Below are 72,089 nucleotides of genomic sequence, written 5' to 3'. Positions count from 1 at the left end.
GATTTTTTTGGCGGTAAAGTTAGTTTTTAATTAATAATTAAAATTCTAATCAAAAATTCTAGAAAAGGAGCCCAAGTGCACATTCCCGACCTCCAAGGTACACATGTACCAAATTTGGTAGCTGTAGGTGAAACGGTCAGGCCTGTAGAGCGCCAACACACACGCACACACACATATTGAGCTTTATTATAAATAAATGAAAAAAAATTTCAATCGCTGCAATTTGGAATTTTTTTTCAGGTTTGAAAAATCTCAAATTTGCATGTGTATTTGTATGCATCTAAATCTGCAATTATTACTATTTGATGAGTACAGATTTTCATATTTCATATGTGACATTGCAGCACAGAGCTAAGGTTTAGATTTGCGTTAAGTTAAAGAATAATTTGTAGATGAGAGACTTGAACATGCATACTTTATACATGAACTGAATGCAAAAATAGAACAACAGAATGGCGTTTTACAAAAAATTACAATAAGTTGATTGCAAGAAAATAAAGCGCAGAAGTTATCTTTCAACTATATTGAAATAACTATTTAAAAATCAATATAAATTTGCTCAGTTCCGCCCTTTTAGCAACTGACTGGGTAAATTAAAATATATATATGTAAGCATTATTTTATGTGAAGCAGGATGCAGTTTTAGAGACAGTGAAGAGACTTTTTACATTTTTAAATTCTTTTTAATCCATCGGGGAAGCATAATTATTTACAAGCAAAGACGAGGAAATTTCGCTTCGGCAGCACAAAAGCGGAAGTGGGGAAGCAGAGCGAAATAAATTATCCCTCGTCTTATATAACCTTAGATTTTGATAGGGAAAATATTTCTTCATAGTGCCAATATATTAATAAGATTCTGGTAGGGAATTCTGACGCATGTCAATCACATGTAAAGGAAACACAGGGATCTTTTAAAAAGAATGTGCATACTGGACATTTTTTACCCCTTCACGCCGAGCGTGTGAAAGTGTCTGCATTTAGCCGATTCAGCAATTTTATAAAGCTTATCTTGAATTAATTAAGTAGAGAAAGTGGAATTGGATCACGAAATAAGAGAATGAACTTACTATGGTCTAAATTAAGATAAAATCTTGGAAATTAATTAAATTGAAATTAGAGTTAAAATATCATTACATATTATATATTCGACCTCGAAATATAAATTTTAAACGTGAATAAATGCAATCATCTTATTTAAACAGTGTTACAAATTTACTCTGTATTTTTTTCTTTACTATTTTAAGCTTCATTTTTTAAATTTTAAATTAAAACATAAAAATGAAAATTTTACTTTTCTAGTACTTAATTTAAAAACATAATCTGAATATAAATTTCAGTTAACTGGACAATTATTGTTTCATTTTAACTTTTACCCAAAATACTTTTAAATTCATTTAGATAAAACTGCGTAAAATGGTTGCAAAATAGAAAATTTGGCTGCAGGTACGCAACATTTGCTGAGAAAAAGTATTTTATATTTCATAATTATAAATTTATTCTTTAATACACCAGTGCGAGAAGACTCCCCGAAACTTTCTCACATGCACCCAATTAAAAGTGTCGTCTCCCCCCCCCTCTTCCTGAGCATATAAAATTATGGTCCTTGAAAAAAGCCAAAAATGAAAAGTGTATTCAGAACTTTATTTTTAGTTCGGATCATGTGCATTTTGTTTATCGTAGTCCACAGAAAATAGAAACAGTAGTCGGTATTTTAGATTTTTTTTCAACCGATTGAAAAGAAATTTCACACAAAATTATAATTCTAGTAGGAAGATCCCATTCCAATTTCATTCATCTGAGTCTTTGTGTTCTAGTTGTCGCACTGACATACGCACGAATGTTCAGGTGAACAGATGGGGAAATCCGTTTATGAATTTGGTTCAAAAATTTGTATCTGCATATTTTGTTGATCCTGCTCCAAAATTTGTAGTTATCACTTTCACATGAAATAGAAAAGACCCCGTTGTGTAGAGTCCGTTCAAAATTCGACAAAAAGTACCTACGAATTTGAAGTCAGAACCACATACCAAATTTCATCCGTCTAACTTAAGGCGTTTTGAAGTTGTCGCGTTCCAAGGCAGACATCATTCCAAAAATGCAATGTTCGGACTCTAAAATGAGGAATTTGTCAAAATCTGGAGGTCGACACGTTTGACGATTTCAATACTTTCTTTTTATTACTTTCATGCATACGAAATATACAAAATGTATGCGCATTCTCTTAGATTACTTAGGCAAATGAAAATTTTAAATGCAAGTTCAATCGTAATTCTAATTATAAAACAAACATTTACAAGAGGAAGTGAAATGGAAAGAAACTTGCAATGCGTACAACATCTTCCATGATAAATTATTTCTCTTCGTTCATTTATAGTTACATTTATTTTGAACACAACAAAAATTTTTTAATTATATTTTCAATTTAATATAGCACCTTTGAATCACGTATAATTTTCGCTTTACGCAAAAAAAAAAAAAAAAAAAAAAACACTTAGTAATTAAAATCTAATACAAATTCAATTTTTCCATTTTCTGCTTTAATTACCAAATGCAAGATTAAAATTTAATGCACTATCTTCTCGATTACATTCGATTTTGCTACAGAATTTCCTCCCCGATTGTTATAATTTCATTAGGAACAAGCAATCCTGTTCATGATTTGAAAACTTTTCTTTTTAGACCCATTCATTTAATAATCCTTTTCATGCCGCTTAAAAATATATGACAATTTTAATTTAGAAAATTTTATAACGACAATTTTTACTCTTTGGTTTTAACTATCGACAAAAATTGCATATTACTTATAATCTTAACCTTCTTATTTGTATTGAAATGCAAGTAATGTTCACTGCTTAGTCAGTTTATCTTAATACAAGTAATAATACAAATGCAGGTTTCCTTCAATTCTGAACATTTTGAAATTCATTTAATGGTTTCTGGTAGCAATGAATGTTTTGAATTAGCCAAAAATTAAATAAAATTTTAAAATAGCTAAAAAGGGCTGCTTAAAAATTATTCGAAAGTATAAAATTGCATGAATTAATACATTTAATTTTTTTTTTAAATCTTACAAAAGAAAAGAGCATTTAAAGAAATTTCCAACAAAACAATTTTAATTTTTACTTTGATGAAATGAAGAACGCTTTAATAAACAACCAACAAAACAAAACTGCATTATAAAATACATCAGACTTTATATCTCATTGTAAAAATATAAAAACTTTTTATTTGATTGGTAAAAACATTTTCGAAAACATATTTACTACTATATTGTAAAAACTTTAAAAAATAAAATTTAAAAATCAAACATTATGATGCACTTAAGCAAAGTTTACATTTACAGTATCAATGCATTCATAAGAAATCCCTATTATAATACACATATGCAAAATTTTATTTTTTAAATGGTTGCCGAACTAGGCATATACAATGCTTAGAAATTCTACAACCCTCTCACCAATGTCACGATTCTAACATTCCGTTCTTTCGTGAATGTGACTTCGCGTGGTTTCCAGCGATTAAGCCGACACGACAGTCCATTGGAGCGACTTCGCGAGTCCCACACTGTTGGACTGGCAATGGCAATTTTTCATGCATCACTTCTTAGCATATGGGGAGGGGTTGAAAAGTCAATACTGCACAACAATGAAACGAATTCGAATGATATATTTTATTTCATACACATAAACTCTAGACAATCAGAACACTGGTTGTTTGACCCTCTTATTCCTAAGATCATTTTAATTTTGGTACTTCAAAATATTGGAATGCACGAATTTCTCTTTTAAAGATACGAAAAATTATTTATTCCTTCAAAAATTACAATTACAACTCATGTTATTACGGGGTTGATATACAACTCTTAGCTGATAGCCATTAAGTAAATGCATTCTCGGACATTCTTTAAGTGCACCCAGAAAACTTATTCGTTTCCCAAACTCAACTTTGCAAGCGCCTCAAATGAATAAAGCATGCGACTCGGGGATTCAATCAATTGCATTTAACTGAAAGGGAAGGAATTACGCTGCGGGAATATCAGGAGGCTCAAGCACCTTCTGTAGCTTCGTTGAGCGGGCATTTGAGGCCTTTCGGTATGAATAAAGTTAATACGAAATATCTCCACAGCCTAGGCAAGACGAACAGGATGAAGTTAAGAAAATCCTGGACAACAACCAACTATTTTCGAAAGAGAATATAAATAGATTGTTTCAAAAATTATTTCATCATACACTGTCTGAGGTGTAATTTGAATCAACTTCAGTTTATCATAACAAATTATGCAGTTTATTGGATTTCATTAGAAATCTCTAAAATAGTAATTAGTTTCATTTGCATAATTGAATCCAGTATAAAAACAAGTGCAAAAATTATGTTTTTTAACACTTTTTTTTTTTCAAATTTTCGGATGAATTTTCTATAAGCCAAATTTTTTTTCAATATCTAAAATTATAATGCGCGGAAAATTCCAAATGCTTCAAACTGAATTTCTAATTCTATTTCTAGATTTTAAATATCTGGGTGTCAAATTCTATTTGCTTTTATTTATTTATTTATTTTTTGACGTTTCATATGCAACCTTTGTCTTATATGGGATTGTCATTATGGGATCCATAATCACACTTTTGTGCTATTTTGATCCGAAACAAAAAATTAATTAGGTTCACCTGAATTTTAAAAGTATTTTCATTCGAAATTTTGAAGTTCTTAAAGATACAACGGAAAGGGATGGGGGAATTATAATACGAGGATACATTAATCCCGGGTGTGAAATTTAATATCTTTCTCTAGAATTTTTCAGAAACAGACATAACTAACCATCTGAGGATATGGCAAGTAACAGAAAGCAAAGATCAATAACTTCAAATCTGCGCAAAATGCTCAGCAAAAATCAGGGGAATGCAGATGAATTTGTGTCATTCGATGACTTCACATTAACCAGGGAGCCATTCAGGAATCTTTTCAACATTGATTAATTCCTCTAATCTGACGAAGGAAAAATATTTGACATAAGATATTTTCGTAAAACTTAATTAGTACTCAAACATTTGACGCTTACACTCCTTCGCTTCCGCTATATGCTTCTGTTTTTGTAAAAAATTTCGATACAAAATCAAGATTCCTTTAACTTTTAGCCCACATAAATATACCTCGATACTCAATTCTTATCTGTCCGCAGATTTGACATGCTTTTTATTAAAATAAAGATATGGATAATTTCTGAGTAAATAGTTTCATTATGCAACACTATTCTGCATAGATTTCGCGGCAAAACATTCGGCATTTTTCACGTCAAAGCAATCAATGGCGTCACTAAATTAATGGAAGGTATGTGTTGTGATAAAAAGCTTCGCTTTAAAGAGGAATGGAAACAGCATTTTTATTTCATTGAAACAATTAGATGAGGGGAAAAACAATTTGGTTTTTAATCTTATTTCAAAGCTTGAAAGTTTCTCAAGCCATTTAATGAGGTTTAATCTTTCATGTATTCGAATGAATGTAAATTATAACTCTTTTGTATTAAAATAAAAACTAGTTACGGATGAAAATTCGTGAACAGAATCATTCACACAGATAAAGTAGCAGACTTATAATTTTTTTCGTTTATAATCTATTTTGAATTCCTTATCCATTTTCTCTCTTACTATGTTCGAAGTTCGTAGTACTTTTGCCTTTTTTTTCCGTAATTTTTTTGAGAAGGAGGAGATTTATAGTCATATACCTACCGAGTTACTTTAGGTGACAATTATTTAGGCATAACCAGTAGGCGAACTGTGGATGCACGAACACTACAGATTGAATATTTCCGAATTCAGTACTTCAATTAATTTGTGAGTCGATTTGAAAAGCGACTATGAGATATTTTTATTATAAAATAAAAATCGTAAGTATGTAAGTAAGTAAAATGGTGTCTGGACGATGCCATCGAACGTTTATGTTCCCAAGTCAATTCATGTGGATGTGAATCTGATGGATCAACACTCTGCCTGAACGTAATTCGATGCGCAGCCTTGATTGTAAATTTGTCAAGGGAAGAATGTTCCCTCCAGTTAGAAGTCATATATTTGTACATATATAATAAGAATGAGTCAACATTTAAATGACACATCATAAGAAATGGAAACCATATTGAAAATCGGGTGTCTCTGTTTCAAATCTTTCGAAACTCAATGGCAGTCGTTGTATCGGCTGTTTCGAAGTCCTACTGCATCTAAAATCCTCAGTGTATGCTAAATTGGTGCATTTAAGGGGACAGTAGACTTTGAAATAAGCAAAAATGGGAGAAAATGTGACAATCTCTTTTTATTGTTTCATCATCAAGACAATATTTTATATTGAACCAGAATGGTATTATGAAACTTATTATTCAATCAAATGAATATTTGAAGGACTTAAAGAAAAAAAAAAGTAAATTTTAATGATTGTTCTTAAAATGTGACTTTAATTAGATTAAAATATCTTTGAAATATTCCAAGTGTCTTAATTTTTAAGCTAATTAAATAAATTGATAATAAATATTTCAGTTAAACATTTAAAGAAAATAGGGCATGCATTTCATGTTTCCATTCATTCAGATACTTAATAATCCATTTAAGTCCAGAGAAATGTATAATTCTTATCAAAATGTAATGCGCATGTATAAAAATATTTCTGTAAAATTAACATTTGATTGGAATTACAAAATTATTCATAATTTTACCCCAAATAAAATTTTATAGGATAAAATGGAAAACATAGCCGAAAAAATTACACATTAAATCGCCTGGAATATTTTGAAATTTTTGGATATGATTGGGTATTTTTCAAAATTACTTAAATTAACAATTCAGTGGCTAATCAGAATTGTAGCTGAAGTAGTCGTTTAGAAATCAGGAAGTCAGGATTCAACCTCAGATATTTTTTTTAATTTCAAACTATCAATTTACAAATGTATCTAATTTAAGTTATACGTTTTTTATACAAAAATAAATGTTCATTCAACTAATACTTGAATGATAAAGACAGTTTAATTTTTAACCTGTGAAACAATTATAAATGCAATTTTAAAGCTGATAAATTTAAATTACTGCAGCCATTTTAAAATCGTCGAAAGTTGTAATTGTTGGATTTTATGAGTCAGAAATTATTTACTGTTCAACCGTGTACTATGTCTCCGAAATGAAAGAGAGCAGATGAAAATTTATAAAACATTTATTTTAGCAAACGTTTCTTACTTTGATAACCGAAAAGAAATAGTAGAAAGCAGGTGTTAAGCTATTGAATTCATAGACAGATGAATCACAAATTTTGATGATTGTGCAGTTCCATCGAAGACTATGAAAACAAAGCCTTTTCCAAACATATTCTTATCGCCATGTGATCATAGCCAAGGCGATGAAAATTAAATAAAGATGCCCCTACTCATGTTAGGTTTACTCTAATCGAATAAAAAGTTTATACTTTGAAGATTCTTGTTATTGCAAATCGACTTTGTTCGTTTGTGCTCTTGCTATAATTCTTTGTGCTATATTAATGCTATTTTTGGATTAATTTGAATTCGATCATTTTTGAAAATTTGTAAAAGTAAGTAAAATTTAACCACCCTTCATTCACAAAATAAGTTTCATCAAGATATGAAATTAGCTATCCATACTCCATATTTATATCTAAATGATAGTTTTGTAGATTTTTGTTACTTTCCATTTCGTAATTCAGAACAACTATGTTTAGCTAAAAGGCTTTTAACTGATTCGAACTTACAATTTTAAGTAGTTCATTTTTTCATGTTAATGTAATATTTGAAGTGTTGTATTCCTCAATTTCCGGTTTTTATATGATGATGCCTGCAATTAAGTGCCAATTGATTAAAAGGATATTTTGCATTTTTTAGCATCGTGCGGAATCGTAGGTTTATAATTTTTATTGATATAACAAACCACAGTCCGATTCTTATTTATCGGTATTACCGTATAATCGGTTATGTGCTTTGATTTCAAATGGTAATTCCAGTCAAATCAATGCAGTACATCCCACCGGTCAGCATGCTCTTAGATTTCTAGTAAATTAGTGCTCTCTCTTGTAAAATAATTTCCCTTCATTCATACCTGATGGCATATTAAAAAGCTCCTCCGACCTCTGTTTAATGTGAGATCGACACGCGTTTTTGAACTAAAAACAATAAAGCACCGAGAAACTGCACGAAATAAATATTAGTTAAGATATATATGGATATTAACTTATTTGGTGTTTCTTGGTGTTCTTAATTTTTAATAAACTTTATTGAGTCCTTTAGACTACTGCGATTTGCGTATCTGTTTTAAATATTTGTTGATATTTGTGTCTTTTTTGCTTATTGGAATTTTCTGCTTTAAAAACGAAAAGGTTTCTTGCATTAATTTTGTTTAAAATTTTTCCCTCAATAGTTACATTTCGTATAAAAACCGAAAAACTTCAAAGATTCTATATATAGCTCGTTTATTATGTTTTATATATTTATCGCTTATATTATTACTCTTTTATATATATTATTACTCGTTTATATGTTATATATATAATACAGAAAAGCTTCAGATTATCAGAAAGTAATTTAAACTTGACTATGTCAAGAAATTTAAGGCATTTTATTTTATCTGTATCAGTCGATGATTAACATTTCAAATTTCGCGATTTGGCTCCCGAAAAGTAATTTCGTATTTGCCACAATAATTCACTTTTAAATTATAGTATTGAATGATTTATAATTCCAGTATCTTCTTCCTAACGCTTCATTAATTGTATTCCGCGTCATCCATGTGACGCAACTCTACTTATGCTCTCAATGAGTCTCCTCATTCAAGATTTATTTTGTTGACTGTTTAAATGGAAGTTTATAAATAGTTCTACAGCCATTGATATTCCATTCCTTCTTTTATTAGATTATTTGCAGTTGGAAGGTAATTAGATGCAATGAAAGTCTTAGAATTATTGAATTTAGATTGAGAATTTCAGAATGTAGATGTATTAAATTATTCATTGCTCATTTCATTACTTAAAAATAATAAAATTGTAAAAGTGACAAAACATAATGAACGAGCTAGTGGTCTGAATATCTATATTTAATCTATATTTAATCGAGATTACTGTAATATATAAAACCTTTTTTTTTTTTTTTTTTACTGAAACCAAGTATTTTTTTTATATGAAAGCAGAGCCTTTCGGCATTGAAGTCGTCACTGCAGAATAGTTTTCGTAATTTATATATTTTAAGGAGTTATTCAACAAAAATTTCTGATTCACCGTAAAATTCTACTTTCAAAATATTTAAATGATGTAAATAAAAATATATTTTATTTCTTTCAATAAACTTTAAACGTATTTATGAAAAAATTATAAATTTTAGTCCTTTTGTATTAAGAATACTTGGCAGAATATAATTTCTTTACACTTTGACGTTTAAATAGATAAATAAACATTTCTATCTTCTGCTATCAAATTTGACTGATTTATGAAATTTCTATATATCAATTTTAGAACAATCAACATTTTCATAATCATAGGCCAATCACTGTTGAGAAACACTGGCAGAAGATTAGCGTATCTTCTTTAAGACGGTCGATGAAGTGGCCTGAAATTGCCAATTTTTATCGAAAAGTGATTTATTTAGTTGATTGGAGTTCAATAATTTTTATATATTGGTATCTAAAGTATATTTTGTTAAATATGATTCAAAGGGCAGATGGCCTATGTAAAAATTTAAAATTTGTAATCCATCGAAGCATTTATTGACTCAAGTTGCAAAAATTAGTCGATTTAGACCATTTTGTTAACAGATGTATGCCCCAAATTAGCTGATGGGCGATGATTATTGTTATTATTATTTATACATTGAACCATGTTTGCCTTAAATTAAACAGTTTCAATTGAATTAATAATCTAGATGTTGTAAAAGATCATAAAAAAACTTTTCCTCCATTTTTATTTTTTAGAAAATATTATAATTCAAATTTTTTTCACTTCATACAGATATGTGCTGAAAATTGCACTTTTGTATGTTTAATTTGCAATAATTGTGGATTTATTTCTCAATGTGAAAGCAACACGTTGATAAAAGCTAATTTTACCCTTAAGAATTTTCCCCTTATTTTTTCCCATTCCCTTTCCAGATTAAGTTTTATTATTATTTCGTGAGAAATATATTAAAAAATTCGTTGAAAATCGAAACTTAATTTATAAGTTGGTATTTATTTTATTATTTATTTATTAATTTATTGGTATTATTACAAAGATAATCTTTTGAACATTAATTTGATGCAAAAATAAATTTTGTGCTGTAATATTTTCGGACATTATTGCAGAAAAACACTGAAATTGCGCTTAATGTTTAATTAAAATTCCAATTAAAAATTTAAACATTGCTCCGAGGTTTCGCATTCCCAGCCTTCAAAGCATACACATGCCAAATTTGGTGGCTGTTGGTCGAACGGTCTGACCTGTAGAGCGAGCGCGCGCACACACACATAGAGCTTTATTATAAGTATACAGATAAGTGTTTGCAAGAAAACTGTTTAGCTTGAAATATCCTTTTATTTGTGCAAATTTGTATCACATTTGTATGCAGTTTTTTTCTATTCTTACAATTCTGAAATTGCTATCAAAATACAATGAATTGTGTAAGGACTATAATAAATTTTAAAAATTACCGTTATAGCATGTCTTTTTTATTATTGAATAATTGCTAAGTGCTTGCATGGAGACTTTATACTGAAGATACAAAAACTGTTAAAGGAAAATCTTTTTTTTTCCTTCTTGCAAATAAAGCAATGACATAGCTGTAGGTTCTGGACTAGTATAAAATAAAATTTATAGAAGAAACTATTTTTTATGCAATTAATTAGAGGATATAGTGTTAATTATTTTGTAAAACAAATTTTTTATGAATAAGAATAACGCCTTTTTATTAATAAGCCAGATTAAATGTTCAATGTCAAATCTATTTTCAGAATAATAGTTAATGACCAAGTTTATGATTACCGTTATTATATAGTTTAATGAAAACTCATTTGCCTACCTTTCGTCTTCAATGCTCTATCGACCTGTATTTTCTGTCTTTTCATTCAGCAAATTTTGAATTAGGTCATCAAATTCGATTCTTCTAGCTACGCTATTTTCAAACAATGAAGTGGCTAAACCAGAGAACCGCCTCGTTCTCTGTGGATGGGAAACAATTCTTAGTTTGAGGTTCGAAAAACTCCTCCAACAGAATGTTAAATTGAGAAAAATCTAAATAATACTAAATAGAGATCGAAACAAAGTCGAAAATTTCATATTCACCTGCAAACAAAAAGTCACGTTAATACAAAACCGACAATTTTTGACTTTTTTCCCACAACTAATTATGTTTTGCACTCGAAAGGATCACTTCAGATACCATGCTAGAAATCATTATAATCAGAGTAATTATGCAACTTAAATTTTCTATTTTTTTTAATTTTTTTTTTTGAAAATCGGATATGTACGTACATTAAAAAGCTTGTTACGTAAAGGCAACTCAAACATTCTCGGTCAATATCCATTTTCACTGCACTAAAGTTAATTTATAATCTTGATAGTTAAAAGCAAGCGCATATAATATTGCAAAAAGTTAAAGTAAATTTTTTTTCAAAATAAATAAATAAATCCCTTTATATAAAAATATTTTTTTCTTTTAAATCGTAAAGCTTTGCAGTGAGCCCTTACGTCAAAGGAAATATGCGTCTGCGCAACACTTTTGTACTAAAGGCTAAAAAATAACTCTTCATTTGCACCTCTGTCAGTGCAAAAAGTTCAAAGTACCCCGAAGTGCATTGCGGCGTTTCCTTTTTAAATCTGTGCAGGAATTAAATTCGATTTTACTAATGACCAACACTTGCACACTTGTGAAAATTCCCAATAGTTTGGAAGATATCGACCATAACAACTACTCTGGTAAAATTTTCCAGTTTACAAAACTAGTTTATATAATGCAGGGATCAACTCCAGTAAGCGTTACGCGTTGTTTCGGTGTATTCGTCTAAAAAGTGCAATCGAATAAAATTGAATAATTAAGAGAATTTTTGTGTTATTTTAAAATTAAAAATAAAACAATAATTCTAATAATTTTTAAATCGCTCTCTAAAATATTTTAGTTTAATTATTGATAATAAATTCAGAGGAATGTTAGAATTTCCAGAAATATTTTTGTTCTTTAATTGCCATTTGAATGCATTTTTTTTTTACCAAGTAATTACACAAAATCATCGAGCTTTAACACGTGGAATTCTCCGAGCAATGCTTGGTACATGTTGGTTTATATGCATTTCAAACGATGTTTTCATTTTCAAAAACAAAAAAAGGAAAATATTGTTATGGCGAAAATATCGACTTCCGTATTTTGATAAATATACGAGGTTTATACCATTCTCCCTCCCTCACACGAGCTCAAAAATTGCATTTTTTAATTATGTGTATGAAAATGAACCGATGTATTTTCAGTTATACTAATGAAATTCGATATGCTGTTTATACAAAGTGCGTCTAAGAGAAGTCGTATGTATGCGAACGTAATTCAAAGACGCATCTCTCTGTATAAGTGAAATTTGTTATACAATTTCCTCATAAAAGTGAGATCTATGCTTAAGAATTACAAAATTTTAATTCTGAAGTGTTCTTACTTAAAATGCCTCGGAGAATTGCACTGAAAAGGCTGGTGTTCAGAATGCATACTCGGATTTTCTATATTATATTACATAGTAAAAATGTATTAGTAGCAGCATTATACACGAATAATATTGGGAAGTAATGAAATATTTTTAAGCCGATAGTTGATTTGCAGGCTTTATTACTCCCCCCCCCCACCCCACCCTGCGCCCCGTCCTCCGCTGATACCACTGAGAAAATTCAGACTCTTTGTAAAGTGTTATTTTGTGTAAGTAAGCTAAAGTATCGAAGGATGGTTGTTTTGCCCTTTCAAAAAGGGCTTCGAAACTGAGCATTCTAATACCTTTAACCCTTTGCATTCGGTAAGATAATTTGATGCATAATTATTCATTTAATTCATGGATCTGTTTATTAGACCAAAAAATAAATACATACAAATGTTTTATTGTAGATTTAATTTTTAGGGAAACTCATCTTTTTAACATTCTGTAGGTATTTATAACAATTCTAATTAAATAAAATGTCAATGATGCGCCATCTTGAATGAGGACTGAGAGAAGACATTTGAATGCAAACGGTTAAATGTCGTCGTATTTTATTAATTCAATATTTTTTGGCCGTTATTCTTTCTGCGAATTTCCTGATATATATAAAAAAAATCGATGTTCTCAAAATGCAACGGCTGATTGAATCAAGGATTGAATTAGCCGAAAATCAAAGGAATTTTCAGTGGTTCGAAATTTAAGGATTTTTTTGACAATAAAATTGAAGTTCCCCTTTAAAGTGATTGCTTTTTCCGTTTTATGAAAAAAATAATATTATATGAAATTGAAGATATTCCCAAAAATTTGATCATCAATGTAAACTGTTTTTTCTACACGTTAAAGGACAATAGGTTTTGTCACATTTGTCAATATAGGACACATCACTTATATTATATTAACAGATTGTTTACTGAAAACGAGTTAACGCGTTCTCTTTCAAAAGAAAGGATCACGCATCTTTTAATGGGAAAACTCGTATTAGAAGGCATAAAAATGACGCATTATATTGCATTTTACAAATACTTCACGATTCGTAGAATCATGTTCTTAGGACGCAAAATAAATCGGAGGACATGAAGCGGTAAATCTATTTGCCGTTCCTTACATTGCTTCAATATCGTTTAGATAATAATGATGCATTTGTCGAATTCGACAATACTTAAGATGGGAAAAAATTTCAGAACTTTAATATATTATAACAATTTTTTCAAAACTTTGATATTGGAAATTTTATTAATATTTTTATTACAATCAAGAATTAAATAAAAAAAATTTTTTTAAAAAATCTGAATGTTTATACGTGAAACGTAATTTCGTGTATAAGTAGAAAAATTGCTCTTCCTTCTAAATTAACGAAAACTACCCACAATCAATTTTTTAAATTATATATAATATCACGAAATTCGTAAATGTTGGATATATACGACTTAATTTGAAAAAAGTGTGCAACATGCCTCCCTTCCCCCCCCCCCCCCCAAAAAAAAATTCCTAGTTTGTAAGTTAAAGAATTCCTCTTTATACAGAATTCTGAAGAGTGAAAAATTGTAAAGGATAAGATTCAAAATTGACGAAAGACACAATTTTTCCCTTGTACCGTGATTCACAGATCACTAGAACATCTCGCCGTCATTACGGTATCGAGAACGAGCACACAAATTCTGCTGAATAAAATCGCAATAAGTTTTCAATTGTTAAATCTTCTAGGAAGTATATTATTTCGCCAAAAATTCAAACTTTTTCTGAATTTTCGACTTGGCTGTATCTTTTGCAATCCGACTTGCCACATGTTTGCAACAAATGTTATAGCTTTTAACTAGCCAGTACCCCAACAAGTCATTTACATGTCTAAGCAACCACAATTTACAAAAACAAGCTGTATTGGAATAAATTTAAAATATAGCTTGAGATTAAATGCAAAAGGTGGTTGCTACGCTGCGAGGGAGGGGCCTCTTTCTAACTGAATTGTAATAGCAAAAAATGGCAGGTAAATGATGCAATCCATGTTTAACCGAACATACATGCACAAGAGCATTTCAAAATCGATAAATAATGGCATTACAGCACATCTTTTACAATGGCAAGTAGGAAAGCAGTCTCCGAGTGTTCAAAGACTTGAAACTGTCTAGGTTTCAAATTTTTTATAGAGATTAATTGTTGTTGCGACATTGGAAATTTTTATTGTATTAAAATATGCGTTGTACATTTTATCCTTTCATGTTCAATAGCAAAAATGATGTGCTTCTTCAAGTATGACCTGCCTTTTAAATTTGCTAACAACTTTATGGAGGACCTTTTTGAAATAGATTCTATGCGAATACGAACATATTTGTACTCAATGCATAGGCCAATTTAGAGATTTTACAATACTATCTTCATGTAAACATATTTGCTCATTTAAATTCATACATTTACATATTCAAACGATTCGAAATTGACAGTTATAGAAAAAAATATTAGGACCTCAACTATACCGAAATAAACCTATTTATTTTAGTGAAGTTCATTTTTACTTTCTCGCATGTGAAATATACAATTTTTGAAAATACTGTAATCATTACAAATATTCGAACTCAATAGTCAGACTTGCCAGAATTGAGAAAGCGCATATTTGAATTGTCCTTAATTTGAAATTGTAAAATATATCTACACAAGTACCGGTAAACACTATAATTCAAAATGAATGAGCTATATGGATGAAATTTGGGATGAAACGCATTCGGTGAAGATGAATATCATCATTGAATGTTTCTCACATTTGTAGATTTCTGAAAAATTTATAATGAAATCCATTCAAAGTCTGTTTGACCAGCTGTCCGATTGCAAATGAATGCGATATTTAGGAAAGGGTAAAGAGCTAGATAGATAAAATTTGGTATCCAAGTTAAATATAAAATGTAGAGAGGTATAAAACTTTGAAAGAAATTCCATCCATCCATGCTTTTCATTCGTCTCTATGTTAACGCAATGACTTAAAGGAAATTTGTGTGATCTTGCCACTACAATTTTATCTCTGTGCCAAGTTTTGGTTTCAATCGGTTCGGAAACATTCAGCTTTCTGGCACTTGTATTGTATTGCTAATGATAAATCGCCAATAAAATGTCCAGTGATCGCATTTTAGATTCAAGCCAAATATCAGTACTCTGAAATTATTGTTTGCCATTTAATTATTACACAAGTACCGGTACTCTAGTACGAAGCACACAACTGACTTATATGGGATTCAAAATCTGAGTACTCGCCCTTTCTTTTACGCCCTTTCACAGCGTATGCGGGAGGATAGGCATAATACCCTCTTAGAGAGTATGCGAAAAGGTTACGAGGAGATTACTGCCCTGGTTATCTGTGACAAAATTTTATTTTAATATCTGAAACACGAATTCCTAATGAATAAGCCAGACTAAATGCCTCAACTAAAATGAAAGTTGGGTGAAGTAGAAATTACTGAAGAAATATTTGCAAGTATGCTTTAATGTCAAACAAATTTTTATTCATACAGTTGAATCAATTAAAAATATTTTTCGGTCTAACATTTGAAAACAAAATCTAAATATTTCTGGTTCAGAGACTGCTAAATTGTACTTGTGAAATTTGAAAAAGTTTATCGGGCACAAAATTGGGAGGGGAAAAAAGAGTGTAATGCAAATTTAGAATGCAAAACATCATTATAAATATTCTTCTCCATTTCTGTTTATCATAAATTTGGTTTCTAATATACTAAGACATTTCGAACTGAATGAATCTGAATATACAGCGGCTCTCAAAATTGAGTATACACTATACTCTTTCTTCTTTAATTTTATTCTTTTTGATCTTAACATTCCTATTTATGGTTAATATTTATAAGAACGACAAAATATACATTAACAAAGGTATTAGGCTAAAAGACAAAACGGAGGAATCAATAATATTTTTATTACAGTAATTTTTATGTCAAAGTTGCAAATTCCAAAGTCACAAAAATTGAGTATACACCTTATAAAATATGCGACTTGACTACCATTATTTATTTCCAAATGAATAAGTAAAATAGTTATGTTACTCTAATACAGCAATCGTTGATTTCCAAGCGAAAACAAACGTTTTGGTTATCATAATGAGCTCCAGAAATGAAACAAATGTTGAAATTCGGAAACTTGTTATTCGATTGTCTGAAGATGGTAAATCTATACGAGAAATTGAAAGGGAAATTCAACGCAGTCAGATGCCTTCACAAAATTATCCAGAAGTATAAAATGTATGGACAAATTGCTAATAAATTGGAAGAGGCAAAAAAGAAATCCTCAGTGCCACGATCAAGAGAAGAGCTATTCGAGAGGTAGCAAACAATCCTAAGGTGAGTGCTACAAAAATTGCTAAATCTACTTCAAGAACAATTGGAAAGGGTGTTTCTGCAGAAACAATTCAAAGAGTAATTCGAAAAGCAAATTATAATGGTCGCGTAGCCAGAACAAAACCATTCATTTCCAAAGTAAATCGAGAGAAAAGAATTTCATTTGCTAAAAGTCATATTTCAAAGCCTCCTGACTTCTGGAATCATGTAATTTTCAGTGACGAAAGTAAGTTCAATGTTTTTGGTAGTGATGGTCGATGTTACGTTTGGAGAAAGGACAATTCTGAACTTCTTCCTTAAAAACACCAATCCTTCTGTCAAGCATGGAGGTGGTTCACCTCTTGCATGGGGCTGTATGTCTGCAAAAGGAGTGGGAAATTAAGTTTTCATTGATGGAATCATGGACAAAATTAAATATTTGGATGTGTTGAAGAACAATTTGAAACAAAGTGCCAGAATTTCGGTTTAGGGTCAAGTTTTCTGTTTCAACAAAATAATGACCCGAAACATATACATCTAAAATAGTTAAGTTATGGTTGTTTTATAATTATAAAATGCAATTACACACCCCTCCTCAATCTCCAGATCTCAATGTGATTGAAAATTTGTGGGCACAGTTAGGAAAATCAGTTCAAAAACACGATATTAGGGGCAAGGAACACTTAAAGAGTATTACAAGAAGAATGGGCGAAAATATCCGGCGAAACAACTCAAACTCTTGTCAACTCAATGCCACACCGTTTACAAGCTGTTCTAAATGCAAAAGGATATGCAAGAAAATAATCTTTTTCTCTTTTTGTTGACAGATTTTGCTAGATGTATACTCAATTTTGCGACTTTGGAATTTGCAACTTTGACATAAAAATTACTGCAATAAAAATATTATTGATTCCTCCGTTTTGATTTTCAGTCTAATACTTTCTTTAATGTATATTTTATCGTTCTTATAAATATTAGCCATAAATAGGAATGTTAAGATCAAAAAGAATAAAATTAAAGAAGAAAGAGTGTAGTGTATACTCAATTTTGGGAGCCACTGTATATTTATTCCTTAAACAAAATATTTTGTCTTTCAGATGAGTTCAGACAAAAATAATGGAAATGGAAATGCAAGTAAGTCGCCTTTATTTCTTTCAATTTCACTTCTCTATTTTTAATAATTTTGCATGATTTTTTTTTCACTTCTGAAAGTTGTCTTGCGTTATTATATATAATTATCTACCACAGTTTTTTTTTCTTGTCTTACGCTGTGAAATCTTTCCGCAAATTCATTGAAATTCTATTGACGATCTGCTATATCGGTTTAGCAAAAATACGTATTGATGCGTTATCAAAATCTGAACAATGGAATGTCTTGAAGCAAGTTCTGTCTGCGTAGCTTTGAAAAAGAAAAAACTATCATTAATTTTTAAGTTTTTGGAGGATAAAATCTTCTAATAAAAACAATATTTAAAAAAATAAAAACGCTCTCCACGGCTAGTCGGAAAGTTATCTTGAAGAGGATAAGAAAAACAAAATTTAAATATAGAAGTGTACAATGAGTGAAGACAACTATATAATTATACTAATACAGCATGTTTGAAATTCTTGTAGACTTTCGATTTAGTCAACAGCCTGGTGTAGAACTTATCCTTAGCAATCTAGGTGTCGTAAAATAGAGAAGCAATCATTAAAATTCTCTACTTTTTAACCCTTTGAAGTCGAATGTCTTCCCTCAGCCACCCTTCAAGACAATGCATCATTTTTAATTTTTTTTAATTTTTAACATTCTATTGGCATTTTTTACATGATGTAGATTCATTTTTTCAGTGAAACGCTACTTAAAGCAGTTGCATGTATTATTTTTTTTTTGTGTGTGTGTGTAATAAACAGGTCCATGTATTAAGTAAATAATTATGCATCGAATTATCTTTCCGACTGCAAAGGGTTAGCATCCAACCCTTTAATAATATAAAATCCCTATCTAAGAATAGTCAGTTTCTGCTCCCTTCTCTCATCTTAGAAGTGACAACTGTAAAAAAAAAAAAAAAAAAAACACTTTTTTAGAAACGTTTTGTTTAAAAGAGGCTTAAATTGAATAGTCTAGCTACAATTGCGAGAAATATATAGGGTAAGGTTCGTAGTATTCCGGTACGTCACATCATGAAAGATAAAATTAAATGAATTTTCGCCTTTTCTCAGTCCTGTGATTCCTGAGATTTTCTTGAGGTGTCTGTAATTGATAACAATCAAAATCGTTCGAAGTTCGAAGAACTCCTAAGGGATAAAAAGAAGTCCAAAAAAATTGCCATCTGAAATTGCTTAATATGACGAAATGATAGCTCTCATTTGAATCATCGTTCACTCTTCAATAATAAGTTGTAAGGAGATGAAAATTCAACCACGCTCCTCCTATGAACAGGATGACCCATTCAGGAGATCGGGCGATATTTTCACCCTTTACTAGCTTTTGTGTGGATTTAAACAAGGGTTTTAAATTACTCTCGGATGAGCGGAGCACCTCTGTGTATCAGGGATCGCACGGGAATGGCATCGGGTTTAAGTGTTCTCTTTTGGGAGCGGTTGCTCCATAGGGTTTCAACAGTCAAAAGTTTGTCTTTATCACCACTGGCTAGTTTCAGACTTTGCACACATCTTGGTAGACTCGTTACATATGGGCTTTCACTAAGAAATCGTTAATTAAATAAATCGAACGATTAGTGGTGTCGCACCATAATGAGAAAGTGAATCGAGTGTGGCATGATAACATTTTCATCTGATTCGAGATAAACAATAGTAAACTGAAGAATAAAAGAACTTTTGATTTAGTAATTTAATAGACACGATTAAAAATTTGTGTTTATATTTCTGGCATTCCTTATAGAATTCTTGTCTTTGCAGAGGGAGACGGAAGAGAATCTTCCGAAGAAGATCCACAACGGCCCAGATATGCGGTAAGTCGAAGCCAATTTTATTATGCTTATCCCCTTTTCCACTTTAACCCTTTAAAGGGCCATTTTTTTCTAGTCATATTATGTTAAAATATTTTTAGGCTTGAAATTAGAATAAGAAAAGGGATTCATTTAGCTTATTAGATAAATTTAATTTAATTAATTAATTTGGTTCATTAATAATTAAGTAACAAATAAAGGCGCACCATTTTGTCTGAGATAAAGAACTGAAGCATCTAAAATTCTGTCTTACTAAAAAAATGTGCCAGAACTTCCAACCTACATAATTTCATACAAAGATTGATAAATTTGGAAGCTTACTTTCCATGGCCCTAGAAAGGGTTAAGAGAACTCGTTAAAAATATTTGCAATTCATGATAGTCGGGACAGATCAGCAGATTTATATATGAATTTATAATCAGGTTATATATTATCAGATTTATATATTTATATATACACTTATAGATTTGCAGTAAACTGATTCAATTGAATACATACTTTTCAGTATTAACAAATAACAAGATGAAATGTTTTTAATCGCATTCCATAAATCATTTAAAGACCTAAAAAAGTCAGTAATCTGGGCGAATAAGCTGGTTGCTGAATGAAGTTTAGTTTTATGAATGCTTACAAAGATGGTCCATAGAAACCAAATTTTAACACTATTCTGTTCACATGTCTAATCGGGATTCTTTTGTTTGGCTTCGGTAGATCGTTTTGGTTATGTTTAGATCAGATAGTTTTTTTGGAGGCCACCAACGTAGTGTCGCCGGATTGTAGAGTGTGACCTATTTTAATTTTCAAGAAATTTTGATAGTTTCTTGCTGATCGATTTTAAATATTCGCAACACATCCGATAGATTAATTTTTTTTCCTTTGCTTAACTAAATGCTTTAATTTCCAAATTTGAAAAATAAATAAATTCTTTCAAATTTAATTTATGTCACAATGTATCTTTCCAAAACATCTAGAGTGCCAGAATAATAGTTGAGTCCTTTCCTTGAATGTTTTTTGGCCTATAATTTAAGTATGAAATCGCTTGAAAATCTTTTTCTTCCACTTTTTCAGTTTAATAAATCTTGAAATTCTGAACTTTATTGGCCATGAATTTATAATGAATTCCCTTCAATAACAAATTCAAGTTGGACGCTTTTAATTTTTCTATTCATGTAGTTGATCCTTTATTTCCCTTTGTCTTTATACCTGAATTTTGGTAAGCATCCTGTCATTCAAAAACCATAGAGGAGCAATTTTTTGAACTAATTACCAGTTCAAAAAAACAATTACCAATTTTTTAAATCGATCACCAATCGATTAACATTTAATCAGATTGTAGTTTTCTTCGTGTGTTGATGTGATTTGCTTAATTCGAATGTTTAAAACTGTAATAACATATTTATCTTTTTATTTTCAGCCGTATGACATCAGGCGATTTTTGAGGAGGTGAACGGGCACAGGTGGTCGACCAAGACCAGCCCGGGTATGTTTCTTGCTCTCGTACTTTTTATTCTTGATCCTATAAACGGACATAAAAATACTAAAGCTGATTTCTCTACATGAATAGCTTTGTCATTTTCCTGTTGAAAGTGCTGGAAAAAGTTTTACAATACCAGAAAATTAAATAAAATTCTGGCACTCTAAAATTTGCTTTCTTTGTATGCATCAGATCGAATTAAAATTGTTCACAAGAAGTTCATGATCATAAAAATATTGCAGCATAGTATTTTACTAAGGCTGTAAATTATGACTCAAAATAATGTGTTAATTTAACTATAGAGTAAAACAACCTCATATTGAAAAATCTCGAATTAATTAATCTTGAATAAATTAAAATTTACAATCATTGGCAAGAATGAAAGTGTGTAAGTATGGAACATTATCTTGTATGGATTAAAAGTTACAGTACTGCTATTTTAAATTTCGTACCGTGTCTCTCGATTTAATGCTTAAATATTTTACTGCATCTTTCGGGAACTTTATGGGGAATAATTTAAGCGTTAGAAGACATCTACACAAACTGCATAAAGATATAAATATTGAAAAATCTTAAAAAGTAATTCTGCTATGATTTTATTAAATCTCTAAATTCGTAATTTCTCTTAATTCTCACCATGATGGAAGAATATATAGTGGTATATAGTCCAATATATAGTGGCCAATAAAAAAATAATGGGACACATCTGTAACTTTGCACTTTATTATCGCATCGTCATAAAACTGGTTTCGATGAAATTGGCCCAAGTTGACAAATTTGTTTTGGATTGACACATTGACTAATTAAAATGGTTAATATCTCGAAATTTTCCCATTGCGCCTACCAATTATTTTAACTCAATCAATAACTTGTCACGAAGTTTGTCACCACAGATTCTCACGAGCATCTGCTGAAAATTTCGGGAGTTACGAAGTTTCGAAAAATGACACGTCTAATTTAAAATGAATAAAAAAAAAAATATCGCATATATCTTGGAAATTATTTCTGATTTTTTTTATGGATGGGTGGCTCATTTAAAGAGCATAATTTTTTACATTAATGAATGAATAAAATTTACAAATTAAAAAAAAATACTATTTTTAAAAATTTTTTAAACACTATTGTGGTAAATTTTCTTGCGTTACAATTCACTTTATGGGAAAGCAGAGCTGGAATATTTAAACATCGAATTCCTAAAATTACATGCATATCTGTAAAGGTTTTTGAAACATTTTCAAAAAATGCAACTGCAAACTTCCCATCGTTGATTGGTAACAACAATGTGACATGCTGCTTGTTGTAGGGCTGTTATTTCTAATTTTCTATAGATCTGCATATCATGATGGTGAATTTTAAGTATTATTAAATCACTAGATAATTTCCAAATCGGATGATTTTATCTAAAATTGAATTTACTTTTATCAAAAGTAAATATATTTCGTAAGTTGATGTAAAAGGTGTGAAATGTTTACAAGAAATTCTTATTCAAAGGAAAACTACTAATGTTGCTGGATAGTGAATTTTATTGAATCCTTCATATTTAACTTTTCTAAATATTGATAATCAATAAATAATTGGGCAAGTAATGTAAATTTAAGAATTTTTATGTAGAATTTAAATATTAATCATATAATCTATATACTTCCGATTTCAGTTAACATAAGGATTTGAAATAAGGCCGATAAAAGTTGCCTTGTTTATAAAAAGCCCTCAAAGATTGTTACAAGTTTCTGTTTTCCAAATAGTAAAGTAATACTAACCGTGAAATGAAAGAGAATGCCGTTTTATGATTAAGGTACTCTATTGATTGTAATTACAATCTTATCAGACTTTAAAGTTGGTTATATAATTTTTTCGGAAATACGCAAATTAAGAAAGTTTAACTTCAAGGAATTAAATCATTAAATCTAAGTGAAATGGCAGTCAACCAATTATCACAATGATTGAAATAAAAGAATTTTTATCTTTACTTTTTTCCGTTGCAGTAACAAGACCCCGTGCTTTCGACTGATAACCACATTTTTAAACAGTTTCGTTTTATAAATTTGGAATATAGATAAACAAGTAAAGATTATCATGCAAATTATAAGTGGAGTCCATTAAACCGGTTTTAGAATTTTCCTCTAATCCGACTCGGACGTGGATTTTTTTTTCTCTTTCAAATGCATTAGTTTTTGTATTCCTCTCAAGGCTGAATCAGCGATCTATTAATGAATCTATCATTTTATATAGCTAAAAATCTGCACCCTTATTCTTTTATGTTAAGTTAATGTGCGATTAGAAATAGTAATGCAAATATCATTCTCGTGTAAACTAGACATTCAATACCTTGTTTTCAACACATCTTATTGCGTAACGATGATTAAAATAAAACTTTTTAAAAGGACGAAAATTATACAGCCGTAAAAGAAGTATATATTTTTTCTTAAAATCTGATAATTCGTAGTTTATATATCATACAGTTCTGCTATTTGAGTACCCGCACTTATTTCTGTGGGTTTTGGTTCTAGTAATAGGATTCAAACTGGGAGATGCAATGTAACAAAGCCCGTATGCAAATTAATAGTTACTTTGTTTCTTTTTTTCCCCTTTAATGCTTTCTACAAATGATTACCTTCCGTGGCCGTATTCAAATTCTGACTATATTGCAGATGAATATTCTTATTGAAAATATTCAAAAATGAATATTTTAGTTCCTATATGAAGTAAAAATGAATTTCTTATTGCTTTTAGACATTAACTCTTGGATCAGAAAATCGACACAGGAGTACCATTTTAGTGCCAAAACTGCATGCCAAATTTCATGCGTCTCGATTGTTGCATTTCTGCGCAATCTCATTTGAACGCTCGGGAATTGACAGACAGGTAGTCAACCATTGGCCAATGAATTGACCCAAAATTTGAAACAGATCTTTAAGTTTTATGATAAAACCATATATCAGATGTCATATACAAGACATAATACTAATTTTCACAACTCTAACCAGTACTATTTTTGAATTTCCGTTTTCACAGACAAGCGGATATAATTCCAAATAAGTTTTTTGCTTCTTGGAATTCCAAAACATGAAGTTTCACTTAATTCACGGAGACAAATTATTAGCCCATTACAATGCATAGTGTTGTAGATTTCGCATACGACAAAATAAGAATTTAATTCTAGCGAATAAAAAAATTATATATAAAATTTCAGTGAATGGCTTCAGCGCCATAAATATCTTCCGTATGCGTTTTTTAAAACCGGAAGTCAATTGAATTTCCTTTTGTGAATCAACCTTTATTCCAACCTCAATACCTAAGGTATTCTGTAATTTCAAATCCTAAACTTGCTTATTCTATTGATCTTATAAACATATTGTTGAAATCAATTGAAAATCAAAAGTACTTCTTATCTTAATGAATTTTCTATCTGCTTCACAATCGCTCATACCTGAAAAGAAAATATCTTCTTTTAAATAAAGGCTGATAAATTCATTGGCGTAAAATGCCATTATGCGAATTACTTTTCTACCAATGAAATAAAATTTCACTTGAAAAGTTTGAGATCAATGCATTTCATCTGATATATAAAGTTAAATTTTTGTTTGTTCGTATTTTATGCGCTGACGTACCATTCATTCGATGGCGATAAAACGGTGCCCACTTACTGCTTTAACGCTAGAAAATCCATATTTTTCACATGGCAAGTTGTATGTTGCATGCTCCCGAGTCGGACGGCCTCAAAATTTATTTTTTTAGCTGAAGATGGGGAAAAAATATTGTCTACCTTAAAACACTTGTATAATAAAGTTTTAAAAAGTGGAATAAATATTATTTATACTTCTCCTTTATATATCATTCAATTTCTATAAATGTATTCACTGTCGAAAAGAAAAGAAATATTATTTCTATCTTTCCTAATCAAATAAGATAGTGATTCAAACGATTTCAAAATTATTTCTTCTGCGGCAGCAGCACACCGGGTACTAGCTAGTTCACAATTAAAATTTCTGAGTGTCATTAAAATGTCTAAAATTGAAGCGAATTCAAAAAAATATTTTGAAAACTTGTTTAATTTATGCTTAAACTTTGAAAACTATGCTTAAATTTCCAATTGCAACTTTCTATATTATTTGAAAATGAATATGCATGTTAAAGATCTGACTTATCTGAATTTGTTCAATTTTTTGGAATATCGATAGAATAAAACCGAAGAATGCATTTTTTGCTTTTTGTAAATGTACAAAAATTATATCTACATGGTCCAATGACCTTAATGTGAGCCACATTAATGTTTCGCAGACAGCTGCGAAACGTGCAGAAAGAGCTAATTAGATTCCACAAGGTGTTCATTGAGATGTTGAACCATGCCAGTTCCATTGCCGTGGCCAGTTGCGCTAGGTTACGCGGTGAGGATCCATGGAGCGAACAACCCTATCGCGATGGTACCGCAGATTCTCGATTGGGCTCAAGTCCGGTGAATTTGCTGGCCAAGGGAGTACGGTAAACTCGTCACGGTGCTCTTCGAACCACGCACGTAATCTGTGAGCTTTATAACTCGTCGCATTGTGTTGCTGGTTAGATTCGCTATTTTGTGAAAATGTGATTCTGAATAAAAATGAGATTATTTTTTGCGACCGTATCCATTCTATACGTCTAATGAAATGGTATTTTGTGTCGTTTATCAAAATTCAATTCAATTTTACATTCTGCTGCATCTTGAGCTTTAAGTTTAAATGCATCTTAAGGTTAAATGGAAAGATTGCTTAATATTGCTGTTTGGATTACCACGGCACAATAAAAAGAATGAAAAAGTTTTAAAACTTTCGAAAGAGGAGTAAAAGAAAACTGAAGTACTTTTTTTTTTTCTCAAATATTCACTTTTACTGCCACAATAAATATTTATTATATAATAATTTTGCCACAATAAATTGCGAAAGAACCGGATTTAATGAGTTTTGAAATCCGATTTTCAAATACATTTTTCAGACATTTATTGCTGACGACTGTTTGCTGAGGTTATTAACTAAAATCTGAAACGTTTCTGAAAATCAACGGAGACGCATATTTAAATTCTTGTTTAGAAAATCATATATATTAATCTAAGTATCAACATCAAAAGTTTGTTTTCCCTCAGTCAGTCCGAGTTGCCAAGTTTCTTCAAATTTTGTAAAATTAAATTATTAAGAATGCAACTTTTATAATGTGTGTATATGCAACGTTTACCAATTTGAAATGGTAAATTAAAGCAATATTTTCTTTCTCAGGAAAAAGGTTATGCAAACGCTTTACGCTTTTTGTGTAAACAGCGAAATTTTTAGTGACGCATAAATCAATGCAATGCATAAGGGGCAATAATTATTGCCACTGAATGAAAAGGTCAAATCCTTTCAGCAATATTTTGTGTTCCATATTTGATGAGAATGGCACTGCTGTACTTTGTTTTATGATTAATTATGTAATATAAAAGCAATGGATTTAATAGTATGCATTTTTATAAATTTCAAAATAAAAATTGAAAATCCCGAATTTTTTGGGGAATCTTGAGCAAAATAATAATAAAAAATAACAAATGGGATAACCGAAATTGGAAAGAAAGTTGGATACGGATTTTCATGTACCCACTTCATGGTGGGTTAAAAATTGAGGAAATTATCACTAAATGGCATATTATTCTTACAGGGAGCACAAAGAGAGGCTCCACCAATTGGATTTGAGGAGCAAAGAACCACACGTGAGGAGGTTCGAGCTGAGGTAAGACTGTTTCCGCTTTCTCATAAGTAACCACGCTAGATCTTCTGCTTTTCAGTTTCTGTATATTGCTATTTCGTCCTCTGTTTTTCATTAATTCATGAGAATCTCTGTTACTGCATTACTTCTTGGGACCATAATCTATCGATGTTTCTTTTTCTTGGTGAATTTTAATTCGTACTTTACATTCATGGCTATTTTTTTAAATATTTAATGCACAATCGTGGGCGGAAAAAAAGAGCCACAGAACTTTATCTGTAGAACATCGTATGTGAAAACTAAATATTATTTTAAAGTGAATAAAATATATACTAAAAGATGGCGCTTTCTAAGATACTCGTAGAAGATCGTCTGCAGAGTTCGTATAACTCTAATTCTTTGACTACACACTTATTTGAAACGACTTTTGTATTTGAAGTATTTATTTGAACACGTGAAGGCAGTGGCTTTTACGTAAGGATTCGGGTTTTTTTTTCTTATTCAGAATATATACTGATGCTTGATACTGAGATAACTTAAGCAAATTAGAATTACAAAAAAAAAAAAAAAAAAAAAAAAAACCATAAATTTAACAAATACGGAACATTCTGATACGTCAAATGTACCCAAAGGGTTAAACCCTTAATTGCCGTTATGAATAAATTCCCAGTGAGTATCAATTTTAGTTAATATACCCTGATTAAAAAGGGAGGTATTGCATATTTTTCGTTAAGGAATATTTTCCATATTTATAAAGGCAAAGTTTAGCATTCTCCTGACCTCGGTCTTTTCCTTGTGACACTTCAAAAGTATCTGTAATGTTGCAATTTACATGTTGAAATCAATTCCTACAGAATGCATGACAAAATATTACCTATGAACACTTCTGAGAGAAATTGGATTCTTTTTCCCCAAAGAATTATTAAAGAATACTGAAAATGTTGTTTAAATCGCACCTGAGTCCGAGCACCATTGCGCTCAAAATAGTAAAATGTAAAGTATCGTTGATGAGTGAAGTAATTGAGAAATAGAGGGGAAAAAATTCTTTTTGAGCTGTAATTTTGTATTTCTTTATCGTATGCACTATTCCTAACCTCAATGCTTACCACTCAAAAACAGACATGAACCAATTAACCACTTGATTTTATGAGTAGAAAAAAATTAGAGCATTTCATTCGACTATAAATAAAAAATCGGTCTTCTTCTATGCTTTGACGACAATTTTGTGTAGAACACTGCTTCTTAATTGCGAAAGATTTGAGTACATGAAGACCTTTTATAAGCATGCTATAAACACGGAATTCAAATTGCATAACATCACTCAGCTGTATATACATCTTTAATTTAAATCATTGTGTACTTAAGATACCGATTCATCACTTATTTGCTGCATCTAATATGAATAGAGATTTGAACGCAGGAAATAATTATAAGTATAGATATTATACCTCACAATATCGTAAATATTATATTAGTATAGGCATTATAGGTAATATTAGTAAGTATATAAGTATAGGTATAATATTACGATGTATATTTACGAGGATAATTATTTCAGAGAAAGTCTTTTAAGAAGCAACCAGCTTTAAGGATTTTTCCATTAAATAGAACCTTTTTGATTAAATTAAATTAAATAGGCTTTAAAATGTAGCATTTATCAAGCCAATGTATAAATGGAGTAATAAAATCAGTAAAACTTATAAATCGTTACCAAAAGCATAATAATTTATACTTAAAAGTCTAAGAATAAATGTTGCTTTAATTTTTATATTCGCTCTTAAAAGTCCGTAATTTTTCAAAAGATACAAGAACAAATTTATAAATCGGTATTAAATTATACAACTGAGATAAAACAAATTAAACGCAAGTATTTAAAGTCATTTTTAATCCTACCTGCTCTGTAAACATTAAATCTTTAAAAAAAGTAATAACACACACTCAGACATTCGAATGAAATTCAGTTTTATCTTGTAATAAAACATTTGTTTACCAAAAGAAATTCTAACAAAGGTTTGTTTTCCAAGAAGTTTATTTTGACATTCAAGTACACTTTTATTTTATTTTTATTTGATCTGTTCCATCATTTATTTAAATATTAAGTAAAAAGTGATTTCACTGATAAAAGGGAACGTCAATAAATATTTCGCGAATTATTTGGAGTTCTTCGTTTTTGCACGTGCTAGGAATTCGTATCGGACTTGTGCATCTAAAAAATACGAAATAGCCAATCGAATGCCTGAATTTTTCTATTCTATTTACGATTATATACAATATTATAATAATCGGAAATACGGCAGTTTCATTTCATGGGGACTTTTATAAAAAAATTTTTAGCACATAAACAAGTTTAAATAAATAGCCTTTTCTTTGATTGCAAAATATGAGCCCTTTGTGTATCAATTGTAAAGTGAAATAATTTGGGCAGAATGTTTATAAAAATAGTTGCAATCCTATAAATGCAATTTGCAATTCTTGATTGCAATTAGGTTTTTATTTGAAGCAATTCTTTTTTTTTTTTTTGTGCAGCTTTCAAAATGATCTATAAATTATTTTTTCATTAAACAGATGAATAATCTATTTAAATTTTTAGCTCGGAATATAATTCATATAAGAGTTTAATTTTATAATTCATATGTTTTGTTTTTGAGTATCTGATAATTTTTTTCTTTTTTGTTGCAGCCTCCCGTGTTGGGACAGCTAGGTAAGATCCCCATCTTGCTTTGTTAGGTTTTTCAGCCCTTTTCGGAACACACGCAGAGTTGAATCGAATATAAATTTGACAAGTTATCCTGTTATCAATTTTGCTAATTTAAAAAAAATTTCTTTTAATATCTCCATATTTATTTTCCGCACCCATAAATAAATTATATTTTGGACACATATTGAAATAAGTGTAAGAAATGTTTTCATCGGTTTTTCCATAAATTTTTCAGTTTCCTTCCTTTTTTAGCCCATTTTTTTCCATATATAAAACCTATTTGCAAATAATGCGATAAATAAACGTCTATTTGTCTATTATAACATATCTTTCTAAATGGGCTGCAGTATGGTATTTGTGTGTGCCCTACTGCTGTCCACTTCTATATCAACGCTTAATTTATAATATCGCTCTCTATCAACTAGTTTCAACGGTAAAATATTACAAATTTTTTAAGACATTTAATGAAACGATAAAAATTTTTGCCTTTAGTAGAATTTCATCCAAAAAAGAATTCTGAATTAATTATTGCACAAAATATATTTATATATTATCATAAAGATAAGAGTTCTTTTTTAAAAAAATAACTTAATTACCTAAAATTTTTTTTAATTTTGAAAAGTTTATAAAAATTAATGCTAAGCGCAATTTCCAGTAATATTTTCTATCGAACTCAAACCAGTTTTGTTTCGTTAAAACCCGCATTCGCGTGTTTTTTCCACTTATAAAATTAAGAATAAATCTCTTTTTTTCTTTGAACATTTAAAAAAAACAAACTTCCTCCTTTATTTAGAGGAATGCACATTTTTTATTCTGTATGCATAACAATCAATGACATTAATTAAATAATTCTTCATGTAGAGTTCCTTTGATTTTTTTTTTTTTCAAAAATTATTGAAGTCTTTGGTCACTAAGAGTTTTGGAAAGGAAAAAAAAAAAAAGAGAATGATACTTTGGGAAATAGAAATGAGACTCAATAGTAATAAACAGCCATAAGAAGGCATTCTTGTTATCGCTCTAGAAATGATAGAGAGCGGGAAAAAAGGAATATCTTAGCTTGTTACACTGGCGGCTAGAGACTAGAGAGAGAGAAATGAAAATCAACATAAGAGGCAATAAAAAAAATCTGTTTTAGAAATAACAGTGTTATTTACAAATTCAAAATATTTGTAATCGAACCTACATATTTCGGCTAGTTATGCCGAAAAGAGTTTTCATAAGTGAAAGTATTTAATTCAATAAATATCAATATTTTACAAATGTATATTTTTTTTCATGGCCAGGAAGTTAAATTAAATGAAAATAATACTTCTGCACAGTCACAAGGTAAATATGGCTTTTAATAAAAAATGACCAACATGATTCATTTAGCATTTGTTACTTTGATCAAAATACCTATTCAGAATTCCTAATTACATTCCAAATCACCTATAGTAGTTGTAAATTTTGAGATGCTATATATTATTTTAACGAAAAGGAACCCTACGCAATTTTTATACATTAAATATATCTGTTATGGCAAATGTAATAAAGCGGCGATTATTGTTACTCTGCATAATCGCATTTGCTGTAGCGTAATCTATATTTTTCTGTTATTTCAGTGTGAGTAATAATTCTTTTCTTGATCTAGGACCGTCCGCCAGCGCGGTCTTTCAGGGGCCCTGGGTGTCAGGTAAGTTTGATTATCCAATATATTTTTCTTGAAAATAATTAATTTCCAAAGATTGTTTTCCCCTTTCAAGATTTGTTAAGTGACTCTACTATTGAGTTCCTCAAAGCAAGATGCAAAAGAATTGCGCATGTTTTAAATGTTTTTTAAACGTAATTCTTCTATAACACAAAACTCTCTCATTTTACCGTTTCCCTGTAGTAAAATTCACTCAAATTTGCACAGTCAAAACTGGAACTCCTTTAAAAGCAGAAGGTATAAGGCACCATAGAATTGAGATATAAATGGAGGGAGCTAATCGCTAGTTTCTTCTAGAAATAATCGTACCCAACATAGTCGTATGACTTGGGGTGAATTTTAGATAAAGAATCTTTCTTGGCTCCATATCGCAAATCTTGGCATACTCAAAAACTGTTGCGCACCATTTTGCTTCCCGATATTGGGTCCGCTCATTTCCTGAATTTTTTTCTTCTTGTTTTTAGATTATCATTCTTTGAAGACTAAGCATACTGGCTTCGTACATAATGGTTTCTTTTTCTTAACATCAGTAACTGAATGTGTTGATTTTAAATCGTGTTTAGTTTTTTACTTTGTTTTTTGCATTAATTAAAAATGGTTATACTTCTTTAAGTAACATTTTAATTATTTATCTAAAAACTCTTAATTTTCCATTACATGTTCAAATACTTTAATAAGAAAAAAGAATGTATTATGATATAAAGTTATATTAATAAGAAAAATTGTATAAATCTACAAAAATGTACAAAAACTACCAATCTGTATATAATCTGTAATTAAGTAGTGAGATTGCAAGTTTTTTCTTTAGAGGAGCATCGTAAAGGAAAACTGTCCTGTATGGTAAACATTGTTTTGCAAAAGTAAGATACTGATTGTAACGTAACAGGATAATTGCAAAGTAAATTAAGGTTAAATGACAGTTCTTTAGCATAAATAACTCAAATTGCTGTTTGGTCACATTTTTAATATTTCTATAACTTAAAATCAGTTTATAAAAATTTTGTTTTTGGTTTTAATTCTGCCAGTAACTTTGCTTCTAAAAATTGCAGAAACAAAAGTTAAACCTTTTTGGAATCTTAAGTGTATTGGCTTTAATACAAATTAATACAAATATTCGAAATTTTTACAAAAACGTTATTTTTTAGGTTATGAGCACATTGTAAATTATTAATAAATGTTTATGGATGAAACTTTTGTCTGAATGTCAAGATAACATCTTTTTTTCCTTTAACATTTACTGATTTTTACGTTATATGTTAGTTTCTTTAGATTTAAATTAAAATATATAAAAACGTGCAATTATTACTTGAACATTTATAAAATTTTAACATTTTCAATAAAGCATACGTTTTAGTTTCACTATTTCATTAACAATGATTATTTAATGTTATTCACGGCATAAAAAAATTGGATATTTATAGTAAAACAGAACTACATATTAGAAATAATAAGGAAATTTATTTGTATTAAAATAATTACACAATTATTAATCAGTCAATATGCTTTATATGTACATATGTATTAGTGGAAAAAAAATCACTCCAAGCTTGCAGCTATGCTCATGCAACACATTTGAGATTAAAATAAAGTATCAAAATATAATGCAGTTATATTAGTTTAAATGAAGCTTAGTAACAAGTTAATTAAATTAAATACAAATAATATACAAATAGAGGTATGAAATATCATTCAGTTATAACATCAAAATCACCGAGTGATCCAAGTTGCAAATTTTAAATTGATTTAAAATCAAATGGATATAAATAGTATATGTTTATTGTGCATAACTGTGAAATGATACAGGACTATCCTACGAAGCTCTTTCTTTTCATCCAGTTGCACAGCAAAAATGAACCATATCTTAAATAAGCTTTCAAACTTAACAATTAACAATTTTTTTTTTATCGAGCTTATAAGTAATTGTTTGATAAGATTCTTTTTCTTTAGCAGTAAATGTCTGATCCTATTTTATTAATGTATAAACGCCATTACTATCTTTGAAAATACCAGTTAGTGTATCAAAAAACTTCCTTTTCAATTCTGAAAAACCAAATATTTTTACGAATAATTTGTATAAATATTATAAATGGACGTGAACGATCAGAATAAATTTTCAGAAAACGTTTTTTAGTGTCCCTTTACAATTTGAATCGGATTCTTTATTGATGCTACTTTATTTTCTAATAAGATAACTACTTTCTTAAGGGAGAATTTTCCTGTGAAAATTCTTTTTTTGTTGTAGTTGTTGCATATTCTCAAAGATTTTGTTATTTTAGATGCTCCAGTCACAGAGTCACCTCCTGTAGTGGGAGCCACAAGTAAGCATATTCATTTGTTTGTCAATTCATTTGTTTTATTGTCAATTCATTTGTTTGTTCTCAAATTTAGCGAGTACGATTTTTAAAAATTGTCCTCTTTTGCAGGAACACTACAGGAGATTCTGGACCAGGTAACTATGCTTTATTTTCTTCCGTATATTTTTGTTTCAGCCATTTATAAAATGAAAAGGCATTTTGCAGAATATCCTATACATACCGTATTTTTTAAATTCAGTCTTGTTCAGCTTCTAAGATCGGTACTGCTAATTGAAAACAATCAAAATAATTAAAAAGAAATCTGAAACGTTGCTTGCTTTGTCTTGTTACATAGAAAAAGGATAAACTGCTTTTATACATGGAATTTAATAACAGAGTTTAAAGGATGACGCATAAAACACAATGAACTAACTCATAATAAGCAAAAGGGAGAAATCGCTTTGAGAAAGGGAATGCATCATGGAGAAGCCTTCCTTTAATTCTTTTATTCGAAATTCATGGGTGCAGTGAACATTCGGAGCAAAGTTCCTTAATTTTTGAGCCACTGCCATGAATCTTGTATTTAAAAAAAAATATCGTGCTGCTACTGCAAAAAAAAAAAAAAGCAAATGTTTAGTATTTTATATAGGAAATGAATAAATATGTTTCAATTAATCCATGAACATTACATTTTGATATTTTATAAATATTTATTTCCTTAATTCCTTTTAGTTCTTGAAAAGTATGTAAAATATTGCACAAACTAAAATTGCAATTTTTAATTTTTAATCGATATAAAAAGTAATGAATGATTTGTGTGCAAAATTTTATAATAATTGAAACTTGATGCACAGGGGTCGTTTCAAAGTATGGATGTCGTCATAAAATTTATTTTTAAAAAGAAATCATTGAATATAACGTAATTGGATGTAATCTAGAAAGTGCCACATAAAGTTAGTTGCCCATGGACTTCAATATACTAAAACCTTCCCCAATAAATGCCCTACAAAATGGTACAAATATCTCCAATATCAGTTAACTGTTTTTCGAGTTCAAACATACAGACGCTTTCAGGAGAGTTCATCGTATACTATGTATAGATTTGTGTTCATGTGTTAATTTCAATCAACTAAATCTTTATTTTTTTTTCAGCTGCCAGATCCCATTTCTGCTGTTCCGGAGCAACGGCCACCTCTGCGTAAGTGTCCTTGTTTTTAGCGATACAAAGTTTCAACTAGATGTCCTTTATTTCAGAAATGGTTTAATTTTTTATTGCAAAGTAGTTAAAACTGCAAAAACGTCTTGTAACGTTCGCCAGTTGCTTAAAAGGAAGCAAAATAGTGGGAATATTTCTTGTCGACTTCGTCGCATGCTTTGCATTCCATTTCGAGACGGAAATAAAATATGTATTTCCTATCCCCATCTTTTCGCTCATCTTGTGGGAACTCCGATAGATAGGATTTGGGTGTCAAAGCCACGTATCAAGATCCATTTATGTACATTTTTATTAAAAGCTTTACATGCGCAACAGCGTAGATAGTTGACTCTTTGGCATTACATTTCAAAAACTAACACTGATTCATAAATTTGGTTTTTGTTTTTTTAAACCATATGCCAAGTTTTAAACTTCTCTTTTATAGGAATATTTAATTATCAAGTCGTTGGGCAGGCAGACAACTTTCCAGCGACATAATAAATGAAACGAACAAAAATTTTTAAGCAAAAAATTTATTAAAATATAATTTTGGTGTAACGAGTTATCGTGATACCAAACATACTTAAGACCAGTTTTTCCCAAACAAAATTGCATGTCTCCACAATAATAAGGCGTGCTTTGATTTTCTGCTTCGTTTCTAACGTGTTTTTTGGGATTTGCAAGATTTTATGTGACGTCTTGTTTATAGAATGACCTGCAGAAAAACTGCAATATAAATAAATTTGATTTTATCTTTTAAACATCTTTATTTTAATGCGGTTAAAAGTTTTCCTATCTTCTACTTCTTAGTCTTAAGTTAACTATCATAGTTCTCGTAAATGCACAAGCGTGTAAAATTTCAGATCGCTAGATCTACACAAATAAGTGGAAAATCTATTATAAAATTCTATCTCTGCAAATATATGAAATAGCAAGTGTCTATAATTAAGTGACAAGATTTTGTTATTGTCTACAAACGAAGTTTTTTTTTAAAAGAAAATAATAAACTGTTGTGCATTACATGAAAGAGACGGTAATTTATTTGATCGAATAAAAAAAATCAATTTAGCAGCCAGACGGTATTATTTTAGGGATTACACATTTAAGATCCATTATTCAATTAGATCTCGCCACTTATTTTAATCCATAGGTCACTCGAGTTCATATTCATTAAATTATACAAACTCTAAAGGGAATATAAATAAACACTTAACCCCCCCCCCAGGGTACACCTTTGATAGCAACTGCCATCGAACTCGTTGCTCTCGAATAAAATTTATATTAAAAAATACAGTCACTTTGATAGTTAACAAGAAAAAAAAAAGACATTTGAGAAGCAAAGTGTCTTTGAGGATTTCGCTTAAAAGGCGGGTTTCCACTGAGAAATTTATCTTCGCTTGCAAAAGCAACTGTGAAGCATTAGGTCTTTTAATGAAGTATCGTAATTTCACTTGATCGAAAACTTTTTCGATTATTAATTTTCATCCGAAATATTTATAAACGTTCTTTTTTATAGTTGAATTGTTTTATCAAAGCGATAATTCAGCAGTAGTTGCTTTACTGAAATATCTGAATCGGAATAGGATGCGAAAAATGTCCATTGAAAATCATTCTTTAATGGAGTTGAAATTTGAAAAGAAAAAAAGTTCGTTTAATGTTTATTTTGAAGAAGGGGGAGGGACCTTTTCCCGCAGAAACCATATCGAAGTTCGCTTATTTCGATGTTCCAAAAGCAAGAGCACAATTTCTGAAGTACAGGCTAGCACGAAGTCCATCGTGTTTCAAAAGGATTGGATAGCCTTTTCTACTGCTATGTTGCATGGCAGGGTACATCCATACGATTTCAAATCTCGACACCAGTTTATACTTCAGTTTCTTTTTGTCTTTGAGGTTGTTTCAGAATGACCTTGAAATATCATCTGGATTGAAGAAGCCTGCTTTCATTTGGAGGGTTCGATGACTGTTGGCAACTGCCGAATTTGAGAATCTCCACGTTCAATCTTGTAGATTTCATTGCAATCCTCAAATGCAACGGAGTCGTGTGGTAACTGGGAAATCTTGGGTATGTCGATTATAAGCGACCTTCGTTGTGACATTCTGGAACTAGGAATGGAGAAAAAAGTGCGCAAAGATTTTTTGAACCGGATGATAGTAAGATTTAGAATGTTCTTTTGTAATTTTTGAAGGCGTGTCATCAGCCACCAGTTTTGCGATCTGTGGCCTCCCTGATCTCTAGACTGCAACCCATGCGGCTTTTGACTATGGGAGCATTTGAAACATCTTTATCTAATCGTTAAAATGACATTTCACGACTTGTTCTTAGCATTTCTATAGAGCAGACTTGCCAACCCTGGTGTTGTTAGGGCAGTGGAAGTGACACCTCTATCCCCAGAGCTCATTGCTGGTGGAACACTATTTTACGATCTCTATTAGTAGATGAAAATGCTGCCTGCCGTCTTGAAACATTTTCTATAGTAAAGAACTTCATAATTGATCGTAAATGGAACTAGGAATGGAGAAAAAAGTGCGCAAAGATTTTTTGAACCGGATGATAGTAGGATTTAGGATGTTCTTTTGTAATTTTTGAAGGCGTGTCATCAGCCATAATGTGCAATTTTAAAGCGTCCTCTGGTGACGACATTTTGAACTAAATTATTATTAGATCAATAAAATTCCCATCCTTTCATTGGTCCTATTAAATTTCGTAACTTCCTGAACAATACTTGTAGTATGCTTTGTAATAGGACCGTTTAACTATGAACATCCTGTATATCAAATAAAATATGTACAAAAAAAGTAAATTTGGCAGAAATTTCATTTGAATTATTTAAAAATATTTTAAGAAATGGTAGAATAAAAGCACATTGCAAACAGTGTAAAGTAAACCTAGTCTTAATCGAACAGTATATCCCTAGAATTGAGTATGAATTTCAATGTTGATGAGGATTATTTTCGATTCTCATTTAGATCTTGTTAATACAACTGTTGTTGAGCACACTTCTTTCATTGGCATTCTTTTAATTATAAAATTTGAATAGAGATTTTAAAATTTATTGAAGTTAACGTTGTAATGTATTATGAGATAATAAAGGACTAGGAGATCTCCCCTATTAGCAGAAGATATTGTACGATATCTTTACAATGTTATCCAACATTTTGAATACTCGCCAGTATCGCATAGATATCATAATAACGTCGTTGGGCATTTTCTACTAATAGGGTTGACTTGCTCGCTTGCAAGTCATTTAAGAAATTATAGAAAGTCAAATTTTAGAGAATTTTCTACTTTTTGGTTGCGCCAAGTGGAATTATAGGCAGCTGCTGTCTCACTCGAAAATCAATAAAGAAAAAGAACTGCAGAGACTTTGTCATCTTAATTCTACACCTTAAGAAAATAAATAGGAATCAATGGTTCATCTATCCTAAACATTGATTACCCTCAAACATAACTAATTATATTTATTAAAGTTTGTTCGGTAAATTTTTGTGCCACCTGAAATATTTATTGTTTAATCTAACCTAAATGACAATAATTAACTGTTTTTATGAAATCAAAAATTTATTGAAGTTTTACTCCGGGGACTTGGAAAAATATTAGATTTAGTAATAGGCCAAGACGAATTAAGAAGTTTCAAAACTTCTTCTCTGAATCTTTCTTTCTTTAAACACAGCGGTTTCTTCAGGAATATAATAACATTATTGAACGTTTATCTGTAATATAAAATGCCATTCAGCAAGAATCTCTTTATTTTGATAGTTCTGTTCTAATAACGCAGGATGGTTGAAGATGTCCATTCCTGTAGATTTTTTTTATTTTAAGCTTTACTGGAAATACAAAGGGGAACATTCTGCAAAAGCTTATTTGTGGCCCAATTTCGATATTATTTCAGCACTTAGTATCTTATTATACAAAGTTACGCATTAGAATACCATTGTTATTTTATATTCTAATTTTAATATTAAAATGCATGATTTTCTCTTTAAAGTCTCGAGTCAGTTCCTCTGAATTTCTGAATGATTCCAATACTTGTGAAAGAAAACGGTGTTAATGCGCATTTCATGCGTTGTCTTCCAAGCAATAGTGTGCACACAAATTTCTTATCAAATGAATGATACTTTACAATTTCGAAATGGAGTTTTCCTTGTTTTTAAAGTGAACACTGGTTCCTAATGTCGCTTCGAGATGGCTCTGGAATTACCGGGCAGCCACTTTAACCAGCCTACACTACAATCATGTTAAGTGCTACTGCTGCACTTACATAGAGAGTAGAGAATGTATGCATCTTATCGATGAATATATATATATATAATGAAAAGTATGAAATAAATTCAATACACCTTTTTCGTTTTACAAATCCCATAGGTAAGACGAAATATTTGTAATCAATGATAAGTAAAATTTTTTCAAGTCTAAGAACAAGGCGTTGGTTTGTGCAGAAGTTTTACCTAGAAAAATGACTCATTCATTATACGTATTCGAAAAATTGTACTCGTTTATTTTTAATGAACTCTCCTTTTTCTGATTATAACAATAGAATTTTGGAATCTCTATTTTTTTTTAGCCTCCTGATGAGTTGGGGTTTACAAATCTGATATTTATAATCTGTAATAATTTTGTATTTTTCATGGCAGTATTCTATCTAAAATTTACAGAATTTACCAATTAATTTAGCAAATTAAAATTTCATGTAATGCATCAGCCACTTGATAATGAAGATTCCGAAATATTTATAACATTTAATTACAAAGTAAAAAATTAAAAGCAGAAAATAAAAGTAATTTCATTAGTGTACTTGGTACTTTTTAGTGCACTGATGAAAGCATGTTGTGAAACATAATTATAATTTTAATTTTGTTATCGGAATTTAATATTCACTGAAATCATTTAATGGAAATACATTCATTTACTGACTTTTAGAAATTGTTTTCCTATATTTATATAATTCCAGTATATTAGTGTCATTCTTTAATTTTCAAAAGCTTTTTAAAAAAAAAATACTTATAAATGTTTGTTTATTTTCCAGGGGGTGACTCGGATTTGTTGCAGGTATGTATAAATGTTGCAATAAAACTTTGTACACTAAAATTTGCTTACTAAAATTTGTTCATTCCTTCAATAAAGTAAATGAATTCTTTGTGTAATTAGAGCGGATGATTATCACATAATAAAATGTAGCTTTTTCTGTTGATCTGGAGAAACAATATTTAAAAATATGGTTATGGTTCGTGCACATCTTATTAAAATTCATACTTGCTAAATTTTTCTCAAACGGCAGACTTTTAAATATTATTTTAGACAAATAATAATACATATTTGACCATTATTTTTTATTTTCCCGAATAATTCAAGAAGGGAGAAAACGAGAAATTAATTCCACAAATCGATTCAATTTCATTAGTATTCGAAAGAAAGAAGAGCCCTGTATTCCTAAAATGAAAATTGAATAAACGAAAAAGAATAAACAGAACTGTAAGAAAAACGATTAAGGTAAAGATATGAAAAAAAAAATTGAAATCTATAAATGGTATAAATTTTGGCATTAGGTTTTAATATATTGTCATCTTTAAAAATTTATGGGAAATTTAATGATATGTTAATTTACTTTCATATTTGCTATTTTTTTATTAAAAAAGTACTTGAAAATTTTGTCATGGCATTGATATTTACCTTTTTTCTATTTTGGTTGAAAACTATTTTAAATATATTTCGTAGATAACGTATCTCATTTTAGTTTATGCAGTTTTAATCTTTAAAATTATCATTTTTAAACTACTTTTAAATTAATTTTGATGAAGAAATGTTATTTCATATTAAATATTTACATTTTTTCTGATATCAGGATTGTTAAGGACAATGACCAATGTAACTGTGATCGGACTGTTATGGCACTTCTCCATATTACGTTCTTGCAGCCAAATAACGAATCAAATGCCCATAACTTAAATTCGAAAAAGAGTTGCTGAGAAAATTTTTCATCAACTTCTCACGGAAAGAAAAATCATAGGATCATTTATCTCTAAAAATGGATCTCTTCCTGTCTCTTTGGTCTTGAACGCCCAATGTCTCGCACTCGGTAATAAAGGAAAGAAACTGCACTACATCTTCCATATTCATTTTCATCTTTATTATCATTATAAAAGAAATTTATTTTCTTAGTAGCTATCGTTGAAATTCTTTTTCTAATTTATAATGGGTTCTTTTACCGATTTTTACCTGCCTCAATATGGTAACAATCGAATTAAGCACTGGGCCACTGACTTTTTTAAAATTCACAATTCATAGATAATTCTTTTTCCATTTTGCAAAGAAAATTGTAGCCATTGTTTACAATTTTCTTTATTGTTATTTTAAAAATTCTCGTTTTAAATTTCAATCGTCCCGTCCATTAAACCGTCAGTGACCGCAACGGGAAGTGCGAGACGATGTTTTAATAGCTAACAGAATTTTCTGTCATCTTAAAAATTTTCTAATTCATTATAAAAATGGAATTCTCACTTTACTTGAATTATGATCTGAAGAGTTCACTTGATGCAAGTTAAATCCGATTTCGTGGAGCAAATATTCTTCCAAGAGCGAATACGAAAGTTTGGAAAGAAAGTTAGGTCACTATATCTGTTCTGAAAAGCTCTCAAACCTTTTTAAATTTGAAACTATTATAATTAAATACTAAACTCGAGGCCATTTGTGTGATCTCTAAAAATAAATAAAATAAAAAATATTAAAAATAATATAAAAGTTTTATGTTTACTGTGAAACCATATACAAAAATGCATTTGATATTAATGAATGATTAAAACTTCTTGAATTCTTCCTGCAAAGAGAATCGCTCCTCTGAATTGAAATAATTATTATTAAACTCCTTTGCAGAAGAAATGAAACGGCTCTCATTGAATGAAAAAGACAATTGCATGAAACTGCGCATGAATGCAAGTTTAATTCCTGAGGATTTCTAGCAGTATCAAATATCGAACCATTTCCATACATTTTTACAAGATGTAGTAATTTTTATTTTAAATGTAAATTTGAAATTGATATATTTCCAGAAATTTACGAATTATTTTTAAAACTTTGTAATTTCTTTTAAAATTAATGTTTCTGATGTTTTCTTTTGCTATTCTAGAGGATCCAAGCCTTGGAAATCGAGGCTTCATTCTGGAAGCACAAATACCAGGATGCCCAAGGCACAATAGCAACGCTGCAAGTAAGCTGCTTTAAATTGGTAGATGAAAACTTATATTAATACCGCATATTAAATAATTGACTGTGTAATAGAATCGGTATACCGTCAGTCATATGACAATTACTTACACTTCAGGGTTCGAAGCATTGAGTACTGTCCAATGTGTAAGCGCCGAACTCATACTCATGTATCTCATGCTGTGCTAATTCTGACAAAAAAAATACTCATTTTATTCAACTTTTGAAAAATTTAATGGAAAACCAGAAAAATGAGAACTTTTTTTAGATTTCCGTAGAGCAATCCTGAATTATTAAAAAGATAAACTGTCGAAATTTGAAATCGTTTTTTAACGAATGAAAAATTTTCACAGAATTCTAGTTTTTAATAATATTTATAACAGAAAATATAGTTTGCTCACAATTTTTTAACCATTTTATTATAACTGAAATAGAAAACGTTTTAATGATTATTAAGATCAAATGACGAAACAATGTTTAATTAACTTTGTATATGCATTTTTTACATTTTATAGAATAAAATAAAATTCGATGAGATTAAAAAGCATATACAACTGTTTTACGAAGTCATGCTGCATTTAAAAGCCATCGGATTTCTGTATAGAATTTTCAAGCACTTATTTCGGTACTCTCCTTAATTTTCGCTTGTTTTGCTTTCATGGCGCTTTTAAATCTCGGTTACTTTCGCTCACTCTTCTTCCAGAGCTTTCGTAACCATTCACTCACCATTTAAAACTTTCAATCGCACCTCTCGGTAATCTAATTTTTGTATTTGTTTAATTAGTTAACATACAATCTATGGTAAAGAAATGCTGCATTTACTTAGACTTATTTAAAATAAGTGATCATTAAAAATACGTGACGTGGCCACTGCGAAATCCCTATACTTGAACTGTTATTTAGTTTAATTTTAATTGACAATCATTTTACTGTTATTTAATTTCCTTTTTAATTCTAGAGAATAAAAAAACATTCTAATAATAACTTAATACTAGGGTTTATACAAAAACCGACTTTTTGAAAAACCGGTTTTCAAATTCGATATTTCTAAAAAACCCGGTTTTAGCCGGTTTCCGAATTTTTGCCAAAAAAAATTGAATAGGGAAAAATATTTTTCCCTATTTTGGGATAGACAGTTATATTATATCCTTCAATTATTTTATGAACTGCTTTCAAATGATTATGTAGATTGCTCGTAGATGATCCTTTGCAGCTCAACATTTTATTACAATGATTTCAGATTGCCTTGTCTATCCCGAACACTTTGAAATTATCCCGAACTTCCAACTAACTTCTCAAACTTTATTTAAAAATGAAATTAAAGTTATTGAATAAATATTTTCGAAGTTTATTTTACAATTTTATTATTTTAACTATTAATATTAATGCAATTTAAAATAATCTAATCTATACATTTTCTAGGAATTTTGAAAAAAATAAATAAACACTTTTTAATCTAATTCCGATGCTTGCTAAAGACATAATTTATGTTAAAACGTTGCGAAAGAAAATATGGAATATTTTAACGCCCTGTGTTTTATTTAAAATTCCAATTTTATTTTAATTGAATATTTCTTATTGATATGGCTAGTTCAAGTGGTGTAGTAAAGCTTTCAGGAGTGGTACGAAGAAAATTTTATATGATATCATTAAATATTGTGATCAGGAAGCAGAAAACGGGGAATTATTTATTCCATTCACACGTTCTTCGAAACGAGCCAGTCAAATTGCTGACGTTTCTATTAGCACCGACTTCATACCGATAGACAAAACATCCGATGAGAAGTGAGATGAACTTTATCAAACTTTAGTTTCACCTAGAAAAAAAAGTGAAAAGGGATGTTCATGAAAAACGTAAACTGACGAATTCGAGGCGCAACTGGGCCGTGCACAAGCACTGGCCAACGCAACTTGCAACGTTGAAAAAATGTTTGCTGGCCGTTGCATAGAATGAATAGCAAATCAAATAAGTTCAAAATTAATTTTTACATAATAATATGAATTCTTAAAACCGGTTTTCTTAATTTAAAAACCGGTTTTCGAATGTGATAAATTTACTTTAAAAAACCGGTTTTTTAAAACCGGGTTTGAAAACCGTCAAACCCTACTTAATACTGTCTAATAATGTATTTAAATTCGACTATTTCTATTTTTTTTTTAATTATTTAAAAAAAGCATTAAAGAATTTCTTAACTTCAAAAGTTAAAATTAGAAATGATGATGTGAGGACAGAAAAAAATAGATACAGAAGTTTACACGAGCAGTTGATGAAAAGCAAAAGGAAACCGATAAAAAAATGATTAACATTATTACTATAAGATATCGCCTTATTTATGACAAATAATAAATTCCTTCATGCTCTTCAAATCTTTCTGGTGTCGGCAACGAAAAGAAACATCTACTAAAATCCTAAATACTCCTCAGTTTTTCTTAAAATCTATTATTTATTGAAAGTGGGATAAAGAAATGACATACTATTTTCAAAAAACATCCTATCATACTCATACATAAAATATAAGATATAAAATTCAATATGAATTAACAATATTCGGAGGATTTAAAAAGTTTTAATTCTATTAAATCATCTCATCTCCGTAAGGGGGTAAATGGTAAAAATGGAGGGTCGAGTATCGGTAAATGCAGCATGACTTTGCACCCACCCTAAGCTTTGAGTTACAAAGTTTTTCACTTCAATCTTTCAAATAAAATAAAATGCATATATAATATACAGGGTTATTAAAAAAGGAATATACTTAAAATATTTATTTTTAATTAACAATAACTGATAGATAACCTCATGAGTTACATTACTGAATAAAGGGGATTTTGAAGTTTTATTGTATGTATTTAACCTGAATTCAATTTATTGCACAGCAAAGTGAAATCGGAAATCCATTTTTTTTCTCCTGATGAAATATTGCTGGTCCCTGATTATTGAATTCACTGTTGTAACAGTTTAATTTTGCAGATTAGATAAATTTCAAATACACCCCGTATCTGTAGATTCGAAAGCTCGTGTTTTCTCTGCTTTTGTATGTTTTGTGCATTGTATGTTCGAAAGCAGTTCCGATAAACTTGCCAGTTCCATCTGGCATGCAAGGATGACAAGAATGAAACCATCTCTTTCCACATTCAACCATCTTCTACGAATTTCTTGCATCGGATGTAATTCTGTTTATAAAGATGCGGATATTAGCATAACAATGAAATGCATGCTGCAGTGCAACAGTCGATAAATCCTTTGATTATTAAAGAAAACATTACATTTTATTTATTTTTTTTTATTTTACATAAATATTCGAATTTTTATATATAGTTATGCACTGCATTTCTATTTCTTGTCTTTAATTTAAAATCTCGCATTTATACCCTCTGTTTTTGAATAACACTCTGCGTATTGATTTAATATAAGTGGCGGACAAGAACCAAATTTGGGATTTTACTTCAATTTATTTTTGCATGAGAGGGCCTGGTTTGTACTCGGGCAGAAGGAAGGACATACGTTTGTTCACCTCAGGACCTAATCTAAAAATGAGAAATTACATTGGTGCTTTTGCTAGGAGATTTATATGGTTTCCTTTTAACACATGTCAATTCATTATAGGGAATCTTGGATATCTTTTAAAGGAATTCCGTAGGCATTAGGGATTTTTATTTATTTGCTTGAAGTCTGAGAATTAGTTAGCAGTTTATTAGAGTACATGTTAGAATTAAAAAGAAAAGTGAGATTTTAATCAAAAAATAAGAGAATTGTAGAATAAAGTAATATGGACAAATTAAAAAAAATATTAGATTAAGAGATATTATTTGTATTGTGCTTATTTTGTACTTAACAGTACTTATTTTGTAACGGTATTTGTATTGTACTTTTTTGTGCTTAACGGTACTTATTTTATACGGTATTATTTTTGCAAATCGTAATTACCGTGATCGATTTTATGGTGCAAAACATAGGTTAGTAAATTTCAGTGTATATTTTTATACCTTTAAAAATGTGAGTGTGGTATTCTAATTACCACAACATTAGATCAGTATTTGTTATTCTTACCTTCAATGTATCGTGAATGAGTATAGCAAAGTCTCCTGAAGCAAGTCTAATCTTGTGATAAATTATGCGCTATGCAACCTTTTATTTAAATCATACATTGATGAAATCCTTGCTTTCAAACAATGCCAAAATTTAGAATTAAACAATTTCAATATTTAGAAAATTACAAAATGCATAAATGGGTTTCAGTCTTCAAATTTAAATTTTGACCACACATTTTGTTTAGGAGCTATCTGTTGCATCTATTCGATGACAACAAACTTTTTAAATAAAATTATGTAATAAAAAAATGAAAATTACAATTTCCACCATTGACTTCTTTTCGCCGCAAAACATTCTGCACTTTTCCTGCATAATTTACATAATTTAAAACCGAGAACATGTATATCATTTCATGAATAAAAATAAAATAATTTCAAGATGGAGTTTAGTGCTCGTAAGTCCAGGGAAGAACGTAACGAAGGGAGCCCAGCCGTAACCTAAAAAATCGTGTTGCTCTTTCGTGAGGAAATTTCACACCAGTTTGTTTTTAAATCTTTTTGAAGTCATTCTGACAAATTATACGAAAGACCACACTTTAATCTGAAACCAAACGCGAAGGATTCTTCGTTCTTCCTATCGCAAACGAAATGCATTTCTTTTAATCCCTTTCATGGGGGTTATTCTTCCTTTCATGAATAATTCGCAACTGATGTCACTTGTTTGTCAGCCATTTCAAGATATTTGACGTGTTCAGCACCTCGCACAGTCTTTTTATAGAATTCGTTCAAACCTTATCAAATTGGTTTTATTATATCTCGTTTGATAAGCTCGTACGTCATACTATTCTTATACAGGAAAAGTTTCACGATTGGAATTTCGAATGTATATTTTCTTCAAGTTGAAATTTCATCAGATACAGAATGTATTTAGAATCTGAAAGTTTCTAGTGAAGCGATTGAGACTCAACTTCTGGATTCGAAGTTATAAGCACCGATGCGGTGCCGGTCTCGACTTATTCTGATGAACTCGTGTCTCTGCAAAGAGACATTCATTTCAAATGGGGAGAATATCGTATTCCCAGAATTAGTTGGATCGTTGATAAAATATCATAGACACTCATTTTTCCAAAAGAATTGTAAAAGTCTATTGAACCTTGGTAACTTCCAGTGAAAGGAATAATGACTAAACATTTTAATAAAGTGTTCAGATATGTATAAAAACACTTCCAAGGAAAATTATTGCAGACAACGAAATTTGGAAGGTACTGACAATGAAAACTTAAATGTTTTCTTTACTTACGCGTCTACATAAAATAATCGTGAGAAGTTATTAGAATGGGATATATTATTTTTAGGTGTGTTTATTTTTGGTGTATTGACTAGTTATACATTTAAAATATAATATTCATTTTTATGTTGGTTTGTTTACTTGTAGATACTAAACTATAGTGCGACAAATTAAATATATCATTTCACCCTTTTCATACATGTTCTCAGATTAGCTTTCTTTGATATTTTACGTGCTGTCACATAGCGATGCACAAAAAAAGTACTTAGTTTCGTATCATAGTTTAATAATTTTTTTTATTTGAAAATGTATCTTCTGAAGTGGTGGCAGATGTTTACCGATTGGGGGGTAGGGGTGGGAGGGAGACAACTCATTCAAGTGGTCAAGCACTGTTTCTCTAATTTAGTTTCAAATAATTCCAATCTCATAGTTGATAAAGCGTATACTTCTAGTTTGAAAAAATTACTCTAAGAGAAATAAACAATTATATCGTAAAATCATTAAAGGCAATGTTGAAAAAAATCTGGCAGTCTAAATTTGTTTCTGTCCGCTGTTTTTAATTTATATAATTTCTTGTTCAACTTGCATTTGGATAAAAAAAAAGATTCATTATTGAGACTAAATTTCTCTAATTATGAACTTTTGAATATATCTGGAAAAGAGACCTTAAAAGACTTAAGAAATATCCGCAATCATTTCAAAGCTCTTCCTTCAGGCGATTGTTAAATTGTTCAAAAATGAAATTCAAATCATGATATTTCGTACAGTTTTAATAGAAGAGTGATACATTTTTGATTAAATTGTTACCGTGTTATTTTACTAAATTCCAACAAGAGTCGACCGAGTAAAATTCTCCAAATTTTTCATCAATGCATTTATTCATTAAAACATGAAACAATCATTTATATATCATTTAAAGTATATTTTATGCTAGGACATATTTCTAGTTTTAGGGAATTAATGAGTGCTTAATTGTGAACTGCAATCGAATAACACAGAAATGAAATCGAAATCCAGTTCTAATTTCTGAGAAACAAACAGAACTAATCGAATAGTCGTACCTACTCATTTAATTAAGCAAAAGCAGTTGGTTTCTTTACGACAGTATTCATCTCTGAAGATTAAATTGCTTCTAATCTATTTCTTCTGTTTCATAATAATTCTGAAATTTTAATTTGTTCTCATTAATTCTAGCAAACCATCCTGCAGCTGGAACAAAAATCGGCTGTGCAACCACCGATTGTGACACGCCCAGCAACACCACAACCGTTGCTGGTTTCAGAACCAGAACCCTTGAGGGTATCCACGCCGGTAGGGACACCAGAAAGTGTGTTCACAGCGGAAATGTCTCCCACAAGTGTGCCGCCTCCATCACCAAGAGCGTCACTCCCCCGGCCACGCAGGCAGCTCTTTCCTGCTAGTCCACAAGCAGCGCAACCTTCACCTAGGCGTCTTCGACAAACAGTAAGAGTAGTTTTTATTATACATTTTTAATTTCATTAGTTTCATTTTAATAAGGATGGAATTTTGTACATTTGCATATTACCAATAGCAATACTCTTTCAAAATATTTTGATTATAATTATTAATCAATTTATGAAACTAGTAACTATATATTAATTCCAATTCGATACCTGAATTTCAATTCTATACTAGTGTTGAAACGTGGTAGTACATTTAAATAAAAATGTAGTTTCAAAATTTCATAATTTATAATCCCTTTTTTTTTAATTTAAAATTTAAGAAAACTAGTGTGTGTGTGTGTGTGAATAAAGAAAAGAAAACCCTCAAAAATGCTGAAAATCGAGGGTAAACCAGAGTAGAGAAGAAAAAGTGCTTAAAACTTATAATAAATAGGCAAATAGGCAATGTTGTACAAATTAATGAGTTGTTAGGTTTCATATTCTATTTCCATTTTTAATACTGATTTAAAATTAGATGTAAATATTAAGGGGAGGGGAGTTAGCGAACATCTGCTATTGATAATTATAACTCGAAATTACATGATTCAGATCATTGGAATTTTGATACTTTGGATACTGAATCTGAGCAAATGACCAGTCATGTCGAAACATTTGGTGCAGAATCGGACCAAAGACAAACTTCTGAAATGCATGAATCAACTTTTCTTTATGCTACAATAGATGGAGTGCATTGAACTGGCCCCGTAAGATTAAGACAAGAACAATTCCGCTTGTATTGATGTCATTTTTCAATTGTCTATTGCGCCTTCTAATCACGTGACTGGCTTTGCGGACTATTATATGCCTCGGAAAGGAAGATCCTTGTTATGAAAAATTAACCAAACAAATCATTGTTTTTTCATAGCAAGGAAGTTCTATGATGAAAAATAAAACTAATCAAAATCCTCGTTAATTCAAGGATTCATTACACACTCTCTTTTTCTTTTTTTTTCTCTGTCTCTTTTCGATTCATTAGAAGGAAATGACTGCTTCGAATAATTGAGTTGAATTTGCATCGCTTGTTCCTGAAAGGTTTTAGTGCTGACGTATTTGATGCTTCTAGGTTATCAGCAAGCAACAGTAAAAATGAGATGTGCAGTAATAATAATAATAATTTTAGAAATAGCAAATATGTCGCATATTTTCCCCAATATTGAATCAATATTAAATATAAGACTTGTATACACTGAAGTGCCAGAAAAACTGGCACACCAATCTAATATCGTGTAGAAGCCCCACGAGCACGCGGCATTGATTCAATTAATTTCTGAAGATATTCTGTAGCACCATGAGGTCTGCTGCAGAACAGGCACCTACAGAACAGTTCACAAAGACATGGGAGCGCGAGGTCTCCCAAGGACAGCACGTTGCAAAACATCCCAGGTATTCTCGATAATGTTCATGTCAGGGGAATTAGGTGGACAAGAGAGGAATGAAATTTAGAAGAGAACTATTCGATAGCTACTGTAGACCGGTGGGGTGGTGCATTATCCTGTTGGAATTGTCCACACATGATATGCACGGAATGCACACATGATACGAATGGATGCGGGTGGTCAGAAAAGACGTTCACGTACCTTTGACTTGTCATGATCGAGTGTAGACGTATCAACGGTCCCATTTCATGCCAACTGCACACGCCCCATTCCATCACAGAGCCTCCTCCAGTTTGAACAGTTCCTTGTAGGCAAAAGGGATCCAAGAATTCATTGGGTTTTCCCCATAATCGTACACGGTCGTCAGCCCGATACAATTGGAAACGTGACTCGTCAGACAACGTTTCTTCAATCATTGAGAGTCCAATGACGATGTTGGCGAGCCCAGACAAGGCGCAGAGCTTTATGCCGCCGAGTCAACAACAATGATACACGAGATGGTCTGCGTCTGCGAAAACGGATACTAATTAGCGTATGTTGCACAGTACATGCACTGGCACTTGTTGATGAGCCTGCATTCAAATCCACAGCAATCTGAGGAAGTGTTGAACGTCTATCTCGTGTAACGATGCTTTTCAGCCGTCGCTGATCTCGTTCTGTCAAGATCTATTTCCGGCCGCACCGCTGTCGGAGATTTGAAGTTTTACCGGAAGCCTGATATTCGCGGCATACCGTTGAAATAGCCGTGTGCCAAAATTGAAATTTCATCGCTACTTAGGAAATGCTGTACCCCATCTCTCGTGCGCCGACGATTAATCCCGTTTGAAAATCACTTAAATCTTGATAATTTGCCATTGTAACAGCAAGAATCGATGCAATAGCTTCCTCAGATACCTGTTGTCTTATATATGCACTGTTGACCGCATCGAGTTAAACTGATTGGGGGAACATCTCCATTATTTGCATACGACCTGCTACACTGTTTTTCTGGCTCTTCAGTGTATATTATATAGTATTTTGAGCTTCTAAAATGTTAATGCTGTAATATTTTTAAATATAGGGTAATGTTATACTGCATTAAATCTTGTATAATAATGAAAATTTTTAATTTTCCTTTATGTAAATTAAAAGAAAAAAATTTATACACTCGTAATATTTCCTTATAATTCTTTTCGTTTATCCTGCCGCTATTCTTATTATAATAGAAAAGTTTATTTAGAGTATCGAAATTGGACAAGCTAATCAGCATCTTAGACATCCTATTATTGAGATTTGGAAAGGCCAAGATTATGATATCAGTTACCGAATTCGGGAGTTTAGGGAATGTCTGCGCTTCCCGATCGAATTTTAAGTAGACATTTTAATTCCGTAATGATCTCTTGTTAATTTGGAAATTTTTGGGGGAAGAAAAGAGAATTTCTCAGCTTATTATAACAAATTATGGATGTTACATTCAAAATTATTAAAAGCGTAATTTATTATGTAATATGTACTTTTTTACTTTTGATTTATTTTATAAACAGGGAAATTTCAGTATTAATTATAAGAGATGAAATTGTTCTCAGTGAAACGGAGTCTTGTTGCTTTAACTGAACAGAATAATTTTCGGAGTCGGTAACTTGAAAACTAAAAATGTTACTAGAATTTAGTTTGGAATAATGGAATATTCAACATAACAGAATGCACAGATTAATTTGACTATTTATTTCTTTTTCAGTGCATTAAGCGGCACTTTTAATATTTAAAATGTCTCATTCACTTCGGTACGTTATTCAACACATACATGAAGTTCCATAAACATAGAATTTATTTATTTTTTTTCATAGTTTTGTGCCACATACTTGGATTCCATTTAGCACAAGATGCGGAATAATGCTTCGTGATAGTTTATGGCATTTCGAATAACGTGGAAGATATTGTGGAGAATTTTTTTTTTCTAACGGGGTATACTGTTATCTTTTGGAAGAAAGAAAAAATTCATTTCAGAATTATTTGATTTTGAAAAATTGCATTTTAACTATAACCTTGTCTTATTTATTAAAAATTTTTCATCTTTCCTTCTTTTTCTGTGTATTTTGAGGAGTCTTTAAAATATGTATTTTTACAATATTGAAAGTCAAATTTTAGTTTCTAATGCACTCGTATATTTATTTCATTATATTATCAAACACATTTTATGCAACGTCGATAGACGTTGAATTCATATATCGTTTTTACCGTATTACATGTATTTTGCAGTAAGAAGTGTAATCAGCACTGTAAAGAATAGTTTTTTACATGAATTCTTTTATGTAATACTTCAAATCAAATAATAGCTGGCGTGAAAATCAATATTTATGTACAAGTCCTTAAAATATTTTTGAAAATCTAGGATTTTAAAACTTTGGTCAGATATTTTACAATATCTTTCTTGCAGTGTTCGGTATTCCCAAATATTCATAATATTATTCAAATATTACTTAATGGGCTTACAATCATTATGCCACCTTTTCCTCATTGAAGTAGTAAAATTTTAAGATTCTTCCATGTTATGATCATTTTTAAAGGTAAACATATTCCTAGGCTAAATCTAATTATTTGCCTTCAGAAAAATGTTTTTCCATTTCTTTTTCAGTATTCGCTGTTCTGATCTACTTTTAAAATATTCATTGAGCATTCAGAAGGAATAATCTTAGGTATTAAAGAATTCCAAATATAAATGTTATAAAAATAATAATCTAAACACTTGTACTACATGCTAGTTTCATCTTAATTTTCTATACTTGTGGAGATTTCAATATTTTCATTATTATAAAGCAGACAGTCGAAACGTTTCTCCTTTGCAATTTTATGTGCTTTCAATTGAGCACGTGGTCTCTCCGGAAATAAAAACTTGATATGACATTTATAAATTCTGTGACTGTCATTCTCGTTTACCTTGAAAGCTCCCGAGCGGTTTGAAGAGTTCTTGATCAAGCAGCAACCCTTCTTCATAAGAATGTCTCGCAAATGTTTCAGTATTTTCATGTTAGAAGGGCATGCTGTTCACGACATTTCTTATATTTGAGCATTTGCCTGGGCTCTTTTCAATTCAAGTCATCGGACAAGAATCTTTTTTAAACCTTTTAAAGCACAAATCTGTAATTTTTGTTTCCTTGTATCGTGTTACCGTCATAAAAAGATTCTTTGCATATAAGCGGCTGTCTTTTTCTTATTTGAATTGGCTGTTAAAGGTATATTACGCTCATTGATACAGTTGCATCTCGTAGACAGGATGTGGTAGAAAAACCCAAACAAATTTTAATATAACTTGAATAAAAATTAATAAGTTAACAAAATATAACAAATGATAATGAGTAGACTTTTACTGATAAATAATTTTAATTGCTTTCAAAGTGGCCTGCTTTTGCAGTGATGCAGAGGCGCAAACGTTTATTGAAATTTTCAGAAATGGGCCGCAAGTCTGAGGAAACGGGATAGATTAAAGGTAGAAGACATTTCTTTATAGAGACCACATTTTTAAGTCGTTTAGTGAAAGCCTTAGACTTCAAAATGGTCCATACACTTTAATCATGGTATTGAGATTCTGTGTTTGTTGTGCCCATTCTCCAGATGTTATCACGTCCAGAAATGTTCTTTCCATCACTCTTCTGTCTTTAGCCTTGTGAGCTGATGCAGAGTTTTGTTGAAACTCACATTTTACATTTGTGTTTCGGCTCACGGAAATATCTTTTAGAATGTCCCACTGGTACACTTTTTGAATTTTTTTAGATTCCTCATCTACAAAAGCCAGAGAGATTTTGCAATTTTCGCAAATTCCACCCCAGACCATGACCGACTTTGGATTTTTGCGATGTTCACCAACTGCTGAAGTGCTTGGTGCGTCTATAGACCAGATCCTATAGTTCTTGGAGTTACGAAATTTTGGACGGTGAAGAGCTTCTCATTAGTAAAAAAGAATCTCTCAGTTCTGATAAGCGGCCCGTTTCAAAAGTTTTCGGCGTCTTTCGAGCCGCACGAGTTTGTTTTCTTCAGTGAGAAGCTGAACTTTCTGGACTTAGTAAGGCTTCAAACCAAGTTCTGATTTTGCCATTCGTTGCTCTGATCTGTCTCTTTTTTCCAGTTCAGAGCGATCTTTCTCATAGAAACCTTCGAATTTCATTGAACTCGCTTTTTGATAACCTACGGCTACTGAAATTGTTCACCATAGGTTTTAGTTCACTTCCTGTACTTTTACCATCATTGCCAAGCTATTTGAAACGATAGATTGCATCAGACACTGTTTGCCGAGGCACATTAAGCAAATGAATGACTTCATACTGTTCGTTTTCCCAACTTTAAAATAGCATATCTTTTGCTTGGCATTGTAAAAAGACCAAAAATCAGTACATAAACTAAAAGATGCATTATAAAATGTTACAACTGAAGTGGTGGTGGTATGATTTTTGCGTGCAGTACACTTTGCATACCAGTCATGAAATTGTCAATCAATAGTCTTGTTTACAATGCGGTTGCGTCACTGATGAGGTCAGTTCTAGAAGAGGTTACAACATTTTAAACGTTATCTAAAAGTGTCATATTTGGCAAGAGTTAGCATGATGTTTGACACAATTTCGAATACTTAACGATACGTCCATTAATCAATTTCGTGCGTTTTAATTCTATATGAATAATTTCCACTTTGTTTTTTATGAAAGATGAATTGCTTTTCAATGCATTTATTCAAAATATGTATGATAAAAATCATTCAGGAATGATATTTCTTCTCATATAAATAGTGTATCCGCTTCGAAATAGCTATTTCTTCTAGATTTTAGATATAAATGCATTACTTTACATAAATAAATAAGAGTTTGTGTTTCATTAGCTTTTGCTTTATTTCTTCTTGATTCGTTTCTTTAATTCAATAAGTTCGAACTTTAAAATATATGTTATTTAAATATAGGCATTTAAAAAAGTTATTTCTTAAATTTAAAGTACAATTAAATGTGGTTAGTGGTATTGGAATGATTTGTAAGGAGGGTAAAGTTGCAAAAGCAATTATTGAAATGCCGTACGTAGTAAGAAAACCTTCCAACTACGGATGTTAAGTTTCTATGCTATATCAGTTTTTAAAAAAAATCTGTTTCCAGAGTGGAACGCCATTACAAATTTAAACGTTTCTGTTTATTCATCGTGGATTTAATTTAAATGTTGTTACATTTTTTTAAATCTGTACTCTTATGAAGATAAATTATTTGTTCATTATATGTCTTTGCATTTTGTATATAAAATATTGTAAGTATACGGTGCGTAAGATAAGCAGCTTACTAAATCAGAAGTATATTAATAGCTGGTTAACTGATCATTTGTATCTGCGAAAATTTTTAGGGGATATTAGCTGAATTCAAATTTAATTTTCTTCTAGTTGCACTATTTATTAAATCATAATCCAAATCTACTATTAAAAAATGAAACAGAATTAATAAAAATTATTTTTTTATTAATATATGTAGTATATGTTCTTTAGAAACTTTAATTTTATTAAAGATCGTTCTTATATGTACAATAAGTCATTAAAAATAGTGTTGAAGAAAGTTCTGATAATACTCTTCAACAATATACAAATACCCCTTTATTGAAATGCTTAACTATGCGTTTTTTCTCATATTTTAAGCAATGTAAATATTTCGAATTTCAGAAGAATTCATGGCCGTTTTAAACCTTCCAGGGGCTCTGAGATAACGAAAATCTCAAAGCCCTCCTTTCCCTCCAGATTTTTTTACTGACTTCAATTTAATTTTAATTCAGCAATTTTAAGTAGTACTTTTTTAAAACTGAAGTTGAAAGTCCCTTTCTAAAAAGTCCATATCAATATTGTACAAATAAAAAAAAAGGGCACAGTTAAAATGTAAAATTAATTTTAAGCAAAATATTGAAAACAAAAGACAACTTTGTAAACACTCTAAACAATTTTGTAAAAGAAGAGAATATATTTTTTTAAACTGTAAAGCTTCCAATTTTTTAGAATTAGAAAATAGAATAACGAATAACTTGTAAATGGTAATTAGGAATATTACTAGAATAAAGTTCTAAATTTAATTTAATCAATACTTGATTATGACTTGAATAAATTTGATTGCAGGGCCCTCTATCATTAAATGAAAGTATAAAACTAAATACCTTTCTACAAATATTAAAAATTATCAAGAGCTGACAATTGCCAACTTTACCTATTTAAAAATCTTGCCCCCCCCCTTGATTAGAATTAATTAATTTTTTGGACTGTTGGCAATACAGCTTCTGTATAGTAGATTCAAATTTCTTGTGAATTTAATCATATTTAATAAAAATGGCTTCAAGGGCATGTTTCGATGTGCCCATTGATTAGGATGTTCTTAAGCGATTTTTTTTCGGGGAAACAATGCACAAGTTGCAGGTATTTTGCTATGGGCAAAAGTCTGGTTATCTCAAAATGAGCCCATAGTTTTCAGAAGTCCAGTCGAGATCAATATAAAATTTCAAGAGCAAAGGAATTTAGAACGTCAGTTTCTTTATTAAAAGAAATAAAGTCAGACTTCTGTTATTGCATTGCAGGAGAAATTCTTGCTGTAACATAAAGAAGTTTTTAAAGAAATGTTTTATTTCTTCGTAACTATATAAGTGTACATTCACTTCTATTTCTGTAATTTACTTTCATTCATAATTCATTAAACTTTGATTAAATATTAAGTATATTTCCATTATAGAAATTTGTAATCGTTTTATTAAAATGAAATGAATAAATTATTACTTATATATTGCTAAATAAAAGAATTGCATTATAATAGTTATGTAACAGTTATAATTTAATTCTCAACATAGGCTAAAAGTTTGGTGGTTTTCTATTGGATTTGAAGGAATATTTAACAGAGAATTATTCTTTAGTTTTCCTTCTACTATCCACAAAAAAATAATTTAAATTATTTCTTGTGTCACTTTTATATTTAAAAATTACCGAAATAACCTCGCACCAGAAATGTTCTAAATACTTAAAGTATAAAAATATTTTTACCATTGTTCAGCATTCATTTATTATGAAATTTATACATGGCTAATATTAAATATCATTTGCGCAAAGAAATGCTTCCCCTTTTTCCTAATGCAAACAAAAAAACAAAATACAATTTGAAGATAAAGGATACAAAATGAAGAAAAGCAAAATAAACTCGGTTTGTAACACATGTAGTAGCTAAAGGTCATTTAGTATTTAATGTATTTCTTTTAACATAGAATAACTTTTTATTTAATGTTGATAGTTCATGAAACATGGTATATCAGCGAGTTTTAATTTTCATAATATATTCTAGAGAAATCATTTTAATTTGTATATACGTAAATGTATATTATTTTCACTAAGATATACTTTTTAAAAAATTTGTTCCAAACAATCACGGATTTATTAAAGAAAACATATTTGAAAAAAAAAGGCTTAAATGTAATTTTACAATGTTTCACAGAATCTTCATCTCTTTTGAATAATCTTTTTTTTTAATTTTATAAGCTTTCTGCAATGCAGAAAACTCGCATAGATGCTATACTAAATCTACGCTAGAAAATTGCATGAATCTAATTTGCTTGTTTGGAAAAGTTTACAAATAAAATTTCAGATAGAGCTGTTAACTCTAAAATATGTTTTTAGAGAACGAGCTTTCTTTTAAATATATATATATATATAATTTCTGAACTTAAAAACAACTTTTGTGCAAATAAAAATACAGCTATTTGGTTCTCTAGTAACACACGTATATTTGGGTGAAGGGAATATGCAATTCAGTACATTTAAAAATAATACAAAAAAATGTTATCTCTGACGTAAACTAACGAAAAGAAATAAAGTTTTCATATAAACGAGAATACTAGATTTTTAAATATAAGATAAGATGTATTTTTATAACTATACCAGGCTTGTTATTTCATGTGTGTATGAATTATTTATTTGATTACCAGAAATTTAAAAGCTTTGAACAGATTTAATTTCAAAAAATAGGAAATTTATCAACCGTTAAATTCTCTTATTGACTTCTGTGCTATTAATTAGCTGAAATGCACATTTAAATGATCCACTTATCTTAACCCTTTAAAGGGCCATTTTTTTCTAGTCATATTATGTTAAAATATTTTTAGGCTTGAAATTAGAATAAGAAAAGGGATTCATTTAGCTTATTAGATAAATTTAATTTGATTCATTAATTAATTTGGTTAATTAATAATTAAGTAACAAATCAAGGCACATCATTTTGTCTGAGATAAAGAACTGAAGCATCTAAGTTTCTGACTTACTAAAAAAAATTTGTCAGAACTTATACCAACATACATAATTTCATACAAAGATTGATAAATTTGGTTGGAAGCATACTTCCCACGGCCCTAGAAAGGGTTAAAACAGTTGGAATCGTTTGAGATGGTAATAGTTAAGTTCAGGTGTCCTTTTTTAGAATGGAATTTATATTTCGGATTTTCTTTATAAAGTTTATTGATTTTCATTTGAGAACTATATTTAACATACTTTGACTGTGAATGAATAATGCAGGAAATTGATATGATTTGCCAGTAAAAACTATTTTTTTACTGTAAAGTTTTAGAAAGTTATCACGGAAAAAAGTCAATATTTGTCTTAATTTTTGATTAATTAAAATTATAATTAAAAATTCAAAAAATCACTTTCCTACACTCCAAAGTATATATTTGCCAAATGTGATAGGCAGATGGCCTGGTGTGTACAGAGCCAGCATACACACATTGAGACAAAAGTTTTTTCCTTGTGTTTAAGCATCAAAATTCAGTTAAAATACCAATGCATTTTCTCGCCTTTTAGCAAACCTAGACTAATCTTTCCCTATCCTCTTTTTTTGAAAGAGCTACGCATACTTTATTGGCCTTTTAAGACCCGTACGCATCTGTCCCACTAAAATAAAAAGATGTGAACAAAAATTTAAAAAAAAAATTAATTTCTATTCTATGATGTAATAACTTTGTCCGAGTTTTTGTTCCGCACCCTGTACAATCACGACTCTAACTTCAACTCCTATTATTTCCAGTGGATTACGTTTTGAGAAATGTTGAAGAAATTTTCCATTGGTCTTTATAATGTGTCACTGTACAATCCACCCATTTCTCGACAAGCAGTTAAATATTGGAAAAACATGATTTTGAGACATTGCTCAAAGCTGTTATTCAAAAATTGCCATCTGGTTGCGCGAAACAAACAACATAATCGGGAATTCTCAGTCTGTGGGCTGTTTTCGTGAATTCTTGCTTATGCAGTTTTCGTACTGAAACTCTTCTTGTATTTTTTTTAAAAATACGGCATAAAAATTCAATAGATAATGAGCAAAGAGAATGTTAGAATGCATATTAGATGCCGGATAATAAATAGTACATATTAGATGCCAGTATTAACAGGATCATATAATTTGTTTGATATTTTAATTTCTTTTAAGCCGGATAGTATAGGATAAGGGCATACTAAAGCACACACACACACACACAAAAATAGGTATTTATTAAAAATTTGGCGCTCATGATTGAATCTTGCTGATATTTGCTCTATACATTTGCTATTGCTCTATACATTTTTTAAATTATCCTCTTCCCGATTAAAAATTCTGCAATGATTGCGCAGCAATAACAATTCATTGGAGGCGTTTTTTCAATTTGAATAAAACCCATTCATACGAATCCCTTTTGTGATTCCAGACTGAAGTTTTACGGTTTTACATAGATTTTGTATTCAGGCTGTTTTATTATTTCGGGATGTGGGATTTCAGAACCGAGTATTCGCTTACTTTCAGGTGCACTAGAATTTGGGAATATCGAAAATCCATTTTCATTTTCTCATGACAATCTACCTTAAATAGTTTCGGAGTTTAATGAATTCATTTAATTGGTTAGGTTATTAAAATAGAATTAAATTAATTAAAAGATTAATATATTAAGTTCACTTCTGTCGTCTCTTAATAGTAGAAAAACTGTAGATTGATTCATAACCTTAATGACAAATAATACATTTTGACAAAAATTTGATAATAGCGACAAAAATTTATTTTCAAAAACTTTTTTTAACGCATTTTGTTATATATGATATTCTGAATTGAGAACTTTTTTATACAGAATTTTCTTATATATATGTATTAAACTAAAATTATATGCAAGTGAGAACCAGATTTAAAAAATGTAGGTTATTAAAAACAACAAATGAAACATAAATAATAATTTAAAATTGAATCTTTTGGCATGATTAAACAGCTATATTCCAAGTTTTTTTTCTTCTGATGTAATGTTTTTTTAGTGTGCTGAAATATACACTAAATATATCTCTGTAAGAAGGCACTTGCGTCTCTTCAGTTTCTTCTAACACATGAACACATCATTTTTATAATTCTCTGCTAATTATTAAGTTAGTTTTGACTCTGCCTTTTTCAATCTTAGGAGCCGGAAGTGAGGGAGAGACTTGACATTCCACGAGCTACATTTAGGCGCATTATAAGAGAAATGCTTGGAGAGCTAAATGCTGAGTTGCGCATAGAAAATGACGCTATTGAGTTGATGCAGTATGCTGGCGAAGATCACATTGGCCAGCACTTCGCCAGCGCATCGAGCTTAGCCCTGCCAGCCGGGCGAGTGACGGTCCGGAGGGAAGATTTTGACCTCCTCGCCAGCTTGCAGGATGCCGTGGGTGGACGTCGCTGAAGTGAGTGCAACATCTTTATCTTATGTGGATGATTTCACCTTATCAGCGCCCTCTCTAGCGATAATGTCTTTCCTAAAAAAAAGGCAAACTGTCATCCCTTAAACATATATTGTTAAAAAAATTGTTTATTCTGAAAAAATTCAAATAGATTTAAATTACAATGAGCACAAATATTTTGAAAGAAGCATATAACTCTACATATAATTGTTTATCAAGTAATGCAAAATAGTTGAAATTAAGAAATACTTGAACCTATCCACAAACTGCTAACCACAACATTTACTATACATTTTAACGTTATGGTGAAATGAGACATTTCTTTTTTTTTTTTTTATCAAACAAAGGTAATATCAACTGTACTAAAATAGCATTTTTTCTTTTTTCTTTTTGCACTTTATTTTTGCTGATATATAAATGACAAACTTAAATTTAAAATAAGCATATCGATGCATCCATTTTTGCTTTAAAATACAATAAGTCTAGTTCAAGTGAAGAAAATGATATTATAAAGCAAATGCTAGTTGTTTGAATATTTGTTAAATGTTTAAGCATCCTATTTAGATTTGCAAATGGATTTTTAGATTTTTCGTACAAATTATAATTAAAAAAATGCTTCCACGCGTTATTAAAACAAGTTTATTTACTTTTTTAGTGCATAAAATTTGATGCTTTATTCTATGGCAAATTATCCTGCTATAAAAAAAAGAATCAATTTCTTTTATCCCTTTTAATTTAAATTAACATAGGGGAGATACATAAATATATTTAATGGAGGCTGAGAACAGAAGAGATATTACAACAAGAACAGTTACAGATAAGATTACTTATCATGCTTTGGCAATTGAACATGCAAGATGTGCCGATTACTGTCGGCACATACCAATGTTAAATGTGAAACGAATGGAATGTAAAAGGCAAATGACAGAAAGATTTGATTTATACAGAATAAATGTAAAAAAATATTAACAAAATTAAACTATTACTGGGACAACGGCGGAAAGTACATAAGTAGAATATTTGCTGACTATTTGAAAAATCATAGTCTTTCTTGTCAAGACGGTACCAAGAATTGCACACAAAATAACATCGTTAGAGGATTAACAGAATTCTCTATATGACACTCTGTCAGAAGCTCCATACAATCTCTGGGCTGATGCAACAAACACATCTAGATACATATGACCAACCACAGCATTGAATCGTAATCTAATAATATTTATATTATTAAAACATCAGATATTGAGCACTTAAGAGCATTTGGTTACAAAGTACATTCCAGGCAAAATAGAACACAAATTAAGGAGAAATGAGTTCCCAAAGCCGAATAATGTGTGATGATTGTATATGTGGAAGGCGTGAAAGGATACAGATTTTAGCCATTGAATGTGAGAAGAGTTAAGTTCTTACCAGCAGAAGTGTGAATTTTCAATAACATGTTTTGAATACAAAGAAAACTCTTCTTGGGTACTAAACTAAAAAAAAGTTTTATGCTACCTGTCTATGAAAGGAGTATCCCTTTTTAGACCCCTAACATGAACTCTCTGAAAGTGATTAAGAAAGAATTGAAATATTACGAGGCAATGAGTCTTGTTGATCAAATCGGAGAAGAAATCGATTAGACTCCCTAGTATAACTGCTACAAATAAAGTTAGATAAATAATAAAATCCGTAAATCGCCAAAGCATTGAGACGATTACATATTGTACGATATAAAAGAGATCGTAAAAATAAGTAAAAAAACCCCTCTATATTAGATTAAGAGGATTCTATATTTTTGAAAGTAGCTATGGATTCCTTCTATGCTAAAAATTGTAAAGAAACTATTAATGAGGAAATAGACAGCTTGAAGCGAATTCAAACCTGGCAACTAATCCCAAACACCAAATTCGTCGGCTGTAGCTGGGTGTTTCGAAGGAAATATGACGAGGCAGAAAGCTTCTTAAATGCAATACTATTTACTAAGGACTATTTCCAGATTCCTGTTACTTATTTTAATGAATTTTCAACAGCCATGAAAATCGAATCAAATCTTTTCGAATTCTGATGGTATTTGCTATTGAATTAGATTGAGCTGCATCAGATGGACATTACTGCTTCACAGATTCTTGGTACTCTGAAGATATATTACTCAGCCTGAAGGTAGTTCTGAAAAGGGAATGAAAGAAGCCCTTCTTATTTGTCGTTTGAAGATATTGCGAAAATCGAGTCTGGAATATTTGGGTGAAAACAATTTGGATTGAAAGGTTCCATGGCAGATCCATATATTTATTGTAATTAAGAAAGGGAACTTGAGGGACTGGAGTACATGAAGACGACTTCCCGATCCTTGGAAAGAAGGCAAAAATTAAAGACTTCAAAAATAAAAAAAAACGTTTTGATTTATCAAAACGTTTATTTTTAGAGATTAGGCGATGTAGATATTGTCCATTAGACTTGATAAAAAAAAATTGAAGGGGTCGTTAACGTCAGATCAATCATCCTATGCCGAAGAAATACTAAACAAATTTAGAATGGGAAAAATACTAAAGTAGTATCAACTATGTTGGATTCTGGCATGAAATACCATTTTCTTGATCGCTATTTCCAAATAATAAATATTCCGTACACACAAGCAGTTGGCAGTCTGCTGTACTTTGCTCTTGCGGTATACTACTAGTATGTCGCATCAACATATACGAATCAGTATACAAGTCAAACGAAATTTGGAGAAGTATAAACACATTCAGTTACTTAAAAGCAACCGAAAACTAACCTTCAAGAAGCCAGGAGAAAAAGTAAAAATTTTCTCTGATGTGATCGAATCAAATGAAAATTTTTTTAAACAGGTGCCTCAATGTATTAGGTGAAACAACCATTCATTTATTTACAACCGTATGTATTTTCAAAAAAAGCAATTTGTTCTCATCTAGATCAATATTATTTACAAATATCAAATAACAGTTCAATCACGAAATAGCTCCTTGATCAAATCGAAAAATAAGTCGCCAAAAGAAAGAGAAAAGAGAAACCGGTAACAGGCTGTTAGCTCTAAACGGCTATTCCAGGGGCCATTCCGGAAATCCACCGATCTTTATCGGGGTGGATCCAAACACAATAAACCCAATCATACGGACCTTCTCACAAATTAAGGAACAATTTCTCGGGACACCGACATTTCTCCGAATTCTATTCGAAGTCTCTCACTGTTCTCATCTCTGTCTTAACAATACATATACCGCATTTTATTGCCGTGAGATATCCACCTCAGATTTCCTCATTGGTGAACTTGAGTTACCTATCACTCAACAGCTGATCAGCAATGCTTCCTCAATGGTGTCCACTTGATTGTGGAAGTGTCTGTTAAGGGTCCATCTTTGTGGCTGACCCCTCTGGCTCATAAAAAATGTTTAGTATCTGGATATCTTGACATGAAACGGATCCATTGGCGGTTCGTATGCACTTAACTATGTGTGGGAAAACGGGTGATTCTACTGCTGGTCGGAATGCCAATTGCCATTGAGGAAAACGTTACAAAGGGACTGGACAACTTGCACCGATGAAGTTGAATGGAAATTCGGCAATGAAGATCGATCGAAAAAAAACACACAACTAAACAGCGTTTTTAACCATGCTCGGCCATTATGTGTTTCTCATATTTCGAACATGTAAGCTATAGGAAATCAACATCTCTCGTTGACTTCTATACTATTGTCCAGCAGATTATATGAAGCTTTTAAGAAGTCCAACACTGAATGCCTATTTTTCTCCTATGAAGAAGAAAAGTAGGCTAATCATAAAAAAAAATCTACATTTAGATTTTCTCCACGTTTTAGTCCTTCTTCTCTCGCAAAAGTAAATGCAACAGCAATGACAAAAGTAAACTCAACGAGTTGGATTTTTAAATTCAAGCGAAATTCTTGAACGGAAAATTTATTTACTTGTCGTTCATGCGCATATGAGAATGAAAACTCGGGAGAGCTTCGAGTGAAATGTCTGAAATTTAGGCTATATCTTTTTATCAACAGAAGTTTTTTTTTTCCTTTTCCTTTGAACAAAGATTTTAAAAATTCAATAGTACATGATATTCTGGATTGAATATCGGGTAAAAATTACAGAAAGATATCAGCATTGTTTTTCGTAAACCGATTCTTGAAAAACGGTAGGCAGGAGGCTTGTCGAATAGGTTATAAATATTTTATTTAAATTGTTGGAGCGAAAACACTTTAATGTTGCTTCCCAATTTTAAATGCTTTCTCTATGATCATTATTCAATTGAAAGTGCTAAGGCTCACCTCTCTGCATTTTCTGATATTCCAAGCTACACGTCGTGAATAGTGCTTTTAAATGTTTTTCCAAAAACAATTGTCATAAGATTTTTCCCAGATTTAACAAATGGAAACATTAAAAATTATAGAAAATATTCAGAGCAATACACATAAAAAAATATTTTAAAACTGTGTTATATGTGTAGTGTTCTCTGTTTTCTTCTTCATCTTATTTTTAATTTTTATACATTTTAATTTTTGTAAGATGGCAACATTGGTTGCCCAGCAACAACGGAGATAACTGTTTTGATAAAAAAAATCAATTGTGTTCTTTTTCTAAGTCATCGTGTAAACTCAACTGACGTAAACTCAAGAATAGAAAATGGTAGACGAAACATTGATCGCTCGAGTTAGTATTAAAGTCCCAGCGTTTTGGAAACCAAACCCAAAGATATGGTTTCTTCAGTTGGAAATGCTGCAATTGCGACGGATCAAACGAAATACGATTATGTCGCGAGTTTGATTGACCCTGAAATATTATCACAAGTGTCGGACATTCTGACCAATCCACAAGCTACGACAAGTACGTGACTATTATTAGTGACTATTATCTTCACTGAAACCGAAACGCAAGACCCAGAAGTTATTAACTGAGGTGTAATTCGGCGATAGAAAACCTTCGCAGTTATGTGAAATGAAGAATTTAGCTTCAGATAAATAAGTAAAGATATTTGAAAACTCTCTGGCTTCAAAGATTACCCACGGAAATCTCGAGCATTTTATACATCAGTTGCGACGATTTAGTCAAATTGGCGACAATGGCCGCTAAAATGTGGGAGATAAAATCCACGTTTCATCAGAATACCGCTGTAGTTTGCTGAAGAGATAACAAGGTTTTAGTTACCTACAAGAACAGATTTCAGAGACATGCACACAAGTTAATGAACTGAATAAAAGACATTATTCTAGGCGTCAACAGTCCAGATCCCTCTCTAGAAGTAATTCTATTAAAAGGCGTAGTAGCGGAAATGAAAGTATATTTTGTCATTCAAGGTTTGGCAATAAGGCTTTGCAATGCAATAATCCTTGCAATTGGACTAACAAAACCAACGTTCACTCACAGGAAAACTAAATCCCCGACGCTCGCAGATGACAGAGGGCCAAGGGGTTGAGATGTGTTGTCTTTTTATTCGTGAGAAGGGGAGCGTCTGCCAATTTTTAATCGATACTGGTGCAGAAATTTCTGCAATTCCACCATTACCGATAGAAAAATTACTGTTTCAAAGCTGGAACTTGTCACTGCAAAGAGAACCAAAATTAAAACTTATGGGCAAAGGTTGCTAAAATTGGATTTGGGACTGAGAAGATCATTTGATTGGCCTTTTGTGATAGCTGATGTCAATAAACCAGTAATATTTACTGACTTCTTGTCTCACTTTCACTTTTTGGTTGACAGCAAAAATCGTAAATTGATTAATGGCCTCACTTCATTGTCCTCCTCTATTGGTGTCGTTTCACTAATGCTTCATGCAGTGCAGAGTCCTTACGAAGGAATCCTCAAACAATTTCCAGATCTTTTGCCACCAACACTCGTCAATAATAAAATCAAGTCATAATATTGAGCCTCTCATTGAAACTAAAGGGGCCCCAGTTGCGGCCAGGGTCAGAAGATTCTCAGCCGAAAAATTAAAAGCAGCAAAAGCTGTATTTTAGTTTCTGTTGCAACAAGGTCTTTGTAGACCATCAAAACTTTATGTCAGTCCCCTACAACTCACACTTAAGAAATCAGCTGATTGGAGATCATGTGGAGATTACAGGGCCCTTAATAATATCACCGCTATTTCCAGAATTGATACCATTTCTACACCATCTCCAATTTATTACGTAACTATTGCAGAATTTCAAGATGAAGATTTACCAATTTAAAAAAAACAACCCAAGGTTGAGAATGGTTCAGATTCCCATTCCAGACACAGACAAATCGATTTATTGTGATGGCTACAAACAGTAACCGCCCACACATCCCCTTGAAATTTCGCCGACAGATATTTTCTTCTATTCATACCTTATCTCATACCGGAATTAGAAGCGCAAAAAAAAAGTTAATCACGTAAAGTTTAATATGGCCAAATATCAATAAAGATCGTCAGTTATGGTGTAGGGAATGCATTGAATGCCAACTGAGGTTCAAAGACATACAAAGTCGGCTCTTATAGACTTCAAGGCCCCACCAGAACATTTTCACAACGTTCACATTGATATCGTTGGTCCCTTGTCTTCATGTCAAGATTTCAGATAATTACTAACGATGACTGATCGTTTTTCAAGATACGTGAAGCACTTCCCATGACGGATCAATCATCTGAAACAGTTGCAAATTGCACGTTCTTAACCTGGACATCTCGTTTTGGAATACCACAGCGTATAACGTCTGATCAAGGAGGTCAGTTTGAAAGTAAACTCTTCTCATCTTTGAGCAAATACTTTGGTTTTCAAAAATCCAGAATAGCAGCATATCATTCGCAATCCAGCGGATTGATTGGGGGACAACACATGATTATAAAGGTAAGTTTGAAATGTCACTTACAACAAAACAAATCTTGGGTAGACGCTTTACCTTTGATTCTTCTCGGATTACGTTCGGCACTGAAAGAAGATATAGGATACTCTTCAGCTGAGCTTCTTTACGAAAGTCCCCTCTGTTTACCCGGAGAATTTGTCACCCCGATCCCTAATATCATACACTCAGAATTCGTGCAAAAGCTACAAAATATTATCCGTATCACGAAACCTTCTGCAAAACCTCCTACCCATCGCAATACAATCGTATTCGTTTCAAAACACCTTCTGAATGGCTCGCATGTTTTCGTCTACAATAACGCGACCACTTTATCTTTGCAATCAGTTTATCTTGGACCTTTTGCTGTCAAACACCGAGCACCGAAGTATTTTGACACTAGAATTAATGGAACTGTCAAAAGAATTTCGATTGATAGACTAAAACCATGTTTTACCATAAAAGACAATGATGAGCAGCCTCTTGAAAACCACAGGCATTATCCAGATCTGCACATCCAGTGTGAGCCGCTGGGAAAAATTTCAACGCCGGTCAATCGCAACCATACCACACGCAGTGGAAGGACCGTCAAGTTTTCACCCCATTTAAAAGATTGTCTCCTAATCGTTTTCACTGGGAAGGGAATGTGTAGAGTCCTCTGTTTTCCTTTTCATCTTATTTTTAATTTCTGTACATTTTAATTTTTGTAAGATGGCAACATTGGTTGCCAAGCAACAACGGAGATCATTATTTTGATTTAAAAAAAATTGTGTTATTTTACTTAAATCATCGTGTTATCTAATTTTTTTTTCATTTAAAGATTAGATTTTATTCATTTTTTTAATATTTTACCCGTAATAAACTTTTAATATAAAATATCCACTGCAATACTTCATGTTTATCTGATCATTTTTTTAAAATTACATAGAATTTTATATTTTTCCAATAATAAAATAAATTTGCTATAAATAAAGAAAAACGAGCATTATGAATTCAATGAACAATAGTTTAAAAATGGCATCCAAATCTAATGGCGAATATGGGGAAATAAGCATAAAAGTAAAAATAAAAATGAGTTCGATTTACATTTTTTTCTTTTCATCAATGGTCTTTTTTTCTTCATTCCCAATAATTTAGCACCTGTGGAAACGTACTGGTGAAATCCGTCACTTGAAATTTGTTTTAAATAAGTTATCTTTGAAATGCTATAATGCCTTCCTGTCTTGTTCTGTATTTAAATTACTGAAATCAACTTAACTTTCTTTTTCAACCGAAAATTTATTGCTCTACATTTTTGTCATGCAAGAAAACAAATAAGTTATGGTGGTTCTGAAATTTTTCTTTCCTCCTTTATTTAGATTTGCGTCACCTGTCTGTTTGACTTTTCATCACCTATTAGTTTGTCATTACCTGTTCGTCACCAAAGGCCTGTCACCATTACCTGTTCGTCACCATCTTGGGAAAAAAATCGATAAAAAAGCGGGGGAAAATTATTTTTTATTCAGGTAAATTTTTAATTTTAAAGCATTTAATTTTTTTTTGTGACAATATGGTCATTGGCAGCTTTGAAAGCTCACTTTTTTTATAGAAAACTTTTAAATAAAATAAATTTAACGAAATTGATTATTTTGACATGCTTTTTTTTCAAATGCTGTAAACAAAAACTTCCCTTAAATTTTAGGCATTAATTTCTAGAAAATGATTAAGAACATTTTTTAAAATTATTTATCTTTGGAAAGTTATTAATATTTAATTAGGTATTAATATTAGGTTAGTTAGTAATAAAAGGTTAGTTAGTAATATTAGGTTAGTTAGTAATAATAGGTTAGTTAGTAATATTTAGTTAATTATTAATAACTTGATGAAGATGAAAACAAATTGCAAAATAAATTGAATTAACTGTGTGAATAATTATGTAAGGAACATTTAAGAGACTGATAATATCGTATAACATCTTAACACCGTAAAATATTTTAAGCTATTTTTTCAATAGTTTATCAAAAATATATTTCTTGGATAAAATAGATCTATAAAATATAAAAAAATAAATAAATTTCAAAAAGTATGTAAAAATTATTTTTAATAAAAAAATTTTTTAGCTGCCAATGCACCATTAAAATAATACATTTTTAAATTTAAGATCTCATCATTTGTGCCAATAAAAAATAACTTAAATTTCTTTGTGAAAATATAGAATAATTTGAATTGTTTGTTATCAGATATGTTCAAAAATTGCAATATATAAATAGTATTTCCTAATGACAGCAGAATATTTGAATAGATTCAAAATAAATATTATTATAAAGATTATATTGCAAGAACAATTATCAGTAAAATCAATGATTTTATAACTAAAATGAAATCAGTATTTTAGGTTTATAGCTGACTTGTTTGGATAAAACATGAACAATTATAAAGTGAATTTCGTTTTTGTATCTCTAGATCCTTCTTTTAGCGAGTGTTACACAGAAATTGCCAATCTTGCATATCCAGATAAGTGTCTGCTGTCCTTTACCATATTGAACTATTTTCTGCTGTTTAAACTGCACGTATACTAAAGAATGCAAAAAATAGATAAATAAATAAAAAATCTTTTTTTCAGCTAGTGCAGCACAGAAATTGACCAACCAACTTTGCGTATCCAGATCAGTGTCCGCAGGCGCATACCATATTGGACTATTTTCTTCTCTTTGAACTGCACGTATGCTGAAGAAAACAAAAAAAATGGACTGAAATCTATGTCTGTTGCCTGACAAAATGTTTCCTACTGTCTTGCCTGACAAAATGTGGATTGAACTCTCTCTCTATCCTTCTTGTCAAAATGTGGACCGTCTTGCCTGCCAAAACGTGCACCGTCTTGTCTGCCAAAATGTGCACCGTCTTCTCTGTCTTACAAAATGTGGACTGAACTCTGTCTTGCCTGCCAAAATGTGGACTGAAGTGTCTCACTGTTGCCTGACAAAATGCGGACTGAAATGTCTCACTGTTGCCTGACAAAATGCGGACTGAAGTGTCTCACTGTTGCCTGACAAAATGCGGACTGAAGTGTCTCACTGTTGCCTGACAAAATGCGGACTGAAGTGTCTCACTGTTGCCTGACAAAATGCGGACTGAAGTGTCTCACTGTTGCCTGACAAAATGCGGACTGAAGTGTCTCACTGTTGCCTGACAAAATGCGGACTGAAGTGTCTCACTGTTGCCTGACAAAATGCGGACTGAAGTGTCTCACTGTTGCCTGACAAAATGCGGACTGAAGTGTCTCACTGTTGCCTGACAAAATGCGGACTGAAGTGTCTCTCTGTTGCCTGACAAAATGCGGACTGAAGTGTCTCTCTGTTGCCTGACAAAATGCGGACTGAAGTGTCTCTCTGTTGCCTGACAAAATGCGGACTGAAGTGTCTCTCTGTTGCCTGACAAAATGCGGACTGAAGTGTCTCTCTGTTGCCTGACAAAATGCGGACTGAAGTGTCTCTCTGTTGCCTGACAAAATGCGGACTGAAGTGTCTCTCTGTTGCCTGACAAAATGCGGACTGAAGTGTCTCTCTGTTGCCTGACAAAATGCGGACTGAAGTGTCTCTCTGTTGCCTGACAAAATGCGGACTGAAGTGTCTCTCTGTTGCCTGACAAAATGCGGACTGAAGTGTCTCTCTGTTGCCTGACAAAATGCGGACTGAAGTGTCTCTCTGTTGCCTGACAAAATGCGGACTGAAGTGTCTCTCTGTTGCCTGACAAAATGCGGACTGAAGTGTCTCTCTGTTGCCTGACAAAATGCGGACTGAAGTGTCTCACTGTTGCCTGACAAAATGCGGACTGAAGTGTCTCTCTGTTGCCTGACAAAATGCGGACTGAAGTGTCTCTCTGTTGCCTGACAAAATGCGGACTGAAGTGTCTCTCTGTTGCCTGACAAAATGCGGACTGAAGTGTCTCTCTGTTGCCTGACAAAATGCGGACTGAAGTGTCTCTCTGTTGCCTGACAAAATGCGGACTGAAGTCACTCTGTCTGTTGCCTGACAAAATGCGGACTGAAGTCACTCTGTCTGTTGCCTGACAAAATGCGGACTGAAGTCACTCTGTCTGTTGCCTGACAAAATGCGGACTGAAGTCACTCTGTCTGTTGCCTGACAAAATGCGGACTGAAGTCACTCTGTCTGTTGCCTGACAAAATGCGGACTGAAGTCACTCTGTCTGTTGCCTGACAAAATGCGGACTGAAGTGTCTCTCTGTTGCCTGACAAAATGCGGACTGAAGTCAC

The sequence above is a fragment of the Argiope bruennichi genome, chromosome 11 (genome assembly GCF_947563725.1).
Source record: "Argiope bruennichi chromosome 11, qqArgBrue1.1, whole genome shotgun sequence".
Taxonomy (NCBI): Eukaryota; Metazoa; Arthropoda; class Arachnida; order Araneae; family Araneidae; genus Argiope; species Argiope bruennichi.
This window is presented reverse-complemented; position numbering follows the sequence as displayed.